The 72089-nt window shown below is 41.6% G+C and overlaps 2 protein-coding genes across 6 annotated transcripts in view; both read left to right on the top strand.

Annotated features, from left to right (window-relative positions):
- The window catches only part of LOC117159559 (uncharacterized), a 13408-nt gene extending 10911 nt beyond the window's left edge, over positions 1-2497 (top strand). For all 5 annotated transcript variants that reach the window (XM_076620683.1, XM_033339508.2, XM_076620680.1 and 2 more), the window contains 2 exons: positions 538-843; positions 1263-2497. In XM_076620683.1, coding sequence (XP_076476798.1) covers positions 538-843; positions 1263-1664 — 708 coding nt within the window. In that variant the 3' untranslated portion in view covers positions 1665-2497. The remainder of the gene's footprint in view (positions 1-537; positions 844-1262) is intronic.
- A 39004-nt stretch (positions 2498-41501) lies between these two features.
- On the top strand, positions 41502-52818 carry LOC117159554 (uncharacterized). Its single transcript, XM_076620679.1, has one exon. The coding sequence runs from the start codon at positions 42049-42051 to the stop codon at positions 43324-43326; it is 1278 nt and encodes a 425-aa protein (XP_076476794.1). The 5' UTR covers positions 41502-42048; the 3' UTR covers positions 43327-52818.
- The last annotated feature ends 19271 nt before the right edge of the window (positions 52819-72089 follow it).

The raw sequence follows: 72089 nt of genomic DNA, 5'->3' as shown, positions 1-72089 counted from the left end.
TATATTTTGTCGAAGCTTCTCTTGTTAGTTTTACCGAAACCTTGTATTCAAACAAACGAATAGCAAAGTCCAGTTATATGGACATTGTTTTCGATTATGCGAACAAAGAAACAGCCAGGGAGGGGAGAACCAGTGCGCTTCTACTAAACTTTCCGTTTAAACAAATTAGACTTCTTAAACTCGTTTATCACATTTCACGTGTATTTTAAACTCTTAAGCGAGGCGATTAGCATTATCCGTCGCGTTAGATCGTATTTCTACGTCGGTGTATTCGATCGCCATTTAAAATTACAGGTCTCCGCGTTCGTAACTATTTCTGGTAGCTACGTACAAAGATCATCCGTCGTTTAACCCCAGGGTGGATCACGCGAAATAATTTTATATTAATCGTCGATAGCAGCGAATCGGTATATTTTTCGTTATTTGTTACTCAGTTACTTGTCGTAACTAATGGTTACGTCTTTGATAAATTATTTCTCCTGCATGTCTGAAATCTCGTCAATTTTTACGTGATATTAATTCGAGTGAATTTTTCAGGATCCACAGATAATTGAATCTTTTATAGATACTGGCATTGTGTCGACCAAATGTCCGAAAGCTTTTATACGAATGATGGAAGTAAGCCTTCTACGAATAGCTAACGAAATACAAAGATGGTCGAGCGAAAAATACACGAGTGCGGCGAATAAGCTGATCAAATTGTCACCAACTATCGGAACGCGTTGTATCGATGCGTATAATTACGACGTGGATGAATTCTGCGTACTAAATCACGGAGATTGTTGGATAAATAATCTAATGTTTCGAGAAAACGAGAAAGGCCAGCCTATTGAAGTCTTATTGGTAATACGTGTTCCATTACAACATACACGGTGTTATACCCTCTTGTAAAAAAGACGCAGTCACGACAGAAGTATAAAACATATAAGAAACGTAAATAGTATATCGACAAGTTGCCGATATATTTTATTTTCATCGACTAACGATAAATAGGTCTACTATAAAGAAATGTATCAGGAGAAATTAAGAGGGCGACGATGAAAATTTACGTGGCGTTTTATATGATACGTTCGTCTTATCTTAGTCATAGTCGAGTCGATATATAGAAACTTGGAAAATAAATACGCATTAACATTTTAGAATAGTTCGAGGTAAACGATCTTCTATCATATGAAAACTAAGCCACCGGATCGCCTTCCTTATGCCGTAGAATCGGAATTTTTCTTCTCCTTTCTCTGGTTTTACCATAGAGTATTTTCCAGGTCGATTATCAGATGGCTGTTTACACGTCTCCAGTTATCGATCTGTTGTACTTTTTGAACATTTGTCCAGAATTTCACGTAAAGTACGACAACGACGATGATTTTCTGGAACTTTATCTGCATACTTTGCAAGAGACTATGAAAAATATCGATTGCAAGAGAAAACCGCCCACGATGGAACAGTTAAAAGAAGCGATACATAAAAGAAGGATATACGCTGTTTTCTCTGGAGTCGTGCTTTATTTACGAATGATGGGAAGTAAAGAGGATACCGAAGATTTCGAGGAATTATTGACCAAGTTGTTAGGCGAAACTAAAATGGACGTTTTCAGAAACCCAGACGCGGTGAAACTAGCGCATAAAATGATCCCAATTATGAACGAAAGAGGTTACTTCGATTGAAACAATTCGTTTTAGCTATTAAGATAAAGGAAGATTATTTATTCTCGATCGTATTCGGCATTATTTTGTAACGTTATTATGCCTATATATATATTGCCATCGTATCTTGTAAAACGTGGCTACAAATACGGTGTCTCGCGAAAGTATTCGACTATTTATCGCGCAACCTTTTATACGAATATAATATCACGTGCATTATAGAAAAAATTTTGAAATTCTGTCCGCACTGAGACACGTGTCTCGCGTTTGTTGCGAACATACGCTTTGCGAAAAATTAATATACAGCGTGGATAGAAATCCGAAAGGTACATTAAACGACGTACAGATACTCTCGCTACGTATTGTAGCTTATTAAGATAGCGAATAACAGACTGTTCGAGTACCTGCTTTGCTATCGTATTTGATATCTCGTAACTTCTATTTACGTTTACAGATTCGTCTCGAGCTTTGCCAATATGCGTAATCGCGATAGTCTCGGGTAGTTACAGTGCCAGCGAGATTTCAAAATGTTTCGTATAATAGAGAAATGAAAGACAGGGAATAATTTCTAGGAGAGTTGGAGTATCCTTGCCAGCTACTGCCTTACATAAGAATAAAACATGCTATAAAATTCCGACATTCTTACTAAATTAATACTTTTTTCGTTCCTTCGATCCTGGGATATATCTTCTCTACTAAAAGTAAAGCGAGGAACTTTCGATATATAACGCTGCTCGAAGTCGAGTTTATCGAGTTTATCATAAACGTTGCGATATATGGAAGAATTGTAATCTCCAGGAGAATATCATTGTATATGAGATTTGTATCAGAACAATTAAATATACGATATTAAATCCCTCGACGCTTTTAACCGGAATATCTATGAAATACCGCATCGCACCTCGTTGCTGGTTTCCCATAGAACCATTTGAAAGATTTTTTTTTTATTTATTTATTTGAATTTTTGCAATTTGTCCAGTAGGACATTTGGTAAAATATTATAGCTTGGTGGTATAATAATATAACATGTGGATGGCTACCCCGAATAAGTGAGATACCAATTTGAAAGATGACGCGTTTCTTCGATCAACGATTAAAAGGGTTGAAATAGTAAATCTCGATTAACGAAGAGGCTAATCGCCAGTGTCGATCCAAGTTGTAAAGTCGTCTCGAGATGCAGCGAAGAAAAAATTGCACCATCCATTGGACACACTGGATGTGCTTTCAAAAAGATTCTTGGAGAGCAAGCGTGCGACCTTGGCGGTCAGCCGGTAGCAATTGATTTATTGTAGGGCAGTAAAGCACTAGGCTAAAAGGACTCTGAAAGCATCGTCTTGGTAACCTACATCGTGAACAGAGAAATTGTTGTGGCAAGCCTCGATGGGGTGGCCTTTGCCTCGAGCAGAAACTACACTATCGGGCAAGGAAGAGAAATCCGCGATGGAACAGATGGAATTCATCTGCACGAGAGAGGTCTTTTTGCAACATTCGTCACTGTTTCTCCCTTTTAGTCTCTTCTGCCTTTAGTCTAGTTGGCCAACGACCTGTCTACCTTTCTTGTTTGCATTGACCTGAAAAATGTACGTAGTCGACCGAGAGTCCGGGGATTCGTAAATCATAGTGGAAAGGCGAATTGGAAAAATTCGGTAGTCGATTTTCGGTTCTCCGCACGAGGTATGAGAAAGTTGGAGCGAGGATGCAGCGCCCAGGGTAAAAATAAGACATAATAGAGAAACTAGACGCCTGTGCAGTATTCAGGTTATTCGGTCGTCAGTGGCAGAAAATTCCGGTAGCTGGCCGCGATTAGTTCCGAATCGGTTCGGAAATTACGTTACAGTAGAAACTGTGCGTTCCTCTTACTTTCGCATTTTCCGCTCGATCTCGTACTTGCGACAAAAAAGTATCTTACTTCGTAAATACCGTGTGAAAGTTTATTATCGAGCGAATCTCGTCGGCAGTTTCTCTGTTCATCGAAAAAGTAAAATAAATTGCGGAAAAATTATAATTTCGATGGTTGTCTCTTTCGACGCGTACAGAACGTGCCAGCGATCGCGGTACAATCGGCGATAGGGCGATTCTTCGCGAAAAGAACAAGTCGAGCTTGGAAATTTATCAGGCAGGTATACTTTAACCTTCACTGATTAACCACTAGGTACGACTAAATGATCAACGTCGTTCTACACGCGAAAATACGCGAAATATGTCAAACAAATTCTACAAAATGTCCAAATTGGACGAATTGTGAATGTGAAATATTAAATAAAAAAAAAGAAGAAAAATATGTGAAACAAAATTTGTCCAATTTTCCTTATTTTCGGGGAAGTAGAGTTCGAAGTTGTTTAATTAAGAACCGAGCTGGTACACGCGCGTGATAAATTTACAAACTTATCTTCCTCGAAAAGAAGGAGATCCTGCGAACAAACGTGCAGGTACTTACACGCGTATGACGCGGTTCTTGTACCGATTTATATCGAATTCTCCGTGAAACTTTTTCCTATCGAATTTGCGTTGTGTCTGGATGAAAAAAAAATGATTACGTTATTGCGATGTTAAATTACAATTGCTATCGATTATTCTAACCGTAAGATAAAACGCTATGCGGCGACGATAAAAGAAGTTAGTCTGAAAGGGCATAAGAAATCGCTCGAAATTCTCGTGGGAGTTACTAATCCCCCAATTTTTCAGGTGTTCCATTTAACTACGCGTCGGACAACTGATTTGTCAACGTCCTTTACCTGAATAACGCCTGTTTCTTATTTGTCTTCTAAAAGAAAATGGTGTCAACCCTGGGAATACCTTTGGAATTTCTGAGCCGCGATTGATGAATTTCGAACTTGGAAATTTTTTTAGAAGCCCGAATTGTGCAACGAGATAAATGTGATTTTTCCACCGACACAAAGGGTTTGATACTCTTTAAAAAAGGGAAGGAAAAGAGGGAAGAAGGGGAAAAAAATCTTTTGATGGTATTGAATAACACAGTCGAACGGAGAATATTGATCCTCTTAACATCTACCGCCTAATCCTTCTATTATTATATCATCGCGTGACCTTCGTTTTTGCACCTCTTTGAAAAACGTTGGAATCTAGTTAGGAAATACGCGACGTTATTAACAATATAAACGAATTTCATATATTTTAGTTACGCACTATATTATACAGGGTGGTTGGTAACTGGCGGTACAAGCGGAAAGGGGGTGATTCTACGCGAAAAAACAAGTCGAAAATATAGAATACAAATTTTTCGTTCGAGGCTTTGTTTTCGAGAAAATCGACTTTGAATTTTCGCTCGGTACGCGTCCACTTTATCGCGGCTCGTTATAACGAATCTCACCGTAGATCGTTGTCTGATGGAAAAATTAGAAAAAAAATTTTTATTCTATATTTTCGACTTGTTTTTTCGCGTAGAATCACCCCCTTCCGCTTGTACCACCAGTTACCAACCACCCTGTACATATGCTTGTTACGTATACATTTTTTAATAACGCGACGCTTCTATAAAGATAGTTTTGTAGCGGCACATGAGTCAGAGGACAATTCGAATCACGTTGTTGTTTTGCCTCGGAGTATCAAGACCGTTAGGTTACAAGTAACGTAAGAAGAAATAAACTGCGGGCAAAACGACGTCGCCGCTACATGCAACCGTCGAATGAAAACGAATTTGCATTTTCCGACTCTCCCCCGATCGGTATAAATAAACGGACGCGATCGCGAGCGACAGTACATATGGAATTACAGTCAGTTGTCGATCAGTTATCAACCAGTTATCAAGGAATTATCAGCCATCTAATTAACGAGTAATTAGCGACCCTATTTTACGACTTATACTTTTACGACTTACGTCTTAGCGAATCGGTTAATACGAACGTCTTTGCTAATATCGCCGGTACTTATTTATTAATCGTTTAAAAATATACTCGACGGTTTTGCTTATCAAGTATCTCGTTATTTAAACACAAGAAACCACGCAACATTTACCACATTGGTAACCCCGACGCGAGTCGAACACGACTAAACCTCTACAGTTTCGTTTCATCGAAGATAGCCGAAGAAAATTCTGTTTATCTATTTACGAAGAATACTATTGTAATTATCGAAAATATTATAATTTGTCAATGTATATCTACATATGTATATCTGTATAACGCGTTAAATAGAAAAATATTCAAATTGTGTAAAAAAAGCGCTTTGGAGGGGATGCAAATTTGACGTATGAAACCAAGAGGCAAACACGGTCTTATTCGATGGAACGTTTATCCAATGAAAAGTATCTATAAGGATAGGAATGAGATTGTACGAACGACGATAAAAAGAGAAAATCTACTTATCGATATTATCCCTGAATTTCGAGATTCATAGGGGCGTATTTACCCTGTCGGGACATGCAATTTTGGCATACGACGTGTAAATACAGACGTGTCATTGGACAACAATATACCCGTGGGATCGAAAGCTCGATCCCCGGTGTCAACGACCACGCTATCCTGAATTTTTCGATGGTGTTCCGTGACGACGCGACGTCGAGTAAATTATTGCTAAATGGTGTACCGGCGGATGTCAAGATGCGGGCCTCGTTCGGGTGGTCGTGGGATCTTTCGGCGGCGACGACCCTTTCGAAATACTAGAATGTGGAACAGAATCTTCTTAATCATCGACCAGCAAAACAAACAGTGAACATTCTTACGAAAATTGTATTAGCGTTTCTCGTACGTTGAACGAACAACCCTATTCTTTTTCCGTTTGCAGCATTTGTCGATGTTTCCTCGTCGCAGCTACCTCTAAACGAGTTTCTGAACGAGCCTAAAAAGTATAATTTTTGTTTTACATATCGCACACATCGAAGAACGATAGGAAAGTTTTTTTTTTATTATTTAATTTATACTTTACAATTTGTCCAGCTGGACATGTGGTAAATCATAGGAAAGTGAAACATGGAAAATGTCAATTTACCAATATGTGGTAATGACTTATTGAAAATTTTAAGGAATATGTTCTTTAGAATTTGTCAAAAGAACGTTTTATTCCATTGTTGCTAATTTTAATTGTTTCTTTTATATTACAGGCCAGATATGGTATCGCGATAGTGTACGATATTCAAATATATACGGCAGATGTGATACGAAGTGACGTTTGAAATTGAAAACAATTTGTTCCAAGCTTTACGAAACGAGAGAAAGTGGAAAGGGAATATCAGGTATCGATGTTTTTGTTTTGTCGCCAAAAAGGATACAGGTGTCTTGGAATAGTCAAATCGATCAGATGTATTTTCTCTCGCTCGCGAGTCTCGTTAAATTTGTTGTTAATAGTATACAGTGTGTTTATTTTTATACTGAATATTTATAAATAGAGAAGTTCGTGTCCTTGCGCAGGAATCGATCGAACGGTGTAGCAAGATCGTCCTAAAGGTTTGGTTAAAATTAGCAAAACTTCACGACGGCCAATGGAAGTAACCTTAAGAGCCCGACCGTAGACTTGCCATATATTCAAACGAATATCAACGCTACGTCACCTTGGTTCTACGATGTTTTGAAAATCTGCGACCACATTGACATTGAACGTTGACGAGTATTCGCGTTGAATATTCCCCCGGTTTGTTTGTAAGGACTGTAAATCATGTAACAGATTTATGGGTCAGTTCTGTGCGGCTGGAAGGTACAGTTAGCCATTCGACACTTTCTTCTCGCTGGTTTTTCTTTCACATCCCTGTCACTACATCTTCGCCTCAACGATCCAAAGACTCGACCATGTTCCACAAAAGCCTCTCGTAAATTGTTTAGAAAGCCTTGTGCTAACATTTACGTTTACTCTTCTTCGAACAATTCCATCGAAGAAATAAAGTTCGGACCATGTTTGTACCGATATTAGTAGCACAATAAACTACCGCTTGATATACGTCCACTCTGTAATTTATCGATATCGAATAACGATAGAATAACGCGACAGAACAACGATAGAAATAATTACGAACAATGTCCTTTCTAACAGACTCTGTTATACCGCTTTACCACGTACAGACGAGTACATAACACGATCTCTGTTTGGACGTGATTTCTGTGCGAAAGGCAGAAGCCAAATGCGATTATGATCACCGGGGACACAGACAGGGGTGTATTATAATAAAGCGAAAGTGCTGTTATAGAACTCACGTTGAGCGACACGTGGCGAATCGTATCCTGATATTGTATCACTGTCTGCCACGTGACTATCACTTTATAAATATATCTATCGCACAACGTTCAGTTAGTGGCGCGCTGAACGTCGAGTTTCGGTCGAACTCGCTCGATCGTTCGTCTTCTTCTTCGGTATTTCGATGTAAGCAGGCCAATTGTCATCCTCTTCGGCGTTCACATCTATTACGCTAATGATGGTTCGCGAATTAAATAGACCGGACAAAAGTTGCCATACGCTGCGCGAAGTACAACAGTTGTAGCGTATACTATTTGGTCCTTGAACAAGCGTACAAAGTGGATCAACACGGTCGAATGGTGAAAACAGGAGAGTCCCTGACGTCGTACATACGTGTCTGTTAGGGGTGTCAATTTGTCCGGTGGAAGTCCAGTTTGTCCCTGTTTGTTTCGAGGAGAGCTTTATTTGCAGCACACAAGGACCACGAACGACAGCGACGGCTCGAGGGTGACGGGGTGGGTAAGAGGATGAAGCCCATATAGGAGCGTGGAAAAGTGGACGCCTCGCGTTATAACGACGTCCTGATGCCAGCTTCTTGTTTCAGGGAGGAGAAAAAAGGCCGGTAACGAGGCGCGACAACCGTAGAAACAGCTGTTTCACAAAAGCTGCGATCGAGAAACTCTTGGCTCGGTCCGTTGAGATTCTGGCTGAACGAAAATTCTCTCGCTATTACTCCGACTACCTCTCGAAAGAATTACCGCGCAGCTGTGTCGGTTGATACGCGTAAACACGAGCAACCTGCCATCTATCATTTTCATGTGCTTCGAAAACAATGATTTTTGATAAACTTTACGGTAAAGCGCAGCGACTTACGATAGCTCTGACGCTACCATACGCATTACCTCACACTCGACAACGCTTCCTCTTTTATCATTCTTAGTTAGCGTCTAAACTTTGATCTATCAAAAGTTATTTAAAATATTCAATTGACGATATTACGATATCATTGACGGGAGCAAGCAAGTCGTCGATATATCGCCGTTGATTGTTTCATCGATATGGAACTGTAGCGGTAGATGAGAAATGGCGATTATACGCGGATGAAGTGGTAACTCTGCATAGAAAACCGCAGAGACGAATGACGAATGGCTGGACGAAACAGAGTCGAAATCCGTAGGAGAGAAGAGAAGATCGAAGGGAAAGAGAGGAGGTTGGAAGATGGGGTGCTGGAAAGGGAACCGTGTATGTTTGACGCACGTGCGTCTGTTACGCGTGTATCGGGTGCAAACGGGGCACGAAACCCCAACAACAAGGGTGAGAACATGCCGCACGGACAAAATGTGACATCCGGACTGATCAATTCCCAAGATTTCCGAGGACATGGCCTAACCCATTTACCCCCCGCGGAGTTCTCATTCTCCATTTTTCACCGCGCAACTTTACGTATCTTCTCCAGGCGGAATCTAAATCAGCAGTGAATTTCTGTCGTATAAAAATACGAATATATATAATAACATGGACATATTACAATGACGTAGTAAATATACGACAGTAAGGCGACCCTAGTATCATCGAACAAGTTTTACAATTTATATTTGATACATGCTTGTACGAAATTTTGTTCCTTCGCGGCGCGTAGAACCGGCGCTTGAATGGACGAAATACGCTGTAGACTTGCATCAACTTTTATAAAATACGTTCTAATTTTAATCATTATGCGCGTTATGGTTTCGTACTTCTACTTGTATTATATTTACCTTTCTCGACTATATTTACGGAATTTATTTTCCAAACGACTCGCAACAAGCGCGTCAACGATATTACGCGCGTGATACTTTTTTTTTTTTAAATAAAAAAAGATATTTACAATCTTCTCCGTCTCTATTCTGTGATAAATAAGAAGCGCATCGAGGATAAAAATACCAGAAGACGAATAAAGAGGAAGAGGAAGACAGAAGGAAGGAAAGAAGAAGGACATAGTGTTCCTTGTAGACGGTTTCTATGGCGTTGTTTTCGCCGAGGAAAGGACATGGCAGAGAGTTTCACCGCGATTGCTGTAACAGCATCGCCGTGATGAGAGACGCGCGTATCGGTAATGTAACCAATCACCGAGGTGAATCTGTCTGGCTATAAAGCTGGTACCGGGTCCGTGTTGGGTCGCGTACCCCCGGCGTTAGTTCAGCTACACCCGGTACGAGTTGGTTTAGCTTCGGCTCCCCGTAACGAGGAGTTTAATGACATCGTCGGCGTCCACGTTGGACACGTGAATGTCAGGAGAAGTTTCTCCCTCTCCTTTATTTTGATGTATCCACGCCCGCCGTACTACAAAATTTGCTTCCGTTACCTTTTCTATCGCGCCACGCTATTTTCTCTTGCGCTACGCGTGACTATTATTTCTCTATCGTTACAATCTCATGGTAAACTGCGTCTCGAACAACGTCTCAAATTACGTATTGGAAATCTGTCTCGTTCGAAGTAAAAGAAACCGCGATAAAATAGCTTAACATGTCGCGGCTCTCGCTGTAAACTATCGCTGCACGAAAACTATGCCCTTCGCGACATATCTTCTCCGAATGTCACACATTTGTGGCGCAAAAATAAAATTTCATCTTACATTATCGGTGTAACAGAGTTTACTTATTTAGAAAGAGAGAGAGAGAGAGAGAGATTCTACAAAGTTTTGAGAAAAGGATGAACCACACTAATAAGAAAACAAGGTGTATAGGTACCGATACATGTTCCTTTACATTTAAGATTAAGAATATTTCACTTTCATAAACGATTTTCTTCGACGTTACCAGGATATTTTTGTCAACGTGCTGTTCTATGTCACTTGCAAGTCGTACGATTTAAGATGAAAATGTTAAGCACGTAAAAGCTTCGACGATAAGATAACAGAATCCAACGTGATTACGTTATACCTGTTTTATTTTGTAATCAAGTAAATTTCACGCTTCGAATAAAATTCGAACGTGTATCGTACCGAGGCTTTATAAAGATACCTAAATACACGACCACCAACGATCCACGAATCATTTGTTTCGACCGACGTTTCTAAGCTTTTGTAAAGTTGGATTTTGCGAAGCGTGATTCAGCAAATCAAATTTGTTGTTGCCAATCGGTCAGCAATGTTTCAGCGGTATTAATTTGAAAAAGGTGACACGTGCCCGACGTAGGAACGTTCCGGTCCCCCGTGGTTAAAACAGTAAAAAGATGGACGAGAGACACGCGGCTCTTACATCGGTTAAAATAGGTAGACAAACCAAGTAGCACGGGTGGAGGATGCGAGCTAATGACGCGTGCTTGTCCAAGTCGTTAGCGTCCAACAGTACCCCCTTATTTTTGTATTAAAAACACTCCCACCCGGCTTACACAGTTTCCTTTATCACGGTCCGACAAACGATGACGATAATCCTGTTAATTGTTCTGGAAGAAATTGTACTAGTCGTGAAATTTGCTTGTCTTTGATTTTAATATAATACGTACGTTAGGCTGTTATCGATAGCTCGTCGATAGAATGGGAATTTTTATACGCAAACTGATATTTTTATGGTCGCAATTAAAGAAACCTGTCGACGTCAGAAAATTTCCAAGTTCGTCCGACGTAAGATATAAGGAGATTTTCTCGGGTTACTTTTACGATCGTTCGCTCCACTAGCCTTTGATAATCGACGCATTTAAATGGGAATTTTATAGCTCATTTCGAACGACTTTTTAACTTAAGTAGAGCGTGAAACGGTCTCTTATTTTGTTAATCTTACAAGATCGTTCAGAAAAATTTGTGGACATGGACGTGGTTTATGGTGTACTATCGTTTCGTGAATACAAAATGACAGTATATTATGAAAATATCTTACAGCGCGTGGAATAAATATCGTATCTGTAACCGATTTTTCTAATATTTATCAGCGTGCTGAGACGTTAAACGCTGCAACAGAGATACGAAATTTTTGTAAACGGATAAATATAAAAAATATACGTATAGTTATATTATAATACGAATAAATGTATACGGTGTTTATAAACGTTTAGATTAATTTTTATCAAACTGTCGCTAAATTTCTAAATGATTCCTTACGAAGATGTAAAAATGCACGAGACATTTACACGTTTACTAAGAAATACGAGCAACAAAGCACAATGTGTCAATCTTTCACCATTTACGACTTGTTTTCTATGACTTTCTTGGTCATTTACGAGCTATTTTAAGCAGTCCTACGACTGCGATGAATCAACATCGGACCAGTTGGTTTTAACGTAGCAGGAAATCGATCGTAAAATTTGATCCAAGATTCGAAAACGGTCGTCATGTTCGCGGAAGCCCACAAAACGAGACGTGTGTCACGAAATTCAACTTCTTTATTCCTCTTCTTATGGCGGTATTAAGCATTACGTCGTCCTATTTACACAGTGTTGTAAGATTTTCGCTATTCCAAAGAACGGTATCAAGGAAATTCTTTTTTTTTCGTTTTCCTCTCGAAGAAATCACGGAAAGTGATATTTACAAAAAATAATTTTTGATCTCTTCGAACGTTATTGTTTCGCGCGACGTAAAATTACTTGCATCTACGATCACGGCATAATATTTATATATTTACAACATTGATAGTGATATACGTTTAGGGAGAGATCGTTCGTAAGAAAAGGACGCGTGGTGGTATAGTTTCACAGAGTTTCGAACGGAATCGTACAATTTCCATGTTATCTAATTGCGTCGTGTGTGTACTGCTCGTTACGCGCATAATATACTCGTACAGTAGCCCTTATTTGTCGGCAAAAAGAGAAGTATAAAGCGAGAAAAAGCGAAAGAAAAAGCCACGGGGCGTCTCAGGCGTGTATCATCCCGCAGAGCTACAGTATAAAAGGGGGATGGAAGGAGGGTTGACAAAGGGAGGGTGGTTGTTAAGTTGTCCGACAGATGCCTCGCCACGTGAATTCACCGTCTAAATACCCAACTTCCACCCTCCATACGTTTGTATTTTCACATTTCGAAATTTAGTTTCACCTTATCCAGGCGATCCTCGTAATCAGCGCACAGCACGCGTACAACTTCTCCATTATAAGTTGGGCAAATCAAAGATCGGAATTGCTTCCTTTCGCGTTCTATTTCTCCTTATACCGCTTGATATAAGCAGAGATCAACATTTCGTATCATTTCAGCCGCAAAAGGTGTCCTTTTTCGGGGCACGTTGCATTTTCGCTTTTATTTATTTATATAAATCACAGAGAAAATGAATTTACCTATACCACCTATAATACGAGCGGCAATTTAAAGATTTTTAAATAGACTCTCGTAACTCTTAGACAGATACTTGAATTTGTAAGGATCGTTGCCTGAAGGAAATCGTCGAATAAGGTTGAAAGAGTCGCGAAAAGCGCATCACCTGGTTCCGTTTATTAAGACGTCGTTTGCCGAACGGTGTTAAAAACTTCCTGCTGATCCTTTGCGTTTTCTATTGGAGGCGGCGGCACGCTTCGTAGGAAGGATGAAGAGAGGAAGAGAAGAGAGGAAAGGAGCAACGACGGTGGGAGGGTAGTAAGAATGGACGCGCGAACGCACGCCCCATTATACGAAGGTAACGCAAATCTGTTCGGGCTTTGAGCGATCTGTAACAAACGGACTTTTACACCGGCTGCACGGAAGTTTTTCACCTGCCCGTCCGACAACAACCCCCATCGGGTAAACCCATCGCTAACGAGCCTTTGAAACGACCGTCCTTCCACACGGAGAATATCATTTTCGGCGAGTCGATCGTACGTGACTTTCTGGACCTACCAAAGGTCTCTTTCGACCTTTTTCACGCGTACTGTCAGTCCCCGTTGCCTCTATATCAATTTCTACGTTCGCTATATTCGTAAAGGAACAGATGTGTGACAAATTAACAAGTAAACGTATTGTTGATCACACACCGGAGGAGAAGCGAAACGTTTCTTCGAAAAGCCATTAAATCGCATAATGGTAACGGTCTAATTAGTCGATTAAATCGCTCAGCTCGTCAATTTTCTTTTGCTGTTCGATACAAGGTTTCGTTGCTTGGTTAGATAACAGTTATACGTCGCGACTTCAAGATTCCCACAGTCAAAGAGGAAATAGCGAAATATAGCGGAAATAGATATGGCAAAAGAGTGAACATCGAAACCCCCTAATCACTGGATTGCTTGATACGTCGCACCAGATCCGCAGACTGAACAGACACTACCCGTTAGACCTAAACACTAGATTTAATTAGATATCACTGCGCCACGCCAGAAAAAATTACTGAAAATTCTCAATGCGAGAATTGATTGTAATTTTAACAAATAAATAAATAAAAAAAAAATGATTAGATTTAGGGGCGTGTAACGAATCTTCATTTGGACTAGACATCGTTCTTGTACAATAGAGATTGTATTTACTGGTATAAATACGAATTTTACAGAATTTGACAAATAACCGTGGTGATTAAACACTCGAGATGTCAATGACGATGATCTTAGCTTCGATAACGAATCCACGGTGAACGGGGTAACTCTTTGTTAAACGTAGAATATTTTTGAAGCACAAAGTAACGTTTGCCATCGACGCTCGGTATATACTACTCGTAAAGACGACGCGAAACTCTTCAAGGAGATCGCAAGAATAGAAGACTGACGAAAACTTTCCTCTCCTTACGATCGCGTATCGACAAAATTCCAATCGCCGTTGCTAGGAAATCCCGCGTAGCGGCGACATTGTTTCTGCCCGGGGTTTCATCGTTAATACAACGCGTGTTCCATAATATTGGCACTTCTGAGGCAAAACCACGCATGGCTCGATTCGTCCTCGAGCCCATGTGTCGCTACAACTATATTTTTTTTTGAGGAGAACGATATAACTACTCCATACCTCTGTAAAACGTCCATCCCGTGACCGTGGGCTACGTTCAGCGACCAGTCGTGTCACCTCGAGCCCAAGTCCATTGTCACAAATCTCATCGTAAACAACTAATTGTAAGCTTTATCATTTAAGTACAGCTATACTAAATACTCTGGACTAAAGTATTGGGGATCTTCCCAAAAATTCCAAAAGAAAGGCCCCGATGTCCCTTCATCTCCGACGTGTATATACGAAGTATGAGTCTGTTTTAATAGCCGGGCGGTTGAGAAATAAACTGCTGTTAGTATTATTATCATAAGATTTAATTGCAAACGTACGAAATTCTCGATATATTAAGAAGAACAAAAAATCTCGCAAATTATCGATGTATTCGGTTGTCCGAAGTGTCTTCTTTCGCAAACGTGTTTCTTACAACAGTACACGTTCGTACAAACGTGAAACCAAGTCTGTGAAATTGTTTGTTTATCACGACAGAAGAAAATGGATCCTACGTAATTCGACAAAATAATATAAAAGAAAATACATCGTGCGTCTATTATTTCCTGATAAATCGAAAGAAACTTTTCGCTCCACCTAATACCGTATCGTGACTTGTCGTAGAACGAAGATTAATTTGTTCTATAAAAACTTGGTGATTTAATCGGATGAAATTTTCCTGCCGTGCAATTACAGATATATTCATAGAAATCAGATGGTATAACGAACATAACACATCATTTTAAAAAATGGAAACATATTCAACAGGAATCTCGCTTCTCTGAATTAAAAGAGAAAGATAGACGAGAGTCGTGTTTCTTACGAACCTTCATAGAGGCACGTTGATGGTCTCTGTCAATTGCATTCCGTGTATTACTTCCTATTTAACAAGCTTTACACGGCAAACGCATATTCCATTCTAATTTATAATAAGACTCGAATGTCCAAATGTTTCTTGCGGTGCTACGTGCACGGAAGTGCAGTATTTGGTGCTTGTAAAGAGTTGCCCATTAAATTCGTCGTTTGTCTGGCGACAATTCGTAGATATCTGTATGCGGAGGTACGAAGGTACCAAGTGTCCACACGATTTCACCCGGTACTGTATTTAGCGCTTGTTAGCGTCGACAATACGTCGCTGCAGATCCCCCTAACGAGGCCGATGCTTGCATTATGCGGCGAGGGTGTAAGCTGAACGCGTGGTCTGCGGGAGAAACGCGAGCACGCGACACCAACGCCGACCACCGAGTCGTTATTTCTCAAACTTTCTCAAAAACACAGTTCCAATGGCTCTGCTTCGCCCTTATGGGTTTACGTTTTTTTTTTTTTTCGTACTTGAAAGGAAACCTTCGGTTTCACCGTAACTTGCAATTTTTGCCCTTTTCATATTCTGCGGCTTTCACACCGACTAAACGAAAAACGGCGCACTTACGGTTCTCTGGGTTTATAATCTTCTAATTTATGAAACAGATTCTACAAACACAATTGTGCTTACCAGATGCCTTCGGAACGAACATAAAACAACAAGAGTAGAATTGAAAACGTTATTGTCCGGACATAGTGCTCTAATTAAATTTCCTTTTCTTGCCAATTGTGTACCATGGGACGGTTGTCTGAAAGTTGTCTGAAAACGTATACGTTGTATTACGAACGATCTTCGTAAATAAACATATCGTGGCTTAATGAATTCATCTCGGAAAAAGATCAAACGAAAACGTAGTTTCATCCGAAGAAACAAAGATCACCTTGGGAACCAAGGACGCGTCTCTGAGTAGATAAAATTTACATTTGTCAAGGAACGTTTTTCCCAAAGCAGAATAAATTCTACTTTGAAACATAGCGAATAGTTTTGCAGATGATTGGGTGGATCGATTAAAATGGGACACCTTGTATATTTTCAATTTATTTCAACATCGGTAGCTTCGGTACGTAATGGGGATATTTCAAATGTATACTGTACGTCGTACGAACGTGTAACGCGATAAACGTGCTCTGGGCAAAACGAGTTAACAAACGAGATCGTTTTTGGAGATTGATGTCATATGGTAATTAAGCGAAAAAAAATATGTAAGCGAACACATCGAACGACACGTCACACGATACGTTTCTGTTCGTTGGAACTGACTTGTATAAACTAATTATAGGTATTTTGTCAAAGGTTGGAATAGTTCTATCGAAACACACGCGTGAAACGAGTCAGGTTCGCCTTCCTTCTTCTTGGTTTCCTCTTTCTTTTTACGTTTTGTAGAAGCAAGGCCATCGCGTTATTTATGTAAAATGGCATTTACGTGTCACGCAGAAGTTAATCAAATTTTCGCTATTTCGATTGCGACATTTAGTTCACTCACGAACGGTACGAATAGCTCGTATCTAAAATAAAAATTGTCGATATCGAAATATTTATACACGGCGAAGGAAGATAAGCTTTTTTTTTTGCAAGATGAGCGTTTTTTTATGATTTTAAAACTACAATGGGCGTTGTTAAGTATCAAGTGGTTTGAGATTATTTGCAGATCGACGAAAAATCTTAATATAAAAATACAAGACAATAGGATACAATAACAGATATTTGCAAAAATACGAGTCACGAGTACGCAAAAATTAATAGGATCTTTGCCTTCGAAACTTGTGCCACGTGGCAGTTACGTATATGAACGCGTATCTTGCTTCTTAGAATCGAAATTACCTTGCTTCTACCTTTCGAAATTAATTCGATTTATTACGACAGTGTGATATTTAAGAGATATTAGAAAGTAAAATAAAAATATCTTCGCTATAAATATATAAACATTCGCGGTCTAATGATCAATATGTATGCGATATGTATAACTCGTGACGCGTTCATTACCATTTTACGCGATCTTTTAAATTCAATGAGCTCTTTAAAGTTTTGCAATAGTCTTGTAACATGTTGGTTATATAACATGTAGCGTGACATATAATAACACGAATATAACACGTTCATAGTAATGTTTTATTTGATTTCGAGAAGCGCTGCGTGATAGCGTCCAAAAATTTCACCTGGTATCCTATTGGCATGATCTCGTTGTTCGTAACTAAGAACGAGACGATACGATAACGCTGTACATTATCGAAGGATGTAAATAAGATCATTTACATATTGTTTCGCCAATGTAAAGAAAATATATTAAAACGCTAAACGCATTACACAGGCTATGCGAATCGGAGATACAAAAGAATTTTCCATCCTCGTGCTACGAGTCTATAAATTCGACTTATTCGAACTTCGTAAAAAATCGTAGGATTTAAATGGAAAAAGAAGCAACGACGAGCAAAGATCTTTTTTTTTTCTTTAAGAATTCTAAGATTTCTCTTGATTAACACACAGCGTTAACGAATACTATTCAAACGTGTTGATCGACTGGAAAGGAATCGTAACGAACTGTTGTCTCAACGAAATCTTTATTCGTACTTAATGAGTTAATCGCTATCCGCTAGACCCAAACGCTAGATTCAATTAGTTATCTAAATTAAGTAATATTTACTTACTTACAACACTTATACTTAACAATTATACTTATCTATAATAAGTATCAACTTATTAGAAATATTTAGCCATGTCAGTGCGCCACGCCAGAAGAAATTACTGAAAATTCTCAATGCGAGAATTGATTGTAAATATTAATAAATAAATAAAAAAATGAGTTAATCGGTATCGCGCTATCGCTATAGCGAGGCGAAACTGTATAATAAAACGAAAAAGGTAAGCTTACGTTCTAAAAGTAACCTTGGAAAGTAATATAATTTTGGGAAACAATTGCATCACGATAGTACGGGGTCTAATAATAGGAAATTGGGGATTTAGTGGGAAGAGTTAGGGAAATTCTAGAAAGGGAAACTGCGACCATGCGTTCCTCCTGGAAGGATTAACCGTCTTGATGTATAACCGTCTGCTAGGAAGGTTATTTGTAAAAACTTGCGTGGAAGCGGGCGTTTCGTTTTTCGTGCAAGGTGGAAAATGTCCCAGTTACGGCTCAGTCGTACATCTGAGGGATTTGTCGCGTTGCCGACGAAACGTGAAGCACATTTGAGAAGCGCTTGTTATATATCGGTTCCGGTTCAGCTTACTCTCAACGTTAGGTCGAATTTTGTACGTCGTGAATCTTGTTACCCACGCCACAGAACGTAACGTGTTCGGTAGCTTTTACCATTTGTCGTACGATCGGTCCGTTTAAAGAATAAATGTCAAATTGGTTGCAAATAGAATCGAAAATTTAACTTCAAATATGGCATTTTTTATGGCAAAAGAATTACGTACACGTACCGCAATGGAATATAACGTGAGATGTAAAAAGATTGGCGCGTGAAATTGCAAGCGGAACTGTGGGAAGCAAATTTCGGCTACGAGAGGGCGACTTTGAAGCTTCGTTGATACAAAATGATGGATCATCGAATGATCCATAGAAGACTGGAAGGGACATCGCGAAGGAGAGAAAAGACTTTCTGAGAGCGATTTGCATGCGAGTCTACCGTGAATACTATGTGATTGCCTTTGAATCGAAGAATATCCTCCCTGGGAAGATTCTCTTGCTACGTCATTCTCTCTTTTTTTATTTCATTAAGTTAAAAGTCCAACACTTGTCGTAGTTGTTTAACATCGTCGTACATTTTTACGGTTTATTTGATCAAACGAGTTTGTTTAATTGGACGATTAATTAGATGGAAAGAAAAGAAAAAGCAGGAAGCACGTGTCAAAGTGCTATGATCGAGCTGTCGACAAGAAGAGGCGTTCGTATCTCAGCTAGCCGCTCGTTCTACGCGATCCTGCTGTGCCAGAAGCTGTGGGCACCAAGACCGCTGCTCGTAAAGCGAGCGAAAAAATGGTCAATCTCCGGACTTCGTGTTATATGCGATTTCAGGGTACATGAGCGCTCTCGCGCCAACCTACAATAACCATCCTAAACGTTTCTGCGTCAGTTGCACCCTGCTCCCTTTTCCTGCTGAGAGACCAAGCGAAAATCGACAAGGTCAGGAATCTTTATTCGCATCGGAACACCTACGGCTCACATTCACAGCTCGTCGTAATTTTAACGCTATTAACGAAAGAAACGTTTTCGAGCAACTGTATAATACGTTGCTCTACGACGTAACATCTTTATAATAACGATGGACATGTTTCTTTTGATTTTCGTTAGCCACGTTAATAACGCTAAACAACGTGTTTGATGCGAACGTGAAAGATAAATCGCGCGCGAAACAAATTGAAAACAGTAAACGTCAGATTTATTTCGAATATGTCGCGAATATTTCATGAAAATTCTGTAATGAAAATTTCAAGCCTATACTTGGAAGAGCCTATACTCAGGGTACGTGTATCGCTATATTTCCCCAAAAGCGAAGCTCCAAACGAAGAAGTACTTTCGCACAGAATAACTTGCTGCCCATTGTTCGTTCTTTCGCAGTGAACAACAAACCAAACGTACCAGATAAGTTTTGAAACTCGATTTTCTTCCCACGCGACTGTCTCGCACTCTTCGTGACGTCGTTTCGAGTCATAGAATCTCCGGCAGTCGTACAAGGAATTTACTCGTATTTGTAATTACTGCGACGTTAGCGGATCTTACGCGACGTTTCTGTGTCCCTTTACGAAACAGCGAAGTGTCCCAAAGGATATTGGGCGATGAATCGGAAGCAATGGTCAACGGCGTCGGTCGAAATGGCAGAAGAAGATTTGGTCGTTTGACCAAAACGGACACGGTTAACATGGAAAACGTGGCCGTGCTATGAGTGCGTGTCGCCGGGACAATGCTCGAGAGATCCTGGTGATGTTGCACAGCGTGATCCTCCTTCTTCGGCACAATTGGCCGCTCTATTACCGGAAATTTGCCCCGAAACGACCGATCGATGATAACTTTGAGCGACGCTTTCGAAATTCTTTCATGGAACCGATGATATTATTACATTCTGGCATAGCGTAATCGTTTCTTAGAAACATCTTTGTCCGCGTTTATACCTTCAATGAGTAGATATATCGTATTTTTCGTTCGTTTTTAATTTCTCTTAATTCTCGTCGAATTTGGTCTGCTCGAAAAGAAATTAGAATAGATTACCAAGGACTAGAAATAATCCTGATAAATTGTTCGGATCATAGATCGTTACTACCTATAAAGTGTTTGTTTGCTATTGCGATTACACGCAAACGTAGTTAGGTTTATCGAAGATGATCCGGGGACAAAAGTAAGCCTAGATTTAGTAACGAAGCTTCGTTAAATCTAGCTTTTTTGTACAAAAATGGAAATATTGGTTTTGGACAAATAGAAATACAGATACCCGATAAAAGAAATCCATTAAACTTGTTTATCTTAAGTATCCTAAATACTTATTTTACTACCTTTCGTTTAGGTGTTTTCGTACTTTTTAGTACAAATATACTTGTTAGCTTAGGTATTTAGGTACTTTTGTTCATGGCTGTGTATAGGATAAACGTATAATTTCTTAATATACAGCCTTAATTCTGTGTCAAATATTAAAACGCGAGGAAGAAATCGCGCATGGCCGTTTCCGCAAGAAAAAGTATTTAGCGAACGAGGATGGAATTTGCACGAGGACAAAATAGTCGCTGTTAATACGTATCCCTGGAATTGATTCTTGTTCTAATTGTGTTTCAAAGCGGATATCGACGACTCGACTGGTTGCTCTTGCCTACTGGAATTAATCAACGGCGGATCTTCAAAGATTCAGAGAAGCTGCCCCCTCGAAGTAGTTTGTTTATCGTCGGCGTGGCGGTTGTGCGGCCTGCTCGATCATTTCCTTTTTTCTTGTCAAGAATTCATCCGATCCAATAGCGCTGGTCGAGTTTCCTAGAAGCTGTTCGCCTCTCTGATCGGCCTACCAACTGACACGCACCAGCCCTCCTCTTCCGGGGGAGCTTTGTCGTGTTTTTTCCTCCAAACTTCTAAGTATTTTCGTTTAGCTTTAAATCGTACATTTCGTAGATGTTTCCATTCTAAATCTTCCGGCTGAAACATTACCGGTATTCGAGAACGTTTTATCGCTTACGTTCGAATGTAAAAACTTGCACGCGGAATGACCATTGCGTTCTTCTCTTAGTCGATAAACGAGTTATAGTTAAATTAGGTTGCGTCCTTCTTTCACTGACACGTCTTTTACAACGACGCATCTTTATACAAACGTGAAATCTAATTCGTCGAACGTTGTGATCTTTATCTTGATAGAACAGAATGGATCATACGTAATTCGATAAAATAATATAGAAGGAAAAATATCGTGCTTCCGTTATTTCCTTGTAAAACGAAAGAAGCTTCTCGGACCACCTAATATAAAAGGGTAAAAATGTAGGAAAATTTGATGTAATAAAATATCTGGACGATTCGAGGGAAGCATATGCAGTAGTGCTATGAATGCGAAAATTTCTTCGTACTTCGTAAGATCGCAGCATCTCTGCGAAGGAAGAAAAATTGCGACGAACAAATTATTAGGCAATTTTCTTAGAATCGACTTTCACGATCACCGTGAGAATCGGCTAAACGAAAGAAGAAGATCGCGACTAAATCGCTCGGACGTTAACGTCCGACTACCGGTTAACCAGACGAACGTACTCCTGTCTAAAGAATACGTAGCAAATTTGATTTAACCGAACGATATAAAACAAAGTCGATATATCAGGTATTATTAAAATAAGATTAACGAAATTTATTTGCATCTCCAGATTCTTCGTCAACCGCTATAGGTAACCGACGAAGCGTGCGTGATTTCTCGCTAGAATATTTGAACGATATCTATGAGAAATTGAAAGAGACGATTAAAATCGCGGCGAGTTATTTTCGAGTGCTCGTTACGGCTCGTAAGTCGACAAGTAGGATCGTATTACACGACAGGTTAAGAAATTCGGAGGACACGGTGACGTTCAGCGGCGAGAGACGTTCCACGAGTCACGATAAAAAGATGCAAGCACGGTTGTTATTGCATGGAGAACGACTGCGGCTCTCCCGCGGCGGGATTCTCGGTGCTGAGTAAACATCGAGTGGACGTCTAGTTAGTTTACACTTTGTTTTCGGAGATGTTAGCAAAACACGCGATCGCTTTGAAGCACCGCCACCAACCGCGAACCACCGATATAAACCTTCTCGTCTCTTCTTCGTTGAGAACATTTTTTCGGCATACTGTGTCTCGAGTACGCGAGATCGCCCTTCTCAACGTTTTCCCTCGCTTGTCTGTGCGCGAGATTCCACAGACAAATAAGCTTCTGTTGCCGGTCTCCCTTTCCCCCTTCGCCCCCTTTTTTTTACACTTCTTCGATCGATCATACTTTTAGATCAATTTATACAGGGAGAACATCCACCAATCCAGAGTTATTATCACTGGGGATAATATTTCTGTGCGCGTTTATTTCAGCGAATTAGGAATCGATCGACACGACGCGTTAATATCAGGTTGTCCGGAAAGTGTCTTTCTTTCGCGAGCGTGTTTCTTACAACAGTGTGAAACTTTGAAATTTTTTTTTTATTTGGAAGTAGTTTACGGTCGATTCTCATTGACAACTGTTATATAAGTAAATTATTCCGGCGTGGTACTATAACGCGAGTAATAAACGATCATCGTATGTTTGATTCTAGCTGAATCTAACGTAACGCGAGTCTGTGAAATATCGCGGTGTTTATCTCAGTGGAACAAAATGGATCGTACATAGTACGAAATAGTATAAAACAAGAAACGTTGTGCGTCTATTATTTCCTGATAAAACGAAAGAAAGTTTTCGGGCAACCTAATAATAACGTTTAGTCGATTGGGGAGATATCTTGCAATTTCGATTGTCGCTTTCCACTCGTCTGATCGAAATATCTTATTTGTAACGTTGATATGTCGTTCGAATCGATCGTTTCTCATTTATCGCGATATTTCCGCCGCTTGTGTAACTTAGACGATAGTCTAGCGTTTGCAAGCTGAAGTTTGGACGCAGGCAAAACGTACACAGCGAATTCGAGAAGCATGTTTTTATTCGTCAATATCAAGTATTTCGATACTTGTTTGGTACTTTCATTTCGAAGTAGCAATCCGACACCGTTTGAATAGCGAAACGTTTACACGAACGTTGCAATAAGAGAGGAGAGCCATCCGACTACAGCACAAAATCGTAATCTATCGTATAATTTCTACATTCGTGGAAAACGATGTTGGAGGGAAAAAATTTCGAAACTGTGAAAATGTAGCTATCTGCGAACACTTACAACGCTGCTTAGGTAGCAAAAACTACTCGATCAACGATACATAAATGCTTTAGCAAGCGTCCCTTCGAAACGACGCTAACCATTCCATTTAGTTTCTTGTAAGCAAAACGTTTGATCAAATAAACCAGTGTCTATGGTTTATTTACACGTTGTTGCTTTAAAGTACCCTAGTCGGTAAAACGATAGTCTCCGATTGTTACTCGAAGCAGATTTCGTAGAACTGCCGAGTCGACGGACGTAAATCTTGTTTAACGAGATTAGAACCGGAGTTGCAAATGGAGTGATGCGTTCACGAGATGATTAGTTGATTCATCCATTCATTATACTATTACCAAGGAACATTTATAAACAGAAAGGAGCGAGTATCGTTGCCGATCGACTATGAAAAAACTTGTACCGTACGTAACGCGATAAAAGCGATTTCGCGATGATGCGTATCTTGCTATTAAAAATATCATATTATTTGCAAAATATCTAAATTCTTGAAAAGATTAATTTTCATCGCATTTTCACGCTGGTTTGAAAAACGATGGCTGTTTATATTTATCGGAAGCATAAAAAGTATAATTTTAATAATAAGTAAAGTGTAATTTTGTCAAACATACGTTGTTAAAAAAATATATCGATTTATTACGGTGTGCGATCGAAAGAGCGATGGTGTAAAATTTGCATTCCTTCGGGTACTTCAAATTCTTATAAGGCGTCGTCCTAGAGATTTTAAGGTATCGTAAAAGTAACCACCATTTATAGTAAATATGACAGGAAAGTTGTAAAAAAACTGTGCGCTACGAAGCAAATGGAAACTTTGTCGCTCGACGACGAACTTTCTCACGGATGATCGTAACTTGGAAACGAACGCGCGTGATGTAGAAGTTCAGAGGCTATTTTGTAAAAGGAAATCCAAGCTTCTATGTGTAATATGTAAAAACATAGCGCGCGAATTGTTAATTAATAGCGATCAAACTGGGCGAATTGTTAGATGGAGGTGTACGACAAACTTGCCGCTTTTCGATTATCCCCTTTTGTACAGAGAAAGTTACATCGATAAAATCAACGCTCTAATTAAGATCTACAAAAATAACGCGCGTAAAACGATAGAAGATAGATACATCTCGATGAATTGCCGAATGTACAGGAAAGTTTACGCTCTGTTCCCAAAGGAAACGCGTTTCTTAGAAAGATCTATTAAAACAGACGTTCCTGGAAGATTATTCGCGCTACGATGAACGAAAGTGTGAAGAATAAAATCGAACGGCTTTCGCTGCTGTGGCGACCGCTTCCTGCCCCGGACACCCATAGGGTCGAAACAGGGAGGGAGTTCCGTACACGCGCGTCAGCTACGAATTTAACGACTTCATCTTCGGTTGTCATTCCCATTGCTGTCCACGAGGTTACTCGATTTCCTATTGAAAGCGAGCCGGCCATTCTAGTTGAAAAAGACGCGCGACCGCGTCTCTTTTTCGTAAAATCCGCAGCAGGGCGCGTGTGTATCCAATGTATTGGCCGAGTGGGTCATTGTGGCGGCTTGTTCGGTAACTTCAGAAGCTGAAACTCGTACAAAAACCTTAGCGAACGCTTCCTCTTTATCCAATCATCTCGGTATTCACGCCTCTGCAAGTATGTACATTCTTTCGATGACATGCCCTTCTTTCCACGACTTCTCCCATCTATTCCGTAGCCACTTGCCTAATGAATACTTTGGGAACCGCGCAAGAGAATGCGCTCGTAAAGCGACTGCTTAATTTCAAAGCGCAACACCATAGTAGACGCTAAATCCGAACATAATTCGCTTTATTTTCGACTTATCGCGCGACGAGTATGGTAATAAGAAAGGAAATAGCGATGAATCATTTTCAACTGCGTCGTAAGATACGTATTGTTATAGATGTTACAGCTGTTTTATATATTCTACTTCCTATGCAATTGATGACAGTTGTACAGTTGACCTATATATAGTATACGGTATACAGATGGCCTATACAGTCGACTTTTTCTTAATCCTCGTCTGAATGGCCTTCTTTGTGAACGAGTTACAGGAAAACGTTGCTTTATTGACAATTTAATCCAATTTTCCTTCGAAGGAATAGCGTGAACTTGGTTTTATTTATCATTTGGCTGATCTATCGGTAATTTCTGAGCCAGCTATTACGTTTCTGAGACTAAATTTTCAATCCGATAAATTATCGCGTAATGGAAAAACGTTGGTCACACAGATGCTATTTACAAAGTCGCAAATATACGTAGGTATACATATACGATATTCGTAGTAGGTATATTGGATCAACGTTTTTCTTGAAAATTACAAGTACTAGGTCCGTAATTACATTACGTATGATCCAATTTGTTCTATCAAGATAAAGATTACAACGTTCGACGGATTAGGTTTCGTGTTTGTATAAAGATGCGTTGTCGTAAAAGACGTGTCTGTAAAAGAACACTTTTCGGACAACCTAATATTTGGTACGAGCGAGAGAGAGAAAAATTTAAACGATTTTTGCGACGAACCTGTAATTTCTTGTTACGTTTTTCGAGAAACCAAGGTGAGCTTCGACACGTAGCACGTGTAATACGTACTTGTGCTATATAAGATGGGGAAATGATCATTAACGATAACCTCAAGGTCACGAGTCCTTCGATAGCGTAACGAGTACGACGAAGAATTTAGAGTACCTTAGAAAACAATGATTTCTTTGTGGTTAGAATCTCTTTCGTGTTTGTTTCGCGAAATTCACGTGTCTTGTAAAAAAATTCATAGTATCGCGTATGCTGATAATCGTGACGTAAAATTTATAACATTAAATTCGATAGTTTCGTCTGTCTCGTTACAGTACGAAAAGATTACCTTAATACTTACGCTAGCTATTATTTCGAGCCAACTATTAATCCTATTGTACGATTGAAATTCTTTCCGATCAAAATGGTCGACGAATCGGAAACGAATGTAAAATGTTGGCCGTCGCATCGATATATAAATAGTATTTTCGTAACTAACTACCAAAAAATCCAGACAACCTCGTAATTCGATACTGCATGTACAAACGATAGATGATATCTCTCAGAAGATACAGTTCTGCTTTTCTTCATATTACGAATACAATGGATCTTTGTCCGTAATCCGATCATTTCCTTAGAGACGAGCTTTAGCAAAACGTATTGAAACTAGAACGAATTTGCTAAACTTATTTTTAGTTACTACAATAGGAGTGCCTCCGGTTTCACAGTTTACTAAATTTTTCTGTTAGTATCGAATGAACATTCATGTTTTATCGTTGCTGTCTTTGCCATAATTTACGTATCCATCAACGAACACGGTCCAGAAGTTTTATCGTGTGTGAAAATTTCTATATCGACTCGGTTACATTGACGATTTCGACATCTTCAACGTGCAACGATGCGTATATATTATATATGTATATGTAGAAATTATTTACTTGCTTTTAAAGATATACAATTAGAGATAGCCGTACGCAAGTTCTCCTCAAACGTTTTAGAATACACGCGGAAAATGTAATCGTAATCACAAAGCAAGAAGATCAGTGTGACATAATAAAAGATATTATCAATATCATCGTACAAAAAAAATTATAGAAGCTGTAATAAAATCACAAACGGAAATTTTTATCGACATTAACACTTTGACTGCCACGTCGAAATCACATGTTTCGCCGAGGACGGCACGGCAGTATTTTTATTATTCAAAGCATATAATGGCAAAATAATAATAAATCGATGATGTAAGACAACGTTCTTCTTCAATGGACCGTTTATGTTATTGGTGGTCACGGGTGACCACCGTGGTGCCTTGGTAACAGTTGGTAGCTTGGTAACATATTACAACGAGGCTTCGTTTATTTCAACAAACCATTCGCATTCGTTATTTCGTCGCAAGCAAAACGTGCAGAATATATCGTTGAAACGTGTAGAAGATATTAGTAAACGGTATTTGCTCATTGTACATATAATAGCAAGGTATGTGCACACTTCTAACTTCAATTGTATGATTATAAAGCAGCATTTACGATTATTTTCTGAGCTGTGTTTATAATAATATTCGTAGATTTTCCCTCAAAGATGCAAATGGATGCAAACACAGTGCACCGTTTGATGCAACATTTGTTCTCATTTTCTTTTTATCCATGTTCTAATAAAAATGTTTAATCGTTCAAATGTTTAATCGACACTTTTTATTTCAAGGTGTCTTCTATTCATCGGTTACATTCAAAATGCCCTAACTGTCAATTTTTATACAATTTCTATAATTGTAAGAAGTTCAAGCGCTCCGGTCACCGATGACCACCGTGTCGTCACGGGAGAAACCGTGGCCGATCGTATGTGATCGACGTGGCAGTCAAAGTGTTAAAAGTTGCGTAGCAAAGTCTAACAGATTAAACGTTTTACGTATGTTTATACGTATGTTGTATGTACGTAATAACGTAAATGAAATTTCAGGTGTTAATGGCGCTAAATTGATAATCCTAATTGATAATCACTCCCACTAATCCGTAATATCGAAACTTACTTTTCAAAGAGATTATATATTTGATTTTATTATACCTTGAAATATGTCGCCAAGGTGGTCATTGAAACAAGAATTTTTTCCGACTGCCCAATAGCGGTATATTGGCTGTAGAAAGATGCCCGTGTCAAATTGATCCTTCCCGGAATTAATGGCACGCTATAAATATTGACACCAGTTAGAGACACAGTGATATACATAGACATAAATTCAGAAAAAAATGTGTCACGCTATCCTTTTACCGATGTAACCAAACGCCAATTACCGATATCTCTACGAAGAAGACGAAACCTTATAGCGAGCGGCGTGATCTGGATTCATATTCGCTTTATAAGTGGAAAAAGCTCGCAACTACTAGTCGCAATATTTCTACAATATCGCGTAACCTCTGCATCTACTCCTTTTACATGGGGGTCGCAACTTTTATTCACGTGCATCTGTCTTTATGATTAACTATAAAAGCGGCTTCATTTATCGCTAGTACTACACAGAGAACGTTAACCGATGTAATGAGGATCGATAAATTTTCTTTTTTGTGCGCATTAACAGTATCGTTTATTCGCTGTTTTACTAATAATATATACAGCTAAAAAATACCAAATAATTAAGTCGAAACAATTGTGATTAATACGTTTGTAGAGATGTAAAACAAAACTATGTCATTATGATACATAACCAGCTACGTAATTCGATGTAAGTTTTACCTGTTAGTTGTAACCTGTTAGTTGTTTATATCGTTGAAAATGACGACGTGAGTTTGCGTTCGCCATCCATATGCAGATACGCTAGTTACAATAAATAGTAACTAGAAGATAGTTCTAAATACAATCGATAGATTTAATCGATAAGTTTAAGAAATTCTTTTGTTTTTATCCCTAGTCCTAGTAAGAAAGTGCGATAAAGATTTTTCGGCTCAGAATGGTGTGATAGATTTATCCAAAGAAGAAAGTAATAGCTATTATGATCCGACCTCTAAATACAGAAATAACGATAGGTTATGGGTCCAAGTTCGATAATTAATTATCATTTTATTGAAAATATCATTCATAGTAATAATATCGAGGAGCGCAGAAGATAACCTAAAAACAAAAAAAAGGGAGTGCGTGATCGATGATTCAGTGTTGAATATTATAAGGGCAGTTATCGAAAGAATATAAAAATAGCTATTATGATCCTACCTTTAAATACAGAAATAACAATATATGTCGTAGCTGTTTTTATTTTATTGTAACTTTTATGGTAAGTGTTAGTTGTACCTGTTTTTACGAAATATTCGATGCAGTATAACCTACAGTTTTCTTATTTATATTTCTCATGCTCTGTTCATTTTAGATGTGAACATATGTGTATATCGTGAAACGTTCTTTTCATATATGCTTGAATAAAAATGAAATCGACGAACGCTCATCTAAGTGACTGATATAAATGGATGGTTAATATTCCTTTCTCTTTCTCTCTCTCAATCGTACTACGATACGTTCAGGATATAAATAAATTATACCGATGCAATTTCATTATCAATATACATTATCTCACTGTAAGAATTGCTTTATATTTATCCGCCTTATATATATTTGTTAGTATATAAGTGTTCGTGTATCTCGCAGGTTCGAAGATCGCGAAAATCGCTTCGATGTTACTCTCAGGTAACTTAGCAGTCAAATTGCTGCTTCTATCGCGATTCCTGGTCACTTCCATCGGTGTCGTGACACTACAATATCTTGTAATACCCGTGACCACAGACAAGTCTTCGAGGTCTCTACTTCCACGATAGTTGGAGTATTTTGAACCGGCTGAAGGAAGAATCGTAAGTCAGACAGAATTACTATTTTATTTTACGACCTTTGCAAAGAGATTGCGATCTTTTTCGTTCGTCGAAAATTTCGAAAAATTTCAATGTAGCTTTTACCGAACCGTTGTTCGCTGTTTCGCGTAAAATCCAAATAGACGACCCTTCGATCTCGTCTATCTTTTAAAGGAAATACTTCGTCGAAAAACGCGTACGATACGAGAAGATATTTTTAATCGAAGAACGAACGATGGACGCGTGCCTTATACGCGTGTTCTCGCGGGAAATAACTCTGACAGGCAAGCAAACGCGATTTTGGCGTTAATTCCAACATAGAAATTCTTCAACGATTCCAGTCGAACACTCTAAGATCCTTAATAGATGCACCTTGGTATGTTACATTAACAATACATCGCCACCTTAAGATACCTACAGTTAAAGAAGAAATGTCCAAATTCAGTAATAGATATAACGTAAGAATTAACAAAGCCCACTAGTTGCTCGATTACTTGATACGATGATCAGATCCGCAGGTTAAAAAGACGTTACCCTGTAGATTTAAACGTTGGATTCAGCTAGAACCAAATATACGATAATCATTTATTATTCAGGTTATAGTATCACGCCAGAATAATTTACTTACAATTTTCAATGAGAATTGATCGTAAAATACTTCCAAAAAAAACAGAAAATGCCCGCGACGAAGGATCGACGCGTACTACGTATCTTTATCCGCGTTATACATCGTTGGCTTGTCGAATATTTCTGTTCGTTCGTATTAAAAAGCAAAAGTGCATTCAACAGTAGCATCGAGCTCGATGGATCGTTGAAATCAAAGAGATAGGAAAAATATATTAGACATGTTCAAATACAAAGTTGCCGGACGTTGAGCGAATTGAATCACTTAGTCGGACGACATTCTATGATCCATCTTTTGTGCGTGCAAATATTGGCTTTCTTTCGTCAAGCCCGTTGGCTGCATTAGAATCAATCGTTTTATAGCCTGAACGAGACTCGTTTTAAGTGCTTTGTCTGTCAATAAAGTTCATCAAGGCTAAGTGTCTAGTGTGGCCCACAGACTAAGCTGAAGGTAGACGAGCGAATGATTGTGTTGTTTGTGCGAGTAATTGCAACGTTGCTCGTTTTGATAAACCGCAATATCTAGATACCGACATTAAAATCCTATGTGCTTGAAATTATCGGATACTCTAGCAATAAAATTATTCCCATAATAAATTTATCATATACGTATTTATTATACCGGTATAATATTTTTCTACCAATATTCGATATATTCAACCTATAACATATTACAATATACGTATTATACCAATGTAATAAATGACCATAAACAATAAAAGCGATTAAGCTATTAAAAAATGTGAGATGATCGTCGGTGAAGGTGCCCGCGCGAGAAATACTCTTGATTTTCAACAATAACGTTTATTAAACTCTTAACAATTAACAACAAACAACGATTAACCGAACACGATCAACGATTAACAACGGTTAACGTTTAACAACGATTAATAACAAGTAACGATTAACGCTGAACTCTCAAGAGTCGATAACTCGTTTCTCTAATTGCATTGGCTTCGCCCAACCTTTCGCACTTTGCAGCTCGGGGCACAATGAATCTTTTGGTTCAAAACCAAACAGATTCTTTTCTTTGTTGCCCCTCGATATCCCCACTACGCGCGCGTTTATTACAAGTCCGAAAAGATTACCGCGTTTAGTCGACGATTAGCCTTACGTTTTGAAGGTCGTCTACCCTACTTAACCTAACTGTCACAAACGTAATGCAAAAGTATAAAGCGAAGTCGGTATATTTGCAAACAAAACCTAAACTTCTTATTCAAATGCTGCTAAATTGATACAACGTGACTTATAAGTTAATCGACGAATGACATAGAACAATGAGCGAGCGAGACAAAACAGCAAGAATTTTACTGCTTAGTCCGATCTTAAGGTTTAACTTTGTGCATAATGGTAGTAGACCTGGCATAACGACAGGATTATATAATAGAACTCTTTCAGAAATCGAACGGGTCTTTTTTGTAAAGGAATCTACAATGCCTGGTTACAGGCTAAACATCAGAACGAATAATAATTGTTTAATCTTTATAAGAGTATGCGTGAAGTGGTGTTTGGAAGGCAAACCAAAGGCAGATCAGCTCGTTGCATTTAACATCTTCTATTTTTGTACGGGGACTGCATTATTTTTATAAATCACTTTGGCTATGTCACGTCGACTTTTGAGACGAAGTAATCCCGGTTGAAGGTAGGCAGAAACCCGAGCTTCTTAGAATTCATAAGTCTGTGAATATTTATGATTTTATATACCATTTGTTCGTATACGCTTGTATTTTAATAGAATGTGTACGTATCTATTCTCTTTACGACCCTTTTCATCTTTCCAATTCTTTCCAGATCCTATATGAGATTTTTAATTAAAGGGCATGTTGTGCCTGATGTGTTTTACATAGAACGTATACCTATGCTTCCTTTCCGTATTAGGTGAATATATACAGGGTGTTTGCGAACGTATTAGGTATTCGAAAAGTTTCTTTTTATTTCGTCGAATTCGTTTCACTTCACAGACATTTCGCTGACTCGCGTTATCGTTTATTATTCGCGTTATAGTACCACGCCAGAATAATTTACTTATAATTTACAATGAGAATTTATTGCAAACTACTTCCAAATAAAGAAAACAACAATCTCGATGGCGCTAATTTATGGAAAAGGAACTTGGTTAGGATTTCTGTAAATATTTATTCCATATTATACCAATATATTACAATTTGTATGTTGTATATATATTGGTATGAATACCAATTCTAAGTACTCTAAGTACATAACAGATACATCACTGTGCGTACCTGTAACGTGCCTGTTGTAGGCACCGTGTTGCACCATTGTTGCAGGTACATTCCCTGATATTTAAGGTCCCTTTATCTCTCGTTTAAAGGCTGACGGTACGACAATTAAATCTTAAATAGCCATCGATCTTGTTACCGTTCCCATTTCTGTTTTATTTTGTGTTTCCCATACAAATCGAAAGGTTTCTTCGGCAAATTGTCAGAATCGATTCAAATATCGTGCTGATCGATTCGCGAACCATCGGGTATACGTTTTATAGATAACGACACGTTATTCTTCGTTGCGTCGAGATCTCAACGAAGCGTCAACGATACGTCGTAGTAGTCAGAATATTTACACCGTGTAACGATACTAACTTGTAAACATATTCTATACGATCGTCGGGCTTTGATACTGGCGAAACTGAGACACACGAGCGGTCAAGCTTTCACGGACGATCGAAACGATTCCGACAGTCCAGTGCCGCTTAACTTTTTAAGTCGAGCAAATCGCATTAAAATCATATCCCGTTGTCACGATTCACAGGACGTCAGATACTGTTTGACTTTTTCGGCAGATTTCCAGTATCCGCAAACTACCTTCGACCCTTCTTTTTTAAAGCTTCTTCAATCCGTTCTTCTTGGGATCGCGGATGATCCTCGTGTAAAACGTCGTCCTCCGAAACGTTCGAAGATTAAAGCTGGTTTATCTTATTCCGGTCTTTTATTCTTCGAAGTTGGCGTCTCGCGGCGTTGCGGTTCGCTTAATCCAAAAATTTTCTTCCATTTTTGACACTTTCGTCTCTCGTCGACGCGCTTTTCGTCCACGTTTCTTAGAGCAGATCATCCGCTTGACTTGCTCACCATAGCTCTGAAATACGGCGGACGCGTTATACGCTTCCTCCTTCGTGATTGTCCACGTTCCTCCAATGGCTAAGGTCGACGCTTCGCTTCGGAATTTTCTGTCTTTCCATGTAAATTCTTCCTGTCTGATAATAATCGCAAAAAGGAGCGAACGTTAGTATCAGAATCATCTTGTGTCTGCTCCTTCGGCGTACACTCGTAGAATAACGTTTGCATCGATCTTGAGAAACATCTTTTCGCTTACCATCTCCGATCGAATAACTGTTACCTGTGTAGAGGGTAGTTAGTACGTGAGGTTTTAAGGACGAGATTGCTCGTTGTTGAAACCGTCGAATATATTTAAAATAATAAATTAATGTACAGCTGTATACGCGAGCCGTTAGTACAAAGTATAAATATAGGAATGTTTATTATAAATTAAGAGAAAAGACAGTATGATAAACACAATATTGTACACTCTCACAAAATCGAATATAATATCGCGTTTCACGAATTCGCTTATCGCTATTTCTACGTCACAGCAACACGATGAACTTCTCTCGACCACGATTAATTCAACTCTGACAGCATTACCACGCTCATTTTTCCCATTTTGCTCCTTGACAACATTAACATATCTTGACAACGTTTATAAACAATCAGCCACGTCCTTCCCTGACGTCACACCATCCCACATAAATCGCAAAATGAAATCGCGGAATAAGTGCTCGTTAACGCTAACGTCGCGTAACTCGGTAAATATTCGCGAGATACTCGCAGATACTCTCTGGATACTGTTAGATACTCGGTATGTACTCTCGTGCTGGCGATCGCGTACTTTTATTTATACTGGTCGGGGGAAGTCGGCAAATTCGAATTCGTCTTCGTTCGACGGTTGCATGTAGCGGCGGCACTGTTTTGCCCGGAGTTTATTCGTCGTTACGTTGTGTCAAGGTTGTGTCAATGACCCGAGGCAAAACAACAACACGTCGTCGATTCGCGTCGTCCTTTGACTCCTGCGCCGCTACACCTGTTTCCATCGTCGACGATAAGCGACACGTTTAACACGTGTTTTCAAAGAAATATGCCACCACAATTAGAAAAGAAATCAAATGGTACGGAAAACTTGGCATTCGATTCCTTCTGGGAATCTGTCTGTTGTGAACGCTTTGAACGGTTTACAAAATTGCAACGAGAAAAAATATATTTTATTTATTTATTATTGTTTAGTCCGTGCGTTTCGGTTCTCGACGAACTTTCGGTTTTACATCTCTTACGTCTAATTCTCTTCTTACACGTCTACCTTCCACTCTATTCTATCGCACTACCTTGCTTATTCTACCTCTAAAAACTAAAAATTAGGAACTATAAATTAGCAACTAATGACTAAAAATTACTGCCACTTTGGTCTTTAGCCTGCTTGCTGTTCTTCCTTCTTGTCGTTTGCCCTTTTCTTCTCTCTATTATTGCTCTCAGTTCTGCTAAACCTTTTCCGGTCTCGTTCAGCGTTTCTTCTTTGTCCTTTGGTCCTCCCGTTATTTCACATTCTTCTATTACACGTCTCGGGTCTTCTTCTCTCATTCTGGATAGTCTGCATCTTTTTCCCCCCTCTTTTTTCCAGTATTCCCTTGCTTCGGCCTCGTTTCCGCATCCGAATCTTGCCAGTAGTCTTCCGTCCTTCCACTTCATCCTCCCTTCCAGGTACTTTGGTAATTTCTCTTTGGCTATGTTTCTCTAGTGTATGTCGTACTTGGATTCCCTTACCCTTTTCCGCCTCTCTTCTGTAAGAAAAAATACAGATATCAAAATATTTAGACAATTATTAGTTGGAAAGTTATCAAGGTTGTCTGAAAATACAAAAAATCCTTGTCTTCGACGGAGTCAGTATAATATCGCTGTTCGGAAAAACGATTCCGGAAGAAGCATTAGACACGCGTGCGAGCTATGTTATGCGAATAAAAGACGTCGAATGGACCGAACAAATGCACAAAAGAATTTAAAGAAAACGACAACTTATTGTCCAAATCGTTCCGACCAACCTCGACTACGTATAGAATGCTTGAAAGTTTTACTTTCTAAATAATTTTGTTAATAAACCATTTTCGAATTTTTATTTTGTAACGATTCAACTATTATTGCAATTAATTATTGATTAACGATTTATTATTATGGAATATCTTTTCAAATACCTACGACGATCCTTCGCGAGCAGTCAAACAAGCGACACTCAAATTCGGGTTTCGAGGCGGTCAACGCGTTCAAGCGCCGTAGAAACCGTATAAAATATCTCTTAACGTAAATAGCCGGGTGGATGTAGAAGCTTCACATGGTGAACGTTGAAATATTTTCCTGATCCAGTACCCGTATAGGTAAAAACGTTTCCAAGAGTTTCGCCACGATCCGCAGGTTTTCCCTACGAGAAACGCGGCAGTAACAGCGAATCGTTGGATCGAGCATAATCGACGAGATAAATAAGAGGTTCGGTCGACGCGAAACGTTGGAGACGTCGATTCGTGCGATAGGGGAGCGTCGACAATAGGCGAGAGTTTCATCGATCTTGAAACCGCGTTTTCAGCTCGTAGACACGTGGTCGAATCGTCGTCGGTTGTGACTCGCGTGCAACATAGAAAGCGGCTCGGACGCGTCGCGGCAGCTCGCTTTGTTGAGCAAATATACTCGTTTGTTGGTCCTCTTCTGGTTACCTGCGCGTCGCATCGGGCCCCGTAAAGGCGGCTGCGTGACAAGGGGATGAAATAATGGGAACGCGCTGGGTTGTGCGCTGCGGAAAACCGATTTCCTACGCCGTGGAAAACGGCCACCGGGGACAACCCGAAACTCGCAACACGCGGAACGCGCCGCTGGAAGTCAACCTTGCGAATTCGTGCTGCGCTCTTCTAATCATGACGTAATGAGCGACCATTCGCTACGGTTGCTCCTTTTCGCAGCTCGACCGCTCCATCCCACGGCGCAACTTTTCGCTTGTCGGCTTCCGTTCCTCCCGACTGTTTTTGCAAATATTGGCTCATTCCGTTCAGGAATATCGCCTTTACGTAAAATGCTTAAGATATAAAACGTTTGTCGGATTTATCAGTAAACGTACATAGCATACCATCCGTGTACATCGGTCTGAAACTACGTTTTTCCTCTTTCATCGTCCTTCGATTTGTAGCGGCACACGCGTCTTAGGACGTCGCGATACGAAGATGCCTCGCGTAGTTGTTTTGCCACGGTTTAACGCTGTACGACGCGCGTAACGTAATAAACAAATTCTGGACGAAGCAATTTCTCTGGACAAAACTTTTCGGTACCCTCCCCCTTCGATTGGTATAAATAGACGACCAAGTTCTCCACTAGTCATTAGTAGCGCGAACGAATATCAGTATCGAGTCAGTAAGTCAGTCGCTTGCGATTAATTTTTTATTCTACAGTTTCAAATACCTGTAAATATAGTTAACTAAATTAATTCGTCTCCTTATTACTTCAATCAACGACAAGTCTCATCGTCCACCGCAGATTCTTCTTCTTACGAAGTTTGTTAGAAACGTTTCGACGCGAGATATTTGGTCATCACTTGGAGATACGCCATCGGGTTAAATTTTTATTAGCGTTAACTTTGCGTGGGCGATTTTTATACCTCGCGTGGTATAAAAGACCGTGGACGATGGTCTTGTCAAGCAAGTTGCTACTTTTTATTAATTAAACGTTCAGACGCGGTTGCTTTCCGAGCGGCGTTTCGGCGTTGATCGATCGCGGTATTGGCGATAATTCGTAAGCCGCGAAAAGGAATAGTTCGATAGGTTCGGCCTGAGATTGAAATATCCTTATTTCGCACGCTGCGATCGCTTCGTTTCATTTCTAGTGGAAAATACCTGGAATCAAGGAATTTCCCGATCGACCGAGTCACGAGTCAGCCGTGGCGAATACGAATTTCTCCTGCCATAATTAAGCGATGAACGTTCTGGGACTAGGATTTGATACGCTCGGCAGACCTGCGCCCAAGTTTTTAGGTATAGCGATGGCTTTGAACCGAACGATCGAGCGAACCGAAAGTTTCGAAACTGATCGAGCCAATGCGACCATTATCGCAACTAAAGTAATCGTTCGAACGTCATCAGAGTTGCGAAAAACTGTTGTTCGGACAAGAATATCGATAAGAGAAAAGGATTCGACGATCGTGACTTTCACCGAGGGAGATTTCGTTTCTCGGAGAACTTGAAATTCGCGACGTAAGTAACGCGTGTCATAAATTTCCCATAATTCGATCGTTGATCGGAGCCGCGAGACGATCGAAACTTTCGACGAGGAAATCGTGGAAAGTACGAAAGCTTCGCGAAGGTGGGCACAGGCAGACTAAATCTATGGGTCACCATGGGGGTGATGACGTTTTCACGATGGGGAGTCGAACAGTCTGTAGTGTATAGAGATAGCATACCGGCGACCCGAGAAAAGTTCTTTGCTTCTACCGATGTCTCTTTTTGGGAACCAACCGAGCAGCACAGTCCTTCTCGGCTGTCCCTTTTTTACGTTTGTCACGTGCCTTCTTCCTCGCAGGCATCCTTCGCGCAGACGTATTTTTCCAAAAGTATCAATTTTATTCCTCGATTTCGTCTTTATTCGTCTCTTACCTAGGAAGCTATTGTGACAAGGGAACGCGTCTACGTCTATCGTGTCTTCTTTTAATTGTATTAATTATATTATTATATTATTATATTATTGTCTTTCGTCGCTGTTTACCGATTAACTCTTGCAACTATGCGATAGAAATTTTCCAGGGCGGTAGAAGTAAAATTTTCGCGAATGTCCGCAAGAATTTGTCCGCAAGAATCGTTGTTCGACTTACTCGAAGAAACCATAGATCTTTCGTTTTCGTCCGACGCCCTGTTACTTAATTTTGTAGCCGAGTCGATAATTTTGAAAATACGCTCGAACCTTTCGAAACAACGATATTCTATTACGTTCGTTTGTCCAAACGTTTCGTAGACTCTGTGAAACATTCTTGTCTTTTTGAGAATAACTTTGCTCCACGTTGCTTGTGTTCTGGTCTCTTCTGGACCACCAAGAGTTTTCCCATCGGGAGACGAAATCTACGAGACATCGTTTTCGAGAAGGCATCGCTGCCCTTTTCGGAATTAACGAGCTTCGGCTAGAAAACTACCGTGCGTGGTGTTACGCCCGTAAAATGGCATAGCCACGCATCAAACGTGCCGACCAGTGCGGTTAGATATCGGTCTTTGGACGTTAGACCGCCAGGTAGATATTTCATCCCGATGATTCAATTAAACGACGTACGCGATTATCCGTAAGATCGTTCGAATATATAAACTGTGTTGATTTAAAGCAGTCGACGAGATACGACAGCTAAATTGTCATAATTATTGCAAAACAAAATCGATCGTTAAAATGATTAGTCACTGACGTACCTCGTATACCTGCCGGTACTTGGCACTAAACATTGCTAAATTGCTTTATTACAAGAAAATTTCAACCGAAGTTACAATTATTAGTAAGTAGGAAAGAACTGTTAACTTTCTTTATTTTGACGAATTGTTCCGAGGTATATGAGTACCATAACTACTCTAAGTAGTACCATATAGAGAACAGTAAATCTACGGCAAATGTCTTCCTGGGGATCGTTTTGCATATAAATCACGTGCTTTTATGACAAGTACGATACCGAAGACGATCTTCGATCGTTTTCCAGATTGCTTCGGTTAATCGTTCGAAGAAATGCATATAATAATACGGAGAATAAATAAAGGAGCGAGTTATTTTTATTTATAGCTATCTCGATTTGCGAGTCACGTGTAGCACTGTGAAAGTTAATTAGGATGGCGTTCGAACAATGGAAAACAGTTGAGGAGAAATTGAAAGAGAAGGTAGTAAAATGGTCTGGTAAGCTGAAAAGAAGAAGAAGGAAGGTAAAGTACAAAGCAACGACAGAGGTTGTAAATATATCATTCGAGTAGTATACAATTGGGTCGTTCAACAAACTTCTTCCGTTCTATAAGGAAATAACGGATGCACGATATTTCTATATTGTTATATTATTTTTTATAGTTTATATTATTTTCTATATTTTTATAGTTTTATATTATTCTATCGAATTACGTGCGATCCATTTTGTTCTATCGAAATAAAGATCACAACGTTCGACGGATTAGGTTTCGTGTTTGTACAAAGATGCGTCGTTGTAAGAGACGTGTCTGTAAAGAGAAGACACTTTCCGAACAATCTAATGTACATCGAGTAAGTCGGACGATATCTAAACGAAAGAGAAAGGAAAAACGAGAAACGTTCTTTAACGCCAAAACTACCGACGTCGTCGTGCCTGGTCGAAATGGTCGGTCCTTAAAAAAAATTATTGTTTTTGTAATTAAAACGTAGTAGGCAGTTTGTTGTCGAATGAATGGGTGTACGAACGACTCCCATAAAACGACCATAAAAACTTAATTTCGTATAATCTCAATGGACGAATTGGGAAAGAGGATTAAACAGGAACGGTCATACACATTTTTCCAAATATATAAACAATGCGTATGTTATTTGGTTTCGCTGCATTTTTTACAAATTATTTTATACTCGAAAGTACGTTTGCTGCACGCGTATCTTTTGGAAAACCTTTGGAAAATTTTACTCGACGAGCTTTGCGTACATGCGAATCCGAACTCGAGTTTGTCGATGTTTTCGACACATTTTCTTTGCTTCGCGATTCTCGATACGCAGCGTCAAGTCCTCCGGCTAACTGGAACAGAAATTCCTGCCTTTTCCCCCTGTTGTTTCTGTATACAAAACCTGGACGTTTATTCCAGCTACGTCCGGAACATCGAGACGCACCTGGAGAGGCCACTTACGAGACTTCGACTTGACGCTGTATTTAGTTGCCACTCGGTTGTTTCTTTCGAGTTGACCATGCCACGTCCACATAGCCTTTCTTTTATACCGATCGTTTCCAACTACCGCGTAACTAGCGTGTTATCTCGGGCGCCTCGAATAGATCGGCGGCGGTAGAGAGGACAGGCTCCGTATGTTTCTTGAAGAAGAAAAACGAATAAAACGAGAGAAATTTAAAATAAAACGAGTCGTAGTTTTACGAAACAAAGTTGCGGGAAAGTTAAAGAGAAACGATCAAATTGGCCGACAATTCAGCGTTAAATGAATTATCGTCGTAGGATAAGCGATCTCGCTTCTGGGCAACGACGTCCAAACATAATAGAAATAAAGTTGTTCGCGAAGTTCGTGTACGCAACGTACTCGAAGAAAAAAACACTCTCGTGAAAAACAGCGCGATACGCGTACTTACGTACGCATCGACGTATCTAATTTTAAGTTTGTCGCGAGAAGAATCGAAGTCTCTGCTCGTTACGTTGACGAGGCGTTGGATCGGTGCGGGCAAGGGAGAAAAATATTTGCAAAGTGGAGGAGAAAGAAAGAGAAAGATAATTCGCTTATGAATAGATCAACGAAACAACAGCAGAAGGGTGTATCGATTTCGGTGGTCGTAGGATTCGATGGAAGAAGGCCGGCAGTGGCTGCAACGGCAGCGACGAAGGGCATTCAACCCCCCACCCCCCGCCAGCCCCTCTTTGGTTCGGTGTATTCACGCGCCGACGAGGAACACGGTTCCCGTGGAGAGAGTTGGCCGCTCGAACGCCGTACGAGGGCGTAGAAATACAGATATCGCGTTTGGATTTGTTTGTATACGGGAGTTGGCGGCTCGGAGTCGAGTCGCGGCTGCGCTCCCCACCTTCGAGGCTGGCTACGATCGGCCACCTTCGAAATCCCTGCCTCCGTTGTAACGCTGCGCGCTGTTTGCACAGTTTACTGTCAAACATTGGCCGCAAAGCGGCATAGTGGGGAAGAAGGACGTCGCCGGTTGAAAACGCCAACCTGAACGACGATTGGTGGGATTAGTCCGTGTACAGGAGATCGGGGATTAAGGAGGTGTGGCTACCGTAGCCATATATATAGGGTGAGTGGCGGGGATGACAGCAAATACGCGGCATAACTCCGACAGGCAACATCGGTCCTCTCTTATCGGTCGCGCGAAGGACTAAGCGGGTGAATAAAAAGGTACTTGGGTGAAGCGTATTGGTCGATCGCGAGCAGTGTTCGTTGTGCGTTCAAATGCTTCTGGAAAGGGAATTTGCTGTGTGAACATCGTAGTGACAGAGCCGGTCGCTTTCGTTCTTGGCGATTGGAAAAGTGCGAATTATTCCAACGACACGTGTTGAAAGTATGGTGAATATGGAAGGATCGGGCGAGCAGGAAACGGTGACAGCGTCGCCGTCGCCGCGCGTTGTTCTCAAAAGCAGTTTCAGTATTCGTAGCATCCTGCCGGAGGCGTGCGCGGGAACACCGGCCCCGACCGTCAGGCGATCCGCGTCACCGGAGATCAGCCACGTCGACGATAGCGAAGATTCGAGCGATCTGGACGTGACCGGGGACGGCGGCACCGAGACGCCGCCCTTGGACTGCTCCAGGAACGCCGTCAACACTGCCGCCAACTCGTCCGAGCAGAAGGACTCGAAGGATCGACAGGCGGACGACAAGAAGAAGTGCGAGAAGCCGCCTTACAGTTACAACGCTCTCATCATGATGGCCATCCGTCAAAGTCCGGAGAAGAGGCTCACTCTGAACGGCATCTACGAGTACATAATGCGCCATTTCCCCTACTACGAGAACAACAAACAGGGCTGGCAAAATTCCATCAGACACAATCTCTCGCTGAACAAGTGTTTCGTTAAAGTTCCCCGACACTACGACGACCCGGGAAAAGGAAATTATTGGATGCTAGACCCGAGCTCCGAGGACGTGTTCATCGGTGGCACGACCGGTAAGCTTCGTCGAAGAACCACGGCGGCTTCCAGATCGCGATTGGCCGCGTTCAAGAGGAGCGTGGTCCTCGGTGGACTGTATCCATCGGCGTACGCTCCCCCGGGATGGCCAGCGTCCCTCTACACGCTGCCTTATCTTCATCGGGCCGCCGGTTATCCGCCAGCGACCGGAGCCTACTCCACACCCGCCGGATATCCAGCGAGTTTATTGCCCGGCGCGGCGACCAGTTCGGCCACCAATTTACCTTGCAAACCGCAACCGTTGCCGGCCACAGCCGCGTCCCCGCAACACGGCCCGTTCTCCATGGAGAGGTTGCTGCAGCCGCCGACCGCCGCTGGATATCCGACCGGCATCGCGACATCCGCCATTCCCGTCTCCGGCAGCCCCTACGACTTCTACTCGACCCTCAGATCGTTGGCGGCGCATCAACAGCATCAGAGTAGCGCCGCGGTGTTTGCTCACAATCAGCAGCCAGCCAGATATCACGTGAACCAGCCGCCGCTTTTGGCGACATCGGCTACGGCGTCGCCAGGAAGCAGTCCGGAACCGATGTCGCCGAACTCGCCTCCCATAACCGTCTGTAATACCGCCGTTGTTCAGCAACCGAGATCTCTTCCGCACAGTCCGCCTCAACTACTGCTGAAACCGATCACAGTTCTCACCGGAAGGCAAAGCTGAACGATCTCGCTAGTCTAGTTTCGGTCGTTTTTCGCGTAACGCCCGTACAACGGTTACGATGCCGGGGCCCCGGCAACGTACGTAGCTTCGACGAGCCTTGAACACCGATCGACTCGCCACTCGCGATTCCTCCGCTCCGTATCGGAGTGCGTTCACGCGCATGTTGCAACGTTATCGCCAGTTTCTCTCCTCTCGACCCAGTTAATACGTGTACACGGTGATATTGTACCTACGTTTACTTTCTTTTCCTCTTAGGCTGATTTCTGTAAATACTAGCTTTTAAGATGTATCGAATTACGTCGATCGAGCACGAATCCCGCGACATCGAACGACGATATCCTGCCGAGCTAAATCGTAGAAGAGTAATATAATGATAATTGTAAATATAAGGCAAGATTCGTTTAGACGATCTCTCGTCGCCGATCGTTAAACTATGTACATAATCGATCATTGTTATTCGTATAAGTTATGCACACGACACGTGTATATATGTATACAAGCCAAGAAATCGCGAATATGTTGCTCTAGCAGCGTGTATATAATCGTTAAAATAAATGTTTAAAGCTTTTTTTAGAAATTTTGCCTTGTGCTTTACGATTACCTTCCAACCTCTTTCTCACTCGTCCCATTACCGATCGATCCTTTCGTCGATTCGCTCGAGACACGTTCTAGTCGTCGAATCCTTTATTCGTTTGTTCGTTCGTTACGTTCGATCCCAAGGGAAAGTAAAATCGTCGGATTACCGCAAGCGCGTTGTTCCAACTCCGAAAGTTTAACCTTCTTTGCGCACGGCTGATCCTGATCATTTTTGCGCGTCAACGTTGTTCTAGGATTTCCAACAATTACACGCTCGTCCAGTTGCTCGAATATGCGCGAGCGATAGGCTCGACGTAATAAATTTCCACGGAGCACGCAACGAAGCTTCGTCGACGGGCATCGTAAAAGTAACAGGCAGAACCCAACGGCTGTCAAAACATAGCGCGGGATAAAAGTTTCGTTCGGGTAAAGTCAATGGATAACGGAGTAACGAAGCGAGGTCGAAGCTTCGAAATTCTCTATCGGTTTAGTGCTTCAATATAACCATAAAACCATTTTTTAGTGGCCTTCGTGGATATTCCTTTGTGGCCTTTGATTTCACCAAATTAGCCTGGCTCCAGCCTCTCTTAGTCCGACGTAGTCGTCGGCTTCGTCCTTCTAGTCGACTCCGCTTTTCTCTCCTTTGGTTGTTTCGTTTCTGTTTGGTTTCTACGTTGATCTTCTTCTCCGTTTCTTCCTACTAAAGTGGCAAGATGTACACGTCCGATCGAAATACTCGTCGGCATCGACCTCGTAATTGTCGCGACGTTGTCGATCGTCCTTTTTGTTAGCCATTTTTCCATCGGCTACTGGAGAGACTGGATCTCGTGCAGCATAGCGTGGAGCGCAAGGAAATTCTTTGAAAAAATACAGCAAACGTAAAAACATCTTGCTGATTAAACACAATCTCACGAGTCATCGACAAGATCGTCGAATTGCAATTTGCCTTAGTCGATCCGGCTCCTATTTCCTCGCTGTACGACGACAACGATCCTCTTCGTCGTCCGTCGAAACGTTAAAGACCAGTCGATTTGTCTTCTCAAGGAACGGAGCAACGGTAAAGATACAACTGGTTCTTGTACCGAAGGAAAGAACACGCGATTCCGCGTTACATCCGCGTTAGGGTAATTCGCAGCACTCGGAAACTGTATCCTCTTTTCTCACTTTTACGTATTCCGAATGATTCGTTGGTTGACGCGCGTATAACGCGATGCGAGCGAACTCTTCTAAACTCGATGGAAACACGCGATAACCGTCGCGATGTGGATTTTCTTTTCTAATTCGATCACGTCCTACGAAACGTCTCAAGCTGAAATTCCACGAGTTTCCTAATTTCCATCGCCTTCCCTCGCTCGCATCGCGAACAAACAACGTTGTTCGTCTTTGTACAATTTCATCGATTCGACGCTCTTCCTCTTATCGCCAAGGCAAATCTCCATCGAACGACTATCGACAAACGTTTTCGATCGTTTAGAGATCGACGAGATCGCGTTAGCGACTTTCGACGCGCATCGTCGAAGGGCGACGCCGGAGATTAGGATTCGCGTAGGAACGCCGATTCGATGGAAGCTCTAGGCGGGCTACTTTCACGTGGACACGACTCGGCAGCGTGTTGTTGCTCGGTACGAGCGGTCGCTGGATATTGCTATGATACATTGAGACAATGAGGCGTAAATAAGATAATAGCGTACACTGGCGTACGTCGAACGGAGGGTTTAAGCGTTTGAAGGGCCGAGAAACACGCGAGAAACAGAAGGAGAACGAGATAGACGACCGATTAGGATCCGTAGATGAGATTGTGACCCGCGCGGCCTCTCCGCTCCAACGCGTACTTTGCATTCTTCCAAAGCTGTTCGATTCTATGCTTCGCTCTCTCCACCACCGCTGTCGATGCGTTTTATTCTAATTACGCGTCAAATGGAATATCGTTCCGTCGGTACCGCGCGTGAAAACCATACTCACGCGTTTCCAGCTTTAAACGCTGTTTTATAATAGGAACGTTCGTTCCTGCTAGATAAAAACCAACGATTCGTAAGATGCAAAAATAGCAGCTTCTCCGTAAATCGTTTACATTTGCGATTCCATCCTTTTTTTTCAACGAGTTGGTATTTTCGCAGTACATAAACGTGATCGATGCGCGATACAGTTTTTACGCGTAACGGAGAGCGCGTCAGCATTAGACGTTTGATAGAATTATTCCGTTTAACGAGTAAGACAAAAATATGTACGCGTATGGTAATTCGATAGCAAGATCGGTTCAACGGTATATTTTAAAGGATAGGCAAGAAGCGTAAAAAATACTTTGCTCGTTTTTCCGTCGCTCTACTCTTAACGATGTTGTCGACATCGTGTCCTGTGGCGATTAACGCGAGATACTTTTATCGCGAGAATTATAAAGTAGATAACTGTTTCTATATTTCCGACATCGATCGATCCACGTAAACGTTCTGATAAAATCGTACGGTTTCCTGGATACAGCAACACAAGGAGAAAAAGTACGTACACGCGTACCGTGTACCGATACGCGAATTTCAAGCGTCCTGTAAATTGCGTTAGATTTATAGCGCTGGCGTTTGAAATTCGTATTATCGCAACTTAGACGTTCGATTTAACGACAGCCTGGTGGCGGATCGGAAATTCTGCCTGTAATTACAGGAATATATTAGCGTGCTGCCACTGCGCATTATCACCGAACCGATAACGCTTGTCAGCGACGTATAAAGCGAGATTAAACGAATGTTGCATAGCATCACGTAGTCGAAGGGGACGATAAACACTTGCGTGGTCAATTGGTCCAAGTGGCGAGTCCTCTATGGGCGTGTTACTTCTCCGGTGTATACGATAGACGTTCTTCTCTATCCGCACGGATAAATTCGAAATAGTTTGTCCTTTGTCCACGCTTCGTCGGTGCGGTTATCCTTCGTATCGCGCGTTTCGTCTCGATTACCGCTACTTTCCATCGTTTCGTCCGATCCTCTCCGCGCCTTAATCGCTTTTGTTCCACGAATCTCTGCTCTCGGCAACCGCGAGTCGCCGCAATTGCGAAAGTACGTTCGTATCGAATCGTTTATTTTACCGCGTTTGTCCCAATTTCTCCTGCTAATTACGTACGACTGAGCAAAAAAAAAAAAAAAAAAAGGAAGAAAAAAAGAAAGAAAAGAAAAAGTAACGTTAACTGGTGTCTGGACGCGAGGCTAAGAGGTTCGCGGATTTCTCGACTTCGATTTAGCAACGCGAAGTTGAAATTTCTTTGGAAGGAGTAGCTTTGATTCGGACAACGCGCGTAATCTCTATTTATATCTGATAACGGCGCAGCAGGGTCTGCAAAACGCGTAAAGATCATAAAGTGTTCCTGGCATTTTAGTAAGTAGTCGGTAACTCGCTGAATTACTTTGCGCTATTACATTATTGTCGATGTCGTCAGCGTTAGTCGCAGAGTCGGTCTGACTAGGGTTGCCGTGATGCCTTTCGGGGCCCTTGTAATACCATTTCGCTAATACCAGATGATTGTCGCGTTATTCGCACGATAAAAAGGTATTCGCATTCCACGCGTTGGACGGTCGTCCCTTGGTACGCCGATGAAATTGCCTTCCATCGAACCACGCGAATCGTCGTACAAAGAGCGCGTATAGGTTGCGCGGCGCGGCCGGTTTCGTAGCTCGCTTTCAAAATTGCCTACGGTTATTTTGACATCGCCATTTTGCGTTCTCGCAAGAGTCAGGAACACGCGTACTCTTCTCTCGCACGAAATTGGTATAAATAGAATGGGCGCATCACACATGTGCGACGCGTTTTGGGGTGGCGCGTCAATAGATTTCAATGGCAGCGTGTTACATTATTTTCATCCGTGGATGCATACACGTATACGCGTTGTGGGGATCGTTGCGTGCAGTTTCGCCCTCCCCCTCTCTTTTTCAGCCGTGTTAGAGACGCACGTTCACGCAGAGAAAGGAATAGACTGGTTTTGCTCTCGAGCAGAAGGTCTCCTCTTTCCCGCAGGGGTAGCTATCCCCTAGTCACCGAGGGGAATAACAGGCATTCCGGCCGAATTTCTAGCCTATGGGGATGCGCGGTGAGCGCGATGGTGGCCGATTTGCGGTTTATTCGGAACGCGTTCCGGCGTTTCTCTCCAACCGCGTCGATCCTCCTGCCAACTTCCGCCGCTCGTCCGCCAACGTTCTTCGAGATTTCGTTTCGCCTCTGCTTCGCTCAACGTTCGCCTTTGCCGCCTGTTGTTCCGTACGAGCGGAACCTACGTACCGCCGTGATTAATCAGAGAAATCGCGCTACTCCAGAAGCTTCGATACTCGCGTTTTCGTGAAATACGGTGCGTAGAGATCGTTGCTTACGATCCGCGTGGAGTAAGCTCGCCATCGTCCAGCGGCCATGGACGTTCGGTTCGTACCACGTATCGTAAATCTTTTCCGGTTTAATTCTAGCGAGCACGTGAATAGAAGACTCGAGCTAAACGACTCGCGAGTGGTTCCAAGAAAACGGTGAACTCGTGCGAGAGAAGAGAACGATGACGTATGGGCGTAATCGTCGGTCGAGTCATCGATCTTCCGCCGAAGAATCGCCGCGAGCGGAAGTCCGGTTGATTTTCGTGACGCGGACGAGCTGGATATAAGTGGTACCGCGTAGAGAATGTTGACGTGGCACTTTGATCGCGGTCAATTTCGAGCAAGATTCAAGGATAGTATCAAGTACCCTGTTGGTCGGCCACGCGCGCATGACGTAAGGCCGCGTACCTATGTAAGTAGCCGTGTTCGTACTGTCGCAAGATGACTCGGTTAACTTATTTAAGCGAGGAAGAAGGGTTAAGAGAAGACGCTCGTCGGCCGCTAACAGCGCCATATTCCTCGCCACCTCCGCACGGTTGGTAGCAATTACGAGCTCGCGATTGCTCGTCTGGAGCGAACCAGTTTGCGGGCTTTCAGTCGCGTCTCCTTCGTTCTCCGAGACGCCCACTTTCCATCCAGCTACGTCTTCACCTTTTCTTTTCGTTTTCTCTTACTTTATCGCGATTTTTCTTCCGTTCGATCCTATTTCCTCGCCGATTCGCCTCGTAAATCCACTTTTGCCCGTAGACATCTTCTTCGCCGAAGCATCTATCGATTTCTCTAGAAACGTCGTAAATTCGGCGGAACGTTGTTCGAATCGAAGGACGCGCTAGTCGAACGCACGACCGAGTACGAAGGAAGAAACTGCGCGTTTAATCGTCGGATCGGGAATCGTCCGATCTTTCTTGCAATTCTATCTCAACGAACGAGTCGGTTACATTTGCGATATTTTACAGGATAACAAATATTCTCGAGTAACCGATTTAGTAGGTCGAATTGAATAATAATAACTCGTCGCAAATGCTGTTATTCATTTTTCTACTTTGTCGTGATCGACGTATGGAAAGCGATACGTGATATTTCGGCGAAGAATCTCGCGCAAGATACGATGTACGTATCGTATCTCTGTATCGCCGTTAAGCAAATGGTGTAGGCCAGTTAGCTGGTCGTCGGATAAATTAAATTATCGAGGAATTTACGATTGTATGGTGTCGATCCATGAAACTTAATAAAACCTAGTCCGGATTCGGATGGTAGGAAGAGCAGAGACGGGATTGAAGTAATCACGTTATACAAAACAGTTAAGAGGTTCCCAGGCGCGTACCGCCGCGACAGACGGCCCGTATCTTCGTGTGGCACAAAAGTGTTAAACGAATGAATGAACGAATGAATGTACGACCGTCGAATGGTCGAATGAATGAGCGGCTGCTCGTATGTCTCTGTTCAAACGTTAACTTCCAAGCAGAACGAGGGAGGAGAGGAAAAAGCGCGCGAGCGAACGAAAGCTTGGAAAGGATGGAAGCAGGGAAAGGCAGAAGAAGAACCGTACGTTCCAACGTCGTCGGAATAAATGCTGGCAGTCGCATGCTTCTTTACATTGGATAAAGAAACGATCGAGAATTTCATTTTTGGAAAAAGGTAACGCAACACCCATCCATCACGCTATCACGATTTATTTGTCAGGCTGTTTTCGTCGATCGCGTTACGAGCGATGCGACGACTTTGCGAACATTTTCCATGCATGCTACGATAATTTAAATAAAAAACGAAATAACTGTATCGAACGATGTTTGTAATTTAAAAGAAAGTATGCGTTGCTATTTCATTTTCACGCGTGAGATGTATTTCGTAAAGTAAGTCTTCGCTCAGCTTCTGATACATCGTTCTCTGAAAAAGTAACAATATATCTGTTAAATTTCATCTTCGAAAATTTGGTCAAACTCTATATGAGAATATTGTTATAAATTATATTTAAATGGAAAAGACGACAGCTTTGATAACTTTAAATGTAAAATTCTATTGTATATACAGGGTGGTTGGTAACTGGTGGTACAGGCGGAAAGGGGGTGGGGATTCTACGCGAAAAAAGAAGTCGAAAATATACAATAAAGATTGTTCGTTCGTGGCTTTGTTTTCGAGAAAATCCACTTTGAATTTTCGCTCGATACGCGTGCGGTACGTTATGACGGATCTCACTGTAGATCGTTGTCTCGATGGAGAGATTAAAAAAAAAATTTTTACCACCAGTTACCGACCACCCTGTATAAAAACATTTATACGGACGTACATAAATTACTTTAACGCAGCGTATCTATAAATACGAGAAGTGCAAGATTTGCTCGAAGATGCAATTAAAAATTGAAATGAGCGATATTAGGAGCGACGAATCGACGAAAAACCGGCGCTGCGGTAGAACGACACTTATCGAGGGAATATAGGAAGGATCACGCTGCATGCGTGATCAAGATCAGAAGGAGAAAACGGGGGTTGAAAGGCTGTTACGGTTTGAAGGGACTGCACGAGGTAGGGATAAACGGAGCGATAACGGCCGGAAATGTGTCGTGTCGCAAAGGAGTAACGACGAAGAGCGAACACGCGACTAAGACGCGCGAGAAAGACGCTCGTAGGCGCTTCATTCAACTTTATTTGGCGCGGTGGAAACGAGCAGTGGCTCGTTTACGCAGCGAGTAAACTCGGCGAAACGCAGTTTACAGTGTTGTTCTTGTCTTCTTCTGCACCATACCAACCGACACCGACGCGTTCGCCATGATCTTGAATGACTTCAATTAGCTTCGTTTAGGCCGGTAATTGTTTCTTGAGAATTCTCGCAGAAAGCTTCTTGCAGCAGTGTGCCGCGGAATTACTTGCCATGATACACGGTGAGGAGGAAATACAGTGACACACCTAAATCTATAGGATCGTTGGAAAAACGGAAGAGAAGCGGAGGAACGTGTGGCGGACGAACAGAGTGTAGGGTGGAAATGGACAATCGCCGATTTACTTTCTTTGGTATTGAAAATAGTAATTAACGCTACAATTACCACACCGGTTTAATTGACTGGATTTATAATTTTATTCGAAAATTCCTACTTCGTGTTATATTTTTCTGTCACAATGATGTAACGACTTTCGCAACGACAACTAAAGGAATAATATAATGAATTTTAGTTTGTTTTTTATGTATTCAAACTGAAAATAATTTTGTATCGAGGCTACTTTTACCAATACCAGTGAAAATGACTGGTACTTGACAAAGTGTAAAAGGGTCTATTTTATTGTCTGATTTTAACACTAGAACTACCATATCCGTCAAATTGACTGGTTTTACAATTTTATTTTCAAATTCCTACTTCGTGTTATATTTTCTTCCGCAATCACGCAACGAGTTTCGCAACGATAACTAAAAGAATAATTTTGTTTCTTATGTATTCGAATTGAAAATAATTTTGTATCGAGGCTACTTATACCGATACCAGCGAAAATGACTGGTACTCGTCAAAGTGTAAAAGGGTCCTGCGATCTGTTTATCGAACCCCAATTAACCAGTTTCCTCGTTTTGTACAACTGTGCACGCGTTTTTCAAATTTTTACCGCGCATCGTTCGATATGACGACATCAGTTATCAGGAAAGTTCCGGATCGATCGCCAGATCGCTAGATGCTAACGCTAGAAATACCACAGCGGTCAAAATGACTAGTTCTACAATTTTATAAATATATGTCGACCCTCGTTTAGGGATCGTGGTCCCGGATGGATTAATAGTACCAAAAATGTACTACGTAACGTGGAACTGCTTCTACGAGAAAGTAATAAATCAATAAGTATAAAAATATTTTATTATTACGTATTTTTTAAAGACTAGTCATTTTTACTGGCTTTGGTAGAAATTGCTTCGTGTTAGCTATCGGTAGTTCTAGCGTTAAACGAGGAATTTTCGTATAATAACGCTTGATAGTACGAATGCCACGAACGGCTACCAATCGTTATCGACACCTATCGATATTAAATAGTTAAGGTTCGATAGATTTAAGAAAAATTGGAACTGCTTTTTGGAAGCTGCGAGTGCCCTTACGGGAGAGCATTAGCTTCAAGAACACGGATATCCGTTCGAGTTGTCGAAATATCGTAAAAGAAATTTTGCAACATACTCTTTCCGGCGAATAAACGCAATTTACGATAAGAAAACCATGAAAATTTCCTCTATTTCGTTACTTGTCGATTATTTCATTCATTTGCGAAATTTCATTTTTTAAACTCCTGTAACGGCACACGAGCTAGAGGACGATTCAAATCACGTTGTTGTTTTGCTTCGGAGTAACGATATCGTTAGGATACACGCAATGTAATAATAAATAAACTTCGGACGAAACAATGTCGTCGCTACGTACAACCGTCGAACGAAGACGAATTCGAATTTTCCGGCTCTCCCCCGACCGGTTTAAATAAACGGACGCGATCGTAAAGAGTTGATCTAATTAGCGATTTACACGCTGTCTTTAGCGAATTTGTTAGTACGAGCGATCATTGTCTGTATTAATTTATTTATCGTTTTAAATACACTTGATGGTTTTCAACAGCGAGTGTTGTCGTTATTCGAGCAAACCAACCATCCCCCGAGTGATCGACAATCCTCTACACTCCATTAACGCGAAATTATGTTTAATTTATCGTCTTGATGGAAGTAGCTTGTATCGCGACCAATAACAATTTTGTCTATTGTATCGTAACTATGTGAACGAATTACGCGATGCTTCTGTTCGAGTAAGTAAAGTCGTTTCTCCAGATGAAACTTAATCCTGTCAAATAACGTTTCTTTTCGCGCTAACGTTAATAATTAAAGCGCTTGGCTGACATATCTAGAATGGTCAGTGCGCGAATAATCGCGGTATCGAATAATTTTATCGTATAATTCTAATGACATTTTTATAACGTTGTAAATATAACCGTTTGCATATATTGTATCTTAGCTAATTATTATGCGAAAGCTAGTCCATTTGATCGGACAGGAAAGTATTATTCACAGTACGAACAGAATTATATCCTTTTAAGGATCAGGATGTTTCGTACGACGTACGTCCGTAGGCAGTGGATACGCAGTGTGCAGAGGACGAAAGAACCACGTGGCTTATACATATTACTGAAAACAAATTCATTTTAATTCGTGTTTTAATTCATTCGGCAGATAAGGAAAGAAACCTTAGCCTCAGAGAGATCCGACAAGCGAAAGAGGTTAATTGCTTGGCGCAATAGATCAGCTGAGAGTTGTTTGTATAACGACGGGCTTCCGATTTTTTCCGCTTCTTTGTTTTTTCTATGTTGCCGTTATAAAGTTACAAACACAATTAATCAACGAATCAATTAAGTTCGTATCGTATCTACGATAATTTTTTCATTGTCGTTATTTATATCTTCTACGCAGGCATTTTAAATACAATTTATTCGTTTTGAACGCAACGTTGGCTCGATTCAAGTTATCGCGCACGAGTTACGCGTAAACCGGCGCGCTGAAACATATTTTTATTTTAAAAGAAAATCTTGCAGTATCCCCGAAAAACGTTGCTCTTTCTTACAAAACGACACCGGATATTTGTAGTCTTTAAGAAAACAAAGTATAAGGAAAAGTATAATCGAACAAACGTATTCCATTTTTTACGACACGTGCTATTTCGTAACGACAGTTATCAGTTTGTCTTCGTGTTAAAGCGAAAATTTTATTTTCAATTATCATCAATCATTTCAAGTAGTATCAACAATTTGTAACTTATCATCAAACTTACTACCTTCTTTTACCATTAGCTTCCAAACAATTAACTCTAGTGTTTAAATATACAGGGTGGTTGGTAACTGATGGTACAAGCGGAAAGGGGGTGATTCTACGCGAAAAAAGGAGTGGAAAATATAGAATACAAATTTTTCGTTCGAGGCTTTGTTTTCGAGAAAATCGACTTTGAATTTTCGCTCGGTACGCGTGCGGTACGTTATATATCTCACTGTAGATCGTTGTCTCGATGGAAAAATTAAAAAAAAAAATTTGTATTCTAGATTTTCGACTTGTTTTTTCGCGTAGAATCACCCCCTTTCCGCTTGTACCGCCAGTTACCAACCACCCTGTATATTTCGATACGTAACACCGGCATACAACGCTCACATACACAGGCTGCTTCGTAAGACAAATCGAAACACGTAGACTATCGTCGATGGGATAGACGAATCTGAAAACTTTTCTCGTCGATGAAAGCTGAGACTCTCGGTTCCCTAGGGACGCGCTTCCTGCTTAAACGACTGGTGCGATCGTGCTCGAGTATAGAATAGATCAGAGGGAACGAAAGAAGGAGAAGGTGAATTAAAGTGCAATCAAGGCTCGTGTCTTTGTACCGTTGCTTTCTCCCATTCTGTCTCCCGCGTCTCTAACAAATGACCATTTAAACCAGAGGTCCAGCGGTACTCGAGTCTCGTGGCATTTAACCGCGTTGCTATCCTCTCTTTCACAGCCATCCCCCTTCCTTTCCCCCTTCTTCACCCTTCCAACCCTCTGTCCCTTCCCTTTACTCTCCTTTCCTCCGAGCGATTAGGTAAAAATCGGAGGTCGATCGAAAGATTTCGGGGCGACTTGCGAACAGACAGAACTTTACATTTAGATTTTTGGCTTTTCTTTTTCGAGATCGATCGGATCGTTGCGTCGTACTTTAAAATAATTTTTACATATGTATATATCGTGTGCGTGACGATGATTCGTACAAATTACATTATGAAAATTCTTTTTTTACGATTTAAAGTTGTTTATTTATTACATATTCACAATAAACGGTGAACTTTTGTAATGATATATTAGGCAAAGGTACCGACACGCGGCGGTACGACGTAGCCATGCTGTATTATGTACATTTTTCGTTGTATAATACAATTTTTGGGTTTAAGCCGCTGGGGAGCGGAGCTTTTTTTATGTATTCTTTTTTCTGTCCTGAAAACTTGGTCGCAAAACAGGACGCTTCGGTAGTCTGCTTTTTGGGTGCTGTGTAACTTTGGGGAGGGGTGGGATGAGAGGGAGGGGCGGGATGTCAAATAGGTTTATTTACAAATATTTACAGTATTTACAGTTTACACCTGTGTTATGCGGTGTCAGAATTGAGTTCTGTCGGTTTAATGTTCTCTCTTATTTTATTATGGTTTCTGTATCCACCAGTATTTTTTTGTGATTTGAAACTTCTACTTGTTCATTTAGTGACAGCGGAGAAACGATCGTACGATACGAACTCGGTCGATAAGTTTCGTTCGCAATTTCACGACGGTAACATCGAGAGACAAAGAAAAGGCGAGCGTTTTGAGAGAGTTTGAAGAGAATGCGTTTTCGCTTATTATTTTCGCTTATTTACTAGACTCTCGTAGTAAAGATCGCATATATATCGCCGAGGAAAGTAAATTGGAAAATCTACCAGACGCGTGTACCAGACAGATTACTATACATCGTGCAAATATACGCGACATCGACTAGCGAAGATCGCACGTAGCAAAGAAACTTTGTTCGCTTTTGTTCCTTTCAGTTTCTTCGTAACGAATCACACAAGGTCCGCGTGAACGCGTCGTTCACCGCACTCCGCATGCGTCTAACGGACGATCTCGTTTAAGTCTTGTGTCAGATACGTGCGAGGTGTTTCGTGTAACGTCGGAACACGGGTGGATAAGAGAGCGTACGAAGCGTCTAATTGAGAGATCAAGTGTAGCGTCTTGCATCGTTGGTCGGATACCCGTGAGAACGAGCGTGTTCTAGCAACGCACCAGACGATTGATCGTGAAAAACCAAAAGCAGATTTTCGGACCGACGAATGGGATCTGGTGGACGAAAGGAAAGAGGAAAGGCGCGAGAGAGAGAGAGAGAGAGAGAGAGAGAGAGAGAAAGAGAATAGAACGAATTAACGCGGTAGATAAGGCTCGTGTTCTTTCTCCCCTCGGATGTTATCGCGGTTTGCTCGGAACTCGATCTCATCCTTCGGAATAGGAGTGCGAGTGCGGGTACGCGTGCGCGTGCGTACGTGCGCGTTGCGTGCTGGCATACTCGCGCTAACACTTACCGCAAGAATGGCAGAGGGAGAGCGAGAGAAGAAGAGCCTCGCCGAGCGAGAGGAGAGCACGAAACGAGTGGAGCTGACTGAATGACTGAGTGACACTCGGCTGACGTCCCTTCCGATGTGTCTCGTGTTACACCAAGCCTGTTAAGCGTTTATATATTAAAGTTACGGCATTGGGCGCGTGCCACCCACTGCATTCTCTCTACCGATCATTTTTTCCGTCTCCCCTTTTTACCTTGACCCATCGCCGAGCGCGACACGGCGCGACAACGCGTTCCGCTCTCTTCGCTGTTCCATAGAAATCCAATCGCCGATCGATCAGTTGGTTCTTTTCGGTTTACGCGGTCGGTTAGTCGGTCTACGTATTTCTATCTCCGCGCGAACAATCGTACGCGATACTTTTCCAGATTTCAATCTCCGTCGTTGGCGTTGAAAGGCAAACTACGTCGACTCTGCGCTTTAACGAAACATCTCGATTCGGTACGTTCCGTTCGATCCATCGTCGTTGGACGCGCGTTACCGGACGCACGCCGATTCCATCGAGAAAATTCAACGCAGTTTTTTACGTTTCTGCGTTCGGGTTTCTACGAAATCGGTAAGTTCGTTTCGACGACTACGATCCGTTCTTAAACCACTACATAGACAGAAATTCCGCAGCTTTTTCAGCTTGATGCTTCGTCTAGGGCTCTCAGGAAGTTTCCATTACTCCACGCATCTCCGTACAGGACTAACTATGCCTCTAATAGCTGCATCAATCGTATCTGCAAACATGCCAATCTACTCGACTCGTAATTGTAGCTCGTGTTTAAGAAACATCTTGGAAACGTCGTATCTGCGTAATACGTTTTTATTCCCGTATCGCGTGTAGTTTAATTTAATCGTTGATCGTTCGTTTCTTTATATCGAGGTCTGTCTGTACGAAAAGATGCGATCCGTGTAACAAGTATAAATAAATAAATTCGATCATTCCTCTGTATCGAGTCAGTGTTATCCATTCGTACGTGCAAACGAAAAATTTCTCCAAATTACAATTTTCCAAACATTTCGTCGTTACATCTTCGTTATCCCAGATTCGTAAACATCGTTAATTGCAAAATTTCACAAATTTTCCAAACCTTGCTCGTATAATTTAACGACGAATTTATTCGTTAAAAAAATTTGTTCGAGTATTCGAGAATTTCCACGAGATCGCAGGAATAGGAGAAAGCGTAGTGAAATTTCACGTTTTACCGGTTCGAGTTTTCAGCTGTAGCACAACAGAGTCAGTTTTTATTTATTCATCCACGCGAGTTACGTCCCTTGTTACTATCGATATTTAATCGCCAACGCAATATGAAATATTCGTAACAACAGCTTCGTAGAAACGATTATTAAGAACAGAGCGTTAGGTTTTCACAAATATTATATCGCTACGTTTCGTTAGCGATTTCGTTATATGCACAGAAACGAGTCTTAAATTACCGATTAGCATTAATCGTTTTTTCGTAGTGCCATTTGATCATTTCGTAGAACGAACAATAGATCCATCGTACGATGGGTAATCATTATCGAACAACGATGTACAATACGATGTAGTTGCATCGATTCCCGTTAATAGTGGTACAAGTCCTGAGAATAATGGGGGTCGTTTTGTTCCACAGCTGTGCCACTTGTATACATAATACGCGCCACTTACGAAATCGAGCATCAGAGGGTTTAAACCCGATAAATCTCCTTCGTTCGCCCTTTTGCTCCGTCTTTTTCTCTTCGTTTTCATTTCTCCGCTACTCGTTCCCGAATCTTTGTTCCCTAGGCGACGTCCTGTTTGTTTTAAAGGGTCACAAGAGCTGTTCAAATGGGCAACGGGTTAACACATCGAGTATGTAGACACGTTTTCATGATCGTTTCGAACCCCTTGCGAACGTTGCTCCGCACCAAATCAGCCGTTAATACGTACACGCAAGAATAAACTTTCCACCCCTGAACCATGGATCACGATATCCTTTTTATTTGAATTTCTCGTTAACCATGCACCTTCGTCCCGAGCAACTAAAACCAACAGAACTACGTTTTACTTCGAGTTTGTCAAATTACGTTTTCGATCGTTTTCCTAGGTATCGGTGTTTCCAAACGTAGAACAAGATTTCAGACAACGACAGCTTCCGTGGAGAGAAAAATACGAATCGCGTATTTTTCTCCACGGTCAAACGTCTCGACTCGTCGTTTCTTCCTTTTCGAACATTTATCGTTCCACGAACGCGTTTATATCCACTTTTTTCCACAAATATTAGACTCGAGATAACGAAGAAACGACAGAGAGAAACGACTAATCGTTCGTCGTTCGTCGAGGCATTTCCGTAACGTTAGCTGTCTCGCGGTTTCAATCGTAGATAGTAGTCATAGCGCGTGGTTCATTGAAGCTTCGCGCACGAGCTAGCCGTTCTCGGAATCGTCGAATTTTATGAATGAAGCCAGAACCGACGACCGTACTATTTACGATGTATACAACATACGCAAGAACGATAAGAATAATCGTGCAGTTGTCTAGGGGGCAGTTGGCAGCGGTCGCGAGTCAAAGAGTTTGACCCGTGGGCGCAGCCGTCAATGAGGCAAGGGTCTAACCAAGACCCAGGATACGAGGTCGTCTACTTGACCTCAGAGCGCGCGCGCCGGATGCCACCGTTTTTCTCCACGGAATTGACCGATTCAATTGGGACCGGTCGCGCTTTGGCTCGCCAAAATTTACCAACGAGAGACTTTTTTTCTCTATTTCTTCTCCGTCTATCGAACTACGATCGATCCGCTCGTCCCGTCTCGTCTCTTCGTACCGCTGAAACTGCGAACTTTGCTCGTTTTGGCGCTCTCTCGCGCGTCCATTGAATCACGCGATCGAAATCTCTGCGTCTCGAGAAGCAAACGCCTTTCGGGCGACAGTTTCGTCACGCGGATCGAAATCAAGCGCGTTTCCGTGGGTAATAAGATCGATTCGACGCTCGTCGCGCTGCGTCTACGTTTTCGTAAAGCTGGTGGCGAACGAACTAGGGTGGCAAACGGGCAACGTCGACCAGGGAACAATAGACGAAATTAAAGTCACCATGGGAAAGCCCCAACCTCTTCTGCTCTAATGCACTTCCAACTATTTTCTCTTCCGGGGCTCTTCGTTGTTGTCGAGATCCTCGATGCGTGTACACGTATCCTGGTAACACGTGACTCACAACAGTTTAACCGTGTTGCGGCTGTGCCGCGCAAACACGTGTCATTCGTGTTTCGTCATGCATTTTCAACTGCAACCTCAACTAGAAGTGCACACAACTCTATTCGCGCTTGTTTATGAATGGCCCGTCCCTCCCTTTCTATAAACGTTGCGTCTTTTAACACGGACGCGCTCGGGGTAACCACGTAGGTAGCTCGAATGGCAAGTTAGTCCCATTCGAAACGCTATATTTGATCTCTAACCCGTGTTACACATTATGCAAATTTCTTCCTTGACGTTTCTCTTGCAAATCGCCACGGCATAGAAATTAAGAGGAATTTTCAAAACGTATTTGTAACATCGTCCGGACGAGAACGTGGCTACGAACCAGTTTATTCGATCATCTTCGGGTAATTCATTTTCTGCAACGTTTGCTAACGATCCTTTCGATCGATCATCGAAATATATAAAATTACGTAGTCGATCGAGTGGAAAGTCGTGCAATTTTACGGAAACATTTTATATTACGTTTTCTCTGTTTCGTCACGCGATTGGTAGTTGTCGAAGATAACGTAAACGCTATAATTTATTCGTCGTATTTCTTTAACCTCTTTGGTTACAACACGCCTATTCTCTTATTCGGTCTAAGTCATCCGCTCGAGTAGCCTGGCTTTCTCGAAAGCGCGTTCCTCAAAATTATCTATCAAATATTCGTTACGTATTGTTGGCTGTCTCGGTTTATAAAAGTAGTATTTACACGGTATTTGCGGGCTAGGAAGATCATCGACGAAGGAGGAGAGTAAAAAGCTGACGCGGATGAGCGCGCGGTTAAAATTCAACCGGAGGCAGAAGAGAGGGTGAAAGACCGGCTGCGTCGTGATCGATTAGTCACAGTACCCGTGTGCTCGAAGGGTGACTTTACGTTTCGTCCGAACGGATTAGTTTAGGCATTTGTCGTATGTGGCTGATCGCCAACGATACGATGCGCCCCCGCGCGCATCGACCTTACCATTCTCGATGACCTCGCGTCTGCATGGATCCTATGCTATGGGACAAGCCATAATGGCTTCAAATTACTCGCGCAACGATGAAATTGCTCATAACTGGTTTTTCCACTACTCTGACAAATATTTGTATCGACGGTACATCAGGCGTCGCTGATTTCTTTTATCTTTCGCGTCGTAACGTCGTCGTCGAGAATAAATTAAAATGCCGTTTAACGTTTCACGCTGGCAAATCGGTAATCGATCGGTAAGTTTTATTCGGCCGAAACAACGACGATCGTACGCCGTAAAGACGCGTTTCGATAAATTGGCGTTTACCGAAATGGCGAAACTGACACGGATGCGCGGTTTCAAAAAAATGGAACTCGCTACGATTCGAAAACGAGGTCAGACAGGGCACGTGTTCACGCGCTCCCGTTCGACTTGCCACGGGATGCTACGGGACACCCTGTATATACAGGCTCGCGGGAAGTCGACGGAAATATTCGAACGCTCACCGCAGGAAATTTTTACCAACGTATTACGTACCTACGCGTGTACATTTGCCGCGACGAACGTGTCACGTGGTAAATACATTTGTTCCACCGCACGCGTATATTTGTTTAAAAAAATCGTATACGACGATCGATAGCTGTTTCAAGCGACGCAATCGGTCTATGTGCGTTTTCATAGTCGTTTCACCGATATAATATCGCGACAACCATCGTTTCCGTCACAGTGCCGATGAAATTTCAAGATATTTATTATATTTACTACGTACGACAGACGCGATACGCCCGGAAGAGGTTTCAAATATTTTCACGAGCCAGTTACGTAAACGCTTGGTTACGGTGTGGCTACGTATTGGGAATAATTTGTAGCGGAGCGTATTAAACAAGCCACTTGCTCGCTGTTCTCTGGTTGTCGCAATGCGGTGCGGTGCGGTGCGGTGCGGAGCGTCGCGTCGCGCAGCATCGCAGAGACAAGGAGGCGCGCGAGCGAGACGTGCAGCGCACGTGGACAACGTTGGATCGCGTTCGTCATCGTGGATGCGTGGTAAGCCTTTCGGCGTTATGCGTGTGCGTACACGCTATTCGAGGCGGTGCGTTATCGCTACCAGTGACGTCGCGTGCGTCCTCTTCGTATCTGCGTTTCCTGCGTCTTGCGAGTGGGCGCCCCTCCAGCAATTTCTGCGTACAAACAAAGCCCGCTAGCCCTCTGTAAAATGCGTCTCCGTGCTTAATCGCCGGCCAACGACGCATCGAGGAAATTTGTATGGCCTTCGTTCTTGTCGAATTCGTTAACGTTTCTCGTCGCGCAGCCTTCTCCCGCTTTCTACGTGGGTTTCGTGCGCGCTGTCTTTCGCTTCTACTTGTTCGCCATTCTTCTGTGAACACACGCCATCCTACGAGTCTTCCTCTCCATGTATTGTCTGAACTAAAATCGAGCAAAATTTTATTTCGCCAACGAGTAACGGTAACAGGTAAAATTGTCATAATTTTGATATTTTATCGAATAAAAGTTTGTTTATATCGCGCACGATCGCCTATGTCCGCATATTTCTCGAGAATAAGCTTTTTCGTAAAATCGGACGAAACGACTCGGGTCTTTTCGAGAAGCGGGAAATCGCAATGGGAAATCTTGTAATTTCCAAATACGTGTACGTCTTCGGATTTATCTCGAGTTTAATTAATCGCGGCAGCCGTGCCTCGTTACAGCGCTGACGAGATTACTCGAAAATGTTTCGTACAATACGTAAAAATGATCGTCGGTAAAATAGAAATATGCACCGGCCGAAAACGCGTCGTTGGCGTAGAACGAAAAAATCCGATTGGACGGTAGGGAACATGGATGGTGCGTAGAGCGAGCAGGGCTTAATAGCGGAGGGCCGAGCATTCACGAGAGGAATTAGTTAGCGGTTGCTTTGGAAGCGCGGACGCCCCGTGGTGCCAACAAAAGAGTTACAGACCTTTCGCACCTCGACACGGGGGATTACATGCCATAAAATAAATCCTCCTGCACTCTCCGACGTCTTTGCTCTTATGACCTCAGATTATAATGTTTTGCCCGCGCGTGCTTCAACGTCCACGGAGAATCTTCTTTTCTACGGCAGTTTCGCGTCTGCCAGCAATCGTAAGCAAAAACTCGCGTCCAAACCAATTTCTCTTTGGCCGTTTTCTCGAATAGCCTAATTGTTCCACGTGACGATTAAACGTTTGAAAAAAAAAGAGCTGGTTACGTCTCGCGTTTCGTAACTCGAACGAAGCATCAAATACACAAATACGTGTTTCGTGTTCGAACCTGAAAGAAGATGCGAAAGAAACACGAGTTTAATGAATAACGCAATCGCGTAATACGTTCTTTTGTAAAAGAACGTCGCGCGTCCTTCTTTAAGTAGAAAACATCTACTATCGTCAAACAAACCTGTTCGGATACAAAGTACCATCGTCAAACGTGATACATCGTACGCGCGTTTGATCCTCGTGTCTTTAGCGATCAATTTTTTAAGGTCAAAAAGAACGTAATTTTTTAGTTTTCGGTCGAAACTTCAAGATCGAAATGCGGAAAATGCGAATGTGCAAGACCGACGTTCAATTCGTAATTCGAAATTTCGTTATCGATGTATTCCGTTAAATTATGTGCTCACGTCCTTGAAGAATCTCCATCCCGCTGTGGCAATTTCTTTCGTAGCCTAATTCGTCCAAAGACACGCTCTGACGTACGGAGACAAGATTCGAAAGTGTGAAAGATTAGGTAGTTAAGATCGCAAAGAACCAGATCCGAGACTCGAAAATCATCTGTCATAAATATTTTTTCGTCGCTGTAAATGAAAAGATGTACGATTTAAAATTATTTCCAGTCGCCGGATATTAAGCAGCGCGTATTCGTTTTTTAGATATTTCGCGTGCTGCCTATTTACATGCATTATCCTATTATGCATTATGCTAACCGATACGATAAATATTTTTATCTATTGTTTACCGATTAATGGTTATGGATAAATAAACGGTTACTACCGGAAAACGAGTAAACAACAATCTCTTTTTCCAAGCATAACGACCTAACGGCATTACCATAATTTACGTTAAACGCTACGATTGTTTGCTGTCGCGTAGATATTACGAAAGACACGTACGATAAAAAGATTTAATTTATTTTGGTAAATAAAAGACGAAGCTTTCGACTTTGAAATTCCTCCGCGTTACCGGAAACGATGGTCCACTACGATTAACTACGATTAAATTTTAAACGCTATGCTTGCGCGATCATTATCCCGATTATTAAAGCGAAGGGGCGCGCGAAGAAACGATGCTGACGTTTGACGAATTGTGATCCGTAGCTGTCGTCGATGATACGAGAGCATAAAAGTTTTATCAAAGGGAGAAAAAATAATCAGGTTGACCGGAGTAAAAAAATCTTGCTGCTCGTTTGCTGTAAAAGGGGACGAGTATGGTTGGTGGTAACGCGTACGGAATTCAGAGGGGGTCGTGACTTTTGTCGTTTTTAATTGATTAATCGCTCGCGCTATTACGTGATTACGATCGTAGCTCCTCGAGAAGTCTCCAAGAGGACGGAGAGGGAACGAGCGGAGAGTTTTTCGGCAGACAGAACCGACTGTCTTCCTGTCGCGTGGCCCCCACGTTATCTCGCTTACTCGTCTCCCTTCGCTGGAATTAACCTCTACATTGGGATTAAAAAGCGGATATATTAATTTGTCCCGTTCTTTCTTCTTCTCCTTCGTCGTTTTCTTCTTCCTCGTAAAACGCGATACGCTGCATGAGCCAGGAATGTACGCAAAAAGCCGCTTCTTACGGCAAAAACGATAAGTCCGTTTTCTGCGTCGATGGACCGATCGTACGAGTTCCTTCGCGTATTTCCTCCTTTGCGGAGTCGCACGAATCTTTCTAAACGCATTCCACGTGATCGAATTTACGAAAATAAACATATTTTTTAAATAAACGTTATACGCGTTGAAATTAGCGTGGATGATCTTTTTCTTTTTTTTTTCTTTTCTTTTTTTTAAGAAACGCAAACAAACATTGGACGCGTGCGTTTAGTGGGTTAGTGTACAATGTAAGTACGTGTAGATATACCACGCACACATCCTAAAGGCGCACGCACAGACGCATGCACATGCGTGCGTGCTCACGCGCTCCAGGCGTGCACTAAACACACACACACGAGTACGATGAAAGATACAAGCGCGACCCTGCAATCTCGTCGTATTTTACGTTATACGACCCTTTTCGTTCAAAATACGATAAAACGACGAGGAGAGATCGTGCATTAACTTTGGAAAGTTTTCGCGCCCGATTCGAATGACCGAAAAGGTTTGTCGGACTTTACAGAGACTTTCCACTCTGTAAAATCGTCGAGCAAGGGAATCGCTTTTACTTTCCTGTCCTTAGTGTAACGAACGGTATCCCTGGAAGAAAGTTGACGCAGCGAAACGAGATGATGAAAAAAAAAAAAAGACAGAAGCGGGTCTTTTTCGCGAAGAACGATAAACACGGATCGACGATTATCCTAAAAAAATTTCGTAATCGTTTGATCTTGCTGGCAGAGGCGTTTAAAAAGAGCGAAATTAACTTGTACGCGAGCATTTATACGCGTAATTGATCGTTGCTTGTTACGTATTTTCGTCGCTTTTATTTAGTCGATGTATCGTTTAAGACAAGGAATACCGAAATACGAAGGAACGTATTGACGAAACACGTGGAAAGGGATAAAGACGTTGAGTTTCAATGGAACCAGCTTTATTATATCGCGTGTTTTCTAATACTTCGTCGTTGAAAATCACAACAGACTTTGAAATGACGAAAAATTTAGAAATCAATCTCCGTCGGTGTTCGCCGGCTGAATGACAATTTTTCTCGGTCATCGAGCTATACTTCGGTCCAAAATGAATTTGCATACGAATGTGTCGTTCGAATAAAGACAAGAAAGTCGAACGTCGTCTGTAACTAATCGTTCTACTTGCCTTTCGCTATTCGGTTTGCTGAACCCTTTCTTTCGCGTTCCTCTCTCCTAAGTAGACTTCTTATTGTATTTTTGTTTCCATTTGGCCGGACAAATGAAATCGTTCTGTGGAGTAACATTCTTCGTGGTATTTCAAAGAGCGTACGGTATTTAAGATGTTCGCGACGAATTTTAATCGTCATCGAATCTGTCGGCCTCTTCGTTCTCTTCTTCGTTCGTAACCCGCCTCTGTCTCCGCAGCTTTCCCAATTTCTTTTCCCCCTTTTTTTCCCTTCTTCGATGGAAACTCGATCGTAATTCCCCGACGTACGAACCTCGTTTCGATCGATAAATTTATTACACAGCTGTAGACAATGAACGTTAAGCGAATTCTGTTATTTATCAGGTACACGCTTATGAATAGATTCTAATTTCTGCGCATGAATAAAGATCGTATGCTTTAGCAATTCATAAACATTTTTATGTGTTTATGTAACGTGAAAGAAATTGAAACGTTTATGACTTGGCAATAGACACGTATTGTGGAAGAATATACCATATGTAAAGACAGTAATACCGTGTTTAATGATCATGAAATTTACATTCAAGCGAGGTATGTTGTCAGATTTGCATAAAATATTTCTATTTAAAAAATTGAACAGACGTTAAGAAGATATATATGCAGCGGTAATTTGAATAATAAAGACTACTCTGTGATATTTGAAATTACATATACACAAGTATATTAGAATCGTTCAACGAAAGACTCTTGCGAGTAACATCGTTTGTTTGCGTTCTTATATTCTACGTTTGTTAGCATATGAAACGTTGTTTTCTTAAATAGAATTTTATTTTTCTATGTATATATATATCATATTTTTAATTTTATATCTCGGTATATATTTAATCGAAATAATTTCCTCCATCCTTCGGACGATCGATCCCTCTCGGACTGAGATTCTAAATTTATGGAAGTAGTTGATTTTAAAATCGAAGAGCTATTTAAACGTTGTTTGCTCCTTTCCTGAAGGAACATTCAGGAGTTTGTTATATCATCGAACTTATTATATAAATAGGCACACTCGTGCTCGATAAAAGAAGACGCGTGCTTGAAAACACGAGTAATACCTCAATGGTCAATGGTCAATAACGTATTAATCATTAAGCAGTTAACTGCGGAATTTACTCGTAGAAATCTCTCGTAAGACGAGAAAACAAAATCAAGCGATTGCAAAGATTTCGTTACAATTTGTAAACGCAGTTAACTGGCTAGTGAACGTCAAGTTCAAAAAACAATACTTTGTGCGTGTGTGTGTGCGTGTGTGTGGATACAGCAATTTTTACTTGAACGAGTTTTACATAATCGATGCGATTCTTCTTACCGCAAATGTGGTCAAACGACAAAAACTGTCGCAAAATGTTTTATAATATTGATTTCTGCTATTGCCTAAATAATAGCCTAACGATAAAGAGTTTAGTTTTGAATACGAAGCAAGAAACATCAACGACGCGAGATTTACTCTGAAATCTTATTAAATTCGATTCGTAGAGGATTAATAGAAACGAAACGGAGGATGTTTGGGAACAGCTTGAGAATCATGAATGGAGGTTGGTTCTCATTACGGCAGTGGATCAACGAGGTCAGATCTCGTACCATTTGACTTTCCTGCCGCGAGGTCGGGTCGGTTCGGGCCAAGAAAGTCGTTTCTTGTGTCACTAATAATCCCCCAACTCCGTCTAAATTGATCGAATAACTAACACAACCACGGTCGCTATTACGTTATAATTTGCTACTGATTCTCGTTGATCTTCGCGCGATCGAATTAATCCCAAGCAACGGAATCGTCAAATCGTAGAATTCGATCGACGTTAAAATAAGACAAAGGACGAAGATTTGCGAAAGTTTCTACAACGTTAGAACGCTCGTTGGTACGAGTTGTTTCATATCGCGCAGTTTTACTTGTTTTTCTCCATTGATCGAATAATTCGTGCAATCAACGCCACCCTAAATTTTACAACGGCCCGCATAAGTTTTTGAACGCAGGTAAAAATCTTTTATGGGTCTGTTATATTACACGAAGCATTATGAGGTTCTAAATGACTCGAGTAAGCTCTATTGAATATTTACAGGATTGTTACAGGATTAAATATTAGGGCAGCAGCCTAATGCCGGTACCGACAAACAGACAATCGCACAGGCAAACAGCGTTAATTCCTAAACTACCAAATGCTTCTTTGTGGTTTCTTCGATTTGTTTTACAATGCGGTTGTTACACTGCTTTATTACGGGGATTCTAGCAAAGCACGTCTGTAAACGTACTTATCTTTTCGACGAAAGATAATAGATTTTTGCACGACAAAAAAAACTAATCGTTTCTCGTAATAATAATTTGCAACCTAATAATTTGCAACATCTCGTCAATAGCTTTTCGTAGGAATTACTATCTTTCTAATAATCGTGGTGTCGACGAGATATTACGTACATTGTCGTAAAATAAGTTTCGATAAGCTACGTCTACGATTCCGATATCGTCAACGGTGATTTTCAAGTCGATTTAATAAAATAGTACACGATGATTACGCTATCGGACTCTGTATTCGTGGCTCTCCGGATTTCGATCGTGTCTCGTGGCACAGTCGCGGGTCTGGCCTTAAAAAGTGATCCGAAACGTCGGAAACGCCGGGACAAGGCGCAACGTACTATTAAAAACACGATCGAAGCCTGAGAATCCAGAAATACGTCGGTATAACGTCGTTAAACTTATACCTGCGTCGCGTTGCGGTACACAGAAGTAAAAGCCAGAGGAAGAGCGAGAAACTGAAAGGCGCATAATGTTTATAATATTCAAATATACGTAAAATATGCGAGGTACGTCGGTAAACTTCGAGCGAATCGAACAAATTCCTGCTTAGGCTTCCCTACCAGTGGAAATATCAGTCCGACTACGTTTCCAAGAGGATTTGCCTATCGTCATACAAATTGACCGGTGTAATGCCTCTTCCGTACTTTTTCAAACGTTTAAATCCCAGCCATTTTTAAGGACGAGTTGTCTCTTCCGGAATTAACCCGATCGATTCGAATCCCTTTTCGATCGCCGACAGTCTTAAATAGCTGGACCGTGAAAAATTGCGAAAGCGCGGAGCGAAAACAGCTCGAAGAGAACAGAGTTGTCGATTCTTCGGATAATACCGGGTAGTTTGGGGCTATTGGATGGAAGGTAGCGCAGACGCGGGGAGAAATATCGAGGAGAGAATTTCGAGACGAACGATTTGCTGGAAGTGAAAGGAACCCTTGGCCTCGGGGGCCACTTGTTGCATAGCGCTGGATTCCTGCTGATCAAACTCCACGGGACGTGGCTTGCACTAACGATTCCGAATGCTCTCGAAAACCGACTCCCTAACCTTTACCAGGGTACTGCCTAATCGTCGCTTTATTCCTACCTTTGTTCCCTGCCTAATCGATTCCGCGGCCGCTCCAATAGCCCATGCCGAAATGTCTATTTCCGTCCGCGTTTTCTTCGAACCGAAGAGCCAACGGAATCATGCGAATCGCTCTACGCTCGAATTCTCGATAGATGCGCCTCAACGGGCATTCGTTGGCTTTTCCGTCCCAAATAGCGTAATCAACCGCTCGAACGATGACAAGCGTAGCTTCAAAAACGAACATCTTCAAAGTCAATCGACCGAGTAATCGACGTATGTTAGCGTTTTTGTTTCTTCTTTTTATTTGCTAGACTTTTTACGATCGATTCTCATTGAGAATTATAAGTGAATCATTTTGGCGTGGTACTGTAACTTGGATTATAAGAGTCTATGGTATGTTTGATTCTAGTTGAATCCAATGCTTGAATCTAAAGGGCACTGTGTCTTTTTAGTCTGCGGATCTGATCCGTCGTGTCAGGTAGTTGGGTAACCAATGGGTAATATGTTAGTGTATGTAGTCACATATATGTATATTCGCGGTTACGCGTGGAGTATTTATTTGTAGCGCATCTACAATAAAATACACAGCGACGGATAGAAGAATTCGTACGATGATCATCGGAAATAGAAGGTAGATATTTTCTGCGTTACTCGATATATCCAAATACAGTGGCTACGAAAGGTGTCGTTGTATTTAGCATTTGTACGAGTATTCGCGATATATATGTCGAGGCTACGCTCGGCGACTGATCATCGCCTTGAGCCCAAGCTCGTTGTCACAAATCTCGAATAAATACAATTGGGTAGAATGGCGGCAAATTGTTTAATTACAGCTATAGACTTTAATTACAATTTTACGGATTTTCCCAAAGTTCCAAAGGGAAGGCTCCGGTGTCCTTTCATCTCCGACATATATATGAAGATATGCAGGGAAGAGGAGGAGAGAAGGGAGAGACTTCCATATCCAAATACTGTGGCTACGAAAGGTACTGGCGTGTCGTTGTATTTACCGTAGTATTTGTACGAGTATTCGTGATATATATATGCAGGGAAGAGGAGGATTGAAGGGAGAGACCCGGGTACGGTGCATGATAGGAAATGACAAATGGGAGTAGAATAGGAATAGCGTATCTGGCAGATGAGCGAGAGAGTTGCGCGTGTATGGTAGAAAACTTGAGCGATTGGCGAGAGAATCGAGTGGCGGTAAAAAGCAAAGAAAAATTGTAACCACGTAAGCAGGTTAGCCGTCTATTCGTAGGCTGTGGCTGAATGCCAGGCTCTACGTTTAAGGTCCGAGATTTAGGTTTATCGTTTGCTGGTATTTCCATAGAATCGCGGAGATTTTATACTGTGAGAATGACACGTAGAAACTAGGAAATTTTCCCTTTGGAAGAAAGGTTTTTCTCTTTGATGAAAGGTAGAAAAACAGGAGTCGACTTTAAACGGTATAAATTGGCGTGAGGAAAACGAACATCGTAGGATCAAAGGAGCGATGTTCGGCGACGTTTATTAGCTTGATTTAATTCAATTTAGCTACTAATAATGAGTGCGGCATTTAATTGGTCCAGTGAAGATGTCACACGGTATTTTTCTAGTTCGCTGTCACATAATGCTCGATTACAGTGTCGTTGATATCTATCGCTTAATGTACATGTCAATCTATTCTTTAAGAAATATTTATCTCTTGTACCGTCGCTTGGCGTCAACGATAATCCAGATTATTTTCTATGGATATTTACGATACTAATTTTACGTCTGCACGTCGCCAATTCGAACTGTTCTCGATAAGCACGAAACGAAAGTTTGCGCGAATTTATACGATCATCGTTGATATTTATATCTCTATACATAGACACATAAAGAGACACGTTCTTATAGCAACAATTTTAATACGATATTTTTCCACGACCTCTTTTTCACAAATGATTTTTCATTCGCCGAAATGCTTTCTCAAGTGTCTCGCGAAGAATTTATAAAGCTGGACCATTAAACGTTCACGGTCGAACGAGTTTTCGAGATCGCGGTAACGACTGTGAGAAAATCACTGTTAACTGTTTTTCGACAATAAGGCGATCATGAACGGATGATTGGGTATCAATGATCGGAGAATCGATCGGTGAAAACGTATCCGTGTCGTGACTCTGGAACGTTCTCTCGTAAACCGAAGTGCCTCTCGACGACTAGGCGATTAGAAATATTTTTTACGATGATTTGCATTACGCGTTTCGTACCAGCGGCGTTGCACCTTTCCAATCGTCACGTCGGTGGAGATCGCCCTTTAATTTCCGACATCTGTCCGTGAGAGAACAAGTTGGGAAAAACGGGACTCTAACTTTTTTCAAACAAAGATACGCTATACAGGCTTGTTACGAAATAACGTTAAAATATTTCTAATCGAACGAAGGGGAACAAAGACGGTGCAAAGAAAGAAGCGAAACTTCGGTTTTTTTCGGGTGTTTTGAAACGCTAAATATCGCGTCCTAACCGAGGAGCGGAAAAATGAATTTCGCAAAATCAATTGCACGTGAGATCATCGTTCGTCGATAGGACGTATAACACAAGTACCTGCGTATACAGTACCTGCGTGTACCGTCCAAAGTGAAACGTTTTAAAAGAACGTTCTCGATACGTATTGGTAAGATCGTGCGTATAGGTGCGTACGTAGAAGAAAAGGTTACACGTTACGTCGCAGGATAGTAGAGTGAAATAAAGGTAAAAGGAAAGCGGTTGACATGTTAGCGCAGAGACATTGTTACAAATAAACAAAACGATCCGGGGGAAGAAGAAAAGGAAGATCGCTGCACCACGTAGGTTGTGAACGTTCTTAAATAAAGTGATCATCATGCATCGGCGACTCATAAAAGACGACAGTTAGCGGTAAATGGAGGAACTCGGAGAACATAGCGCGAGTCGAGGAGAGCTGTACGTCAAAGAGGAATAGACACGAAGAGTAGGATGCGAGGCGAGGCGAGGCGAGACGAGACGAGACGAGGCGAGGCGAGGCGAGGCGAGGCACGTTTCGGACCGAATAAAATTACAATAACCGGGATGTATAGAGTTATTCGTTACCCGGCGAACTTAGCTCGGGACTCGGGACTCGGGATAGCCGCTTTGACGACACACGCCGTGCCGCGCGGTGATCCATCTTAACTGCCAACCCTTGCTTCGGACCGTGCGTCGCCGTGGGATTGCAGCCGATGACTGAGATGCCACCGTCCGTTAGAGCTGTCCTCCTCGATCATCC

The sequence above is a fragment of the Bombus vancouverensis genome, chromosome 8 (genome assembly GCF_051014615.1).
Source record: "Bombus vancouverensis nearcticus chromosome 8, iyBomVanc1_principal, whole genome shotgun sequence".
Taxonomy (NCBI): Eukaryota; Metazoa; Arthropoda; class Insecta; order Hymenoptera; family Apidae; genus Bombus; species Bombus vancouverensis.
This window is presented reverse-complemented; position numbering and strand designations above follow the sequence as displayed.

Bases quoted from the DNA above. Each gene is read 5' to 3' on its own strand.
- LOC117159554 (XM_076620679.1), top strand. From the start codon at position 42,049: ATGGTGAATATGGAAGGATCGGGCGAGCAGGAAACGGTGACAGCGTCG.